The sequence below is a fragment of the Coptis chinensis genome, chromosome 4, assembly GCF_015680905.1.
Source record: "Coptis chinensis isolate HL-2020 chromosome 4, ASM1568090v1, whole genome shotgun sequence".
Taxonomy (NCBI): domain Eukaryota; kingdom Viridiplantae; phylum Streptophyta; class Magnoliopsida; order Ranunculales; family Ranunculaceae; genus Coptis; species Coptis chinensis.
Genome location: NC_141459.1, coordinates 84525483 through 84597571, shown reverse-complemented (window position 1 = coordinate 84597571; position 72089 = coordinate 84525483). Strand labels below are relative to the sequence as shown.

The 72089-nt window shown below is 35.4% G+C and overlaps 2 protein-coding genes and 3 pseudogenes across 5 annotated transcripts; 4 read left to right on the top strand and 1 right to left on the bottom strand.

Moving 5' to 3' along the window:
- Positions 1 to 17134: 17134 nt before the first annotated feature.
- LOC147505254 (putative methylesterase 11, chloroplastic) lies at positions 17135 to 21980 on the bottom strand. The gene is made up of 4 exons (XM_086605501.1): positions 21939 to 21980; positions 17926 to 18069; positions 17258 to 17389; positions 17135 to 17158 (listed from the first exon to the last, which is right to left on the bottom strand). The coding sequence occupies exons 1-4, from the start codon at positions 21978 to 21980 to the stop codon at positions 17135 to 17137; spliced, it is 342 nt and encodes a 113-aa protein (XP_086461627.1).
- Positions 21981 to 33239: 11259 nt separating this feature from the next.
- Positions 33240 to 35846, top strand: LOC147505253 (putative pre-mRNA-splicing factor ATP-dependent RNA helicase DEAH5 pseudogene; annotated as a pseudogene). The gene has a single exon (XR_015193258.1). The product of XR_015193258.1 is annotated as a putative pre-mRNA-splicing factor ATP-dependent RNA helicase DEAH5 pseudogene (transcript).
- Positions 35847 to 35976: 130 nt separating this feature from the next.
- LOC147505252 (uncharacterized) lies at positions 35977 to 47218 on the top strand. The gene is made up of 6 exons (XM_086557845.1): positions 35977 to 36444; positions 36526 to 36720; positions 42117 to 42509; positions 44074 to 44345; positions 45135 to 45229; positions 47064 to 47218. The coding sequence occupies exons 2-5, from the start codon at positions 36660 to 36662 to the stop codon at positions 45150 to 45152; spliced, it is 744 nt and encodes a 247-aa protein (XP_086413971.1). The 5' UTR covers positions 35977 to 36444; positions 36526 to 36659; the 3' UTR covers positions 45153 to 45229; positions 47064 to 47218.
- Positions 47219 to 57915: 10697 nt separating this feature from the next.
- LOC147505251 (uncharacterized) lies at positions 57916 to 60372 on the top strand (annotated as a pseudogene). Its single transcript, XR_015221045.1, has 3 exons — positions 57916 to 58229; positions 59202 to 60020; positions 60250 to 60372. The product of XR_015221045.1 is annotated as an uncharacterized LOC147505251 (transcript).
- Positions 60373 to 64231: 3859 nt separating this feature from the next.
- LOC147505250 (ankyrin repeat domain-containing protein 2A-like) lies at positions 64232 to 65504 on the top strand (annotated as a pseudogene). The gene is made up of 3 exons (XR_015221044.1): positions 64232 to 64426; positions 64495 to 64643; positions 65285 to 65504. The product of XR_015221044.1 is annotated as an ankyrin repeat domain-containing protein 2A-like (transcript).
- Positions 65505 to 72089: the final 6585 nt, after the last annotated feature.

Sequence of the window (72089 nt, the reverse complement as noted above, 5' to 3'; positions counted from 1 at the left end):
TAACACTCCCAAAAATTTACTTTTTTGTAATGTCAAATGAACTTGACATTGCATCCAATAAGTGCAAGTTAATGACATGCGTGATTTTATGGTGGAGAATGGTATATGGGATGAGATATGGATGATGATGGATGATGGGTGTCGTTGGTCAAAACCACACAAGATTAGAACCTAATATCCCTCTAAAGTAAATGATGAGTAGGGTATCAATCCACGTCTGACTTGTATCACTTATGGAGGACGAGAGTAGAAAGGGGTGTCGAGGGATTAAAAACTATTTTATAGAGATTATGGATTATTAACTAACTAAACTAATACTAAAGCTAAGAATTGGAGTTAGGGAGAGAATATGAGAGAGAGATAGATTCAAGAGATTCAAATCCACTAATACTTTTGATTCAATGACCTTTTGGTTCATATTGTTCTCCAAGTATACTATAATCTGGCATGCAATCAAGCAAGTGTTGATGCCTTTTTGGGGAAACATTGTTAAAGAACTATTTCTACTTATATGTACGTTATTCCTATGTATGTGTTATTAATATCTTCTTCTTTTTATGTGAGCTTGGGTAGCTATTCAATGGATCACCATCTAAGGCAAACACAAGGAATACTTTCTTTATTCTAGAACACTACACAACTAGAAGAAAAGTAGAGAATAGTAGTATAATATATATTCAATTACAATATATAAGACCTTATTCTAGCATTATATTTAATTGTAATAAATAAAATCATGTCACTAGCAAATATTCAATTGCAATAAATAAAACCCTAAACTAGCATGATATTTAATAAAAAATACTCCTTGATATGCTGGAAAGATTGCTGGTGAAGTTGCTTCTCTACCTTGAACTATTTCAGGTATGATGATTGTGTGATAGGCCTTGTAGTTCCTCTGGGTAGAAGATTGACGAAAATCTTTCTTTCTAATAGGATAATAGTATCTGATGTGCCCTTTACCACCACAGTAATGATAATAGATGTCTAGCTGACTGCGCTCAAGTTGGGTGATAGACTGGTTCACATACTTCTCTTGTTCAGACAATGATGGTGTAAAAGAAGCTTCAACAGTGCAATGCTTCTTATCAATATGGTCCACTTTATGCTTCAGAAGACTCATTTCAGTTTCTAGATTATGTTGTTTTTCCAAAACTTCTTTAAGCTGATTCTCTGGCAACTGATTTTTCTGGGCAGAAGTCTGTTGTTCATCCTGAAATGTAGAGTTTATCTTCTCAAGACATGATACTTTCTCTGTCAATTTTCCATTCTACTCACTTAAATCCTGAATTTTATGTAGAGATTCCAAGAACATGGCTAACAACGCCTCTGTGGTGGGGTTCTCAGGTTCCACAGTTTTCTGTAGATTGAGCACTCTCAATTGTATCTTCGAATGGGAAGAATTCTTATATCATGCTATCAAGGAAGTACACCTCTTCACCTTCGGCGTCATGACAATCCTTATGCAACAGGTGAAAGATATTTATGTCCATGAACATTTTACCAAAGTTGATATTCATTTCACCATTGTGACAATTTATCAAACCTTTTGTGGTAGCGAGAAAAGGTCGACCTAGAATAATTGGAATTTTATCAAAGGCCTCCTGGGTAGTGTCTATCACAATGAAATCCATTAGATAGTAGAAATCGACTACTTGAACAAGAACATTCTTAACTATGCCTCTAAGAATCTTGGTAGAACGGTCAGCCAACTTCAATTTGACTTTTGTAGGCTTTAGGTTCTCCAGACCCAACGCTTGGTACACATGATATGGCAAGAGATTAACACTAACATCTAGGTCTAAAAGGGCATTACCTGTGAATTTTTCTTCTATCTTGCATGATATTGTAGGACTTCCTGGATCTTTGAGCTTAACTAGAGCTTGCTGATGGATAACAGATGTTGTTTAATTTGTCCAGCTAGAAATGCTCGCTTTGGAACATGAGTACTTTTCTTTATGTTGCATGTATCCTTCAAGAATTTGGCATATGATGACAACTGCTTGATGGCTGTGAGAAAAAGGATATTGATTTTATCTTTCTTAAATGCCTCCTTCATCTCTAAAAATTGCTTGTCTTTTTTGCTTTGAGCAAAAAACATAGGAAAATGTGCCTTTGGTACAAACACATCAGCATGTGTCTGATCTTCCTTCTCTTTGGCATTCTTGCATATCTTGTCTTGGTCATCTTAACAAATGGGAGTGGAAAGAATTTCTCCCACTTCCTTTCAAACTTCATTTGAAATCTTGACCGATTGCTCTGTAGCAATGTCATCATGAGAAGGTAAGTCAACCTTGTTGTCTATCTTCAATCCTGATCTGAGAGTAGTAACTGAGCTGACATGATCATGGAGTTGATTAGTACTAGAAGTTGTCCCAATGTGGCATACATCTTCACTCCTTAATATTGGTTCCAATAAGCTAGGTTGAGTGGCTTGTGTCTTTATAGACAAAGCACTAGTGAGTTGGTTGACCTTAGCCTCTAGGGATTCCATTCTAGAACATTGACTTGCCTGAGATTGCTGGAGATTGAGCTGAGACTGTGCAATAAGCTCTAGAACACTTTCAAACTTCTGATTATTCTGTGATAGCAAAGTAATAGCATTCTCCAGGTTGGTAGATGATAACTGATAAAATGAGATGGATAGTCTACCTACGAAATGAACGAATTCAATCCGTAAGTAAACTAAAACTGGACTTTTACGGTCTATTATCAAAGCTTCTACTCTCGATGCGAATTGCACTAAGTGGAGTAGGAAGTTCGTTCCACTCCTAGTTCCCTAGCATGGATTGTCTTCTAAGTCTAAGAAATCAGTCTTAAGTCAATGAGAGCTTTACGAAATGTTATGCTAACAAGACGCGTTAATTTAACTAACGAGATATAATTAATAAGTAACAAGATAAAATATAAACTAAAGTTAATCTACGAAGCTACGGAAATACGATTGTTTGAATCTAGATAAAGGATTAGAGGGGAATTGAATCCACCTCGAATCCAACTTAATAACCTAGTATAGATTGTCGTATCTCGATTCTTACGTTTTCACAGCAAGAATTTCGAGTCTAATCCCTAGTGTTCATGGCATTTCTACCGGATACTAACTAGCATGTGAGGTCGTCCACCCATTCTCATGGCGAAACACGACCTTCTAGAGTGGAATAGATTCTACAACCAATTCTATACTAAACAACTAAGTCTTCATCAAGGCTTCATCAACCCCTCTAATGGAGGTTTTAGCCTTGAATCATTCCGCAATCATTTCCATTTAAATTAAATCTAAACATAATATAAAGCATTGAAATTTACTTAATTAAACAATAATGAAATCTAAATTAATGACTAAAATGAAATAAGAACAAGAATTGAAATTAGATCTAGAAATGGAAATGACAAAAATCGAAATTGATAAAAAATACTACTTTATTGATCTAATCAAATGAAGAACAAGATTCAAAGGTTTAATCTAATACAATGAATTGAAACTAATTAAACTAAGTTCTAAAACTAATTAATGGAGGCTAACTAATCTAGGTCTAACTATCTACCTAACATAACTGCCATTAACAAAGAGCTAAGCTTTTGTTTTTATACATCCAGATCCAAAAATCGTGCATGGGCTTGGAGCCATGTTTTGGGCCAGAGAATCAGGCCCAAAACCCAATTCTTTCAGAGTCAAAAGGCCTCTTCAGCTGCAGTTGGCTTCCACAGACTTTTCGTCCACTTCTGCTCCTCTGATTGGGTCAAGGCTTGGACCATTGCAAAGCTCTTTCCGAGCCGGTCGTTTTGACATAAGGTAGGCCTCAATCCGAGGTCTGAGTCCAAAGATATGGCATTCGAAGTTTCACTGACTTTGCTCCTTTATCTCGCTAAAGTGGCACATTTCTCGCACATAATGGACTTTGAAGCCTGAAATGCATAAAAACACGTAATCAGTATTAACTCTTACTTATTATTCACATAATTGGTCTAACAGTATGATTATTAAGGGGTTAAAACTACAGTTTTGGGCTTTTATTAGTAGACGCTGCATAATTTCTCATAGGATTAGGCACTAACTCTCCACTTGTATTGGAATTCTGATGAGAGTATAATTGTTGTTGAGGAACCAACTGTGAAGTTTGACTTCTCTGTGGAATATAACTTTGATCTTGAGAACCTGGGGGTCCAGTGTTCTGTCTCCAATAATTGCCTTGAAAGTTATTACCATCTTGGTTGGGCCTCTGAAATGAGTTCATATTCTACTCTCCAACTGATGCATGTTGATAGTAACCGGGACATTCTAGAGTTGCATGAGAAGTGTCCGAACATACTTCGCAGTATCGGCTAGCTTGCATGATCGGGAGAGATTTAGCTTGAGACTTACTTGTTGATCTTGGAGGGATTCATGGAGAACTGGTTGAATTTCTTACTCAGAGTGTCAATGCTGGTGGCTAGACTTGCCAATGTAAGGACAAATAGCCCGGATTTGAAATACATATTTTTTGATTTTACCCATTCAGTCGTTTTGCTATTAACAATGAGTGTTCATACCTTATGTTGATGTATGAACATTGATTATTCATACCCACCTAAATAGGTTAATGTACCTCATACAATATGTTGAGGTATGAACAATGATTGTTCATAACTCATGTTGAGGTACAAACAATGATTGTTCATATATACTTCAATATGTGTTCTTACTGATCATACATTATGTTGAGGTATGAACATTGCATTGATTGTTCACACCCCAAATATGTATGAACAATCATTGTTCATAACTCATGTTAAAGTATGAATAGTGATTGTTTATACCTCAAATAAGTATGATAGTCCAATATGTGTTTTTACTGATCATATATTACGTTGAGGTGTGAACAGTGATTGTTCATACCCCAAATTTCATATGAATAATAATTGTTCATATGAATAATAAGTGCTCATAGCTCATGTTGAGGTATGAACAATGATTGTTCATACAGGGAGTGACTCTCAAGGACAAAACTACTGAAAACATAACTCTCAAGGACACCTTTTTTTTTGTAACTCACAAGGACCGGGTAGATGAAAGGTCAAGTATACCCTTGACGCGAAATAAAAAATGGATCGGGTAGATGAAATATCAAGTATACCCCTGATGCGAAATAGTTAACGGCCCGGCCCAGACAAAACGACCTGGTATATTTAGTATGAACAATCATTGTTCATACCTTTAAGCAGGTGTGAACACTCATTGTTCATACCCCCAATTACAAACATTAGCTATGAACAATGAGTGTTCATACCTATTCGGAGCTATGAATAATGATCCAATAGGTATGAACATTGATCCAGTTATGAACATGGATTGTTCATACCTATTTGGGAGTATGAAAAATCACTGTTCATACATCAAAAGTGTTCATATATCAAACATGAACAATCATTGTTCATGACTACTTTAAATTTTTTTTCAATTGGTAGGTACGAACATTGATTGTTCATAGTCCTTAGGTATGAACATTCAATGTTCATAGTCCTTGGGTATGAACATTGATTGGGTATGAACATTCAATGTTCATAGTGAACATTCAATGTTCATAGTCCTCTGGGTATGAACATTCGATGTTCATAGTCCTTGGATATGAACATTAATGTTCGATGTTCATAGTCCTTGGATATGAACATTAATGTTCATAGTGAACATTCAATGTTCATAGTCCTTGGGTATGAACATTTTTTTTTATTATCAGAAAGCAAGAGGTCCCTTACCCCTATATTATTAAAATGAAATCATAAGCTTAGTTTCCATTACATTCTCTCACATACTCTTTCCCTATAACATCTTCATATACTATCTTTTTACATCCTCCCAGAAAAGAACTAGGAATTAAAACAATATATCCGCCGGTGGGATATTAGCAGACTATTGCATCCGCTAGCCTATAACATTCCCTAAAAACATGTATAATAGCGAAATTGGTATGAACATTCAATGTTCATAGTCCTTGGTCCTTTGGGTATGAACATTCAATATTCATAGTCTTTGGGTATGAATATTGATTGGGTGTGAACATTGAATGTTCATAGTCCCTTTAGGTATGAACGTTCAATATTCATAGTCTTTGGGTATGAACATTGATTGGGTGTGAACATTGAATGTTCATAGTCCTTTTTGGGTATGAACATTCAATGTTCATACATCAATATATTGTATAAGGTACATTCACCTATTTGGATATGAACAATCATTGTTTATACACTGTACAGAAGGTATGAACACTCATTGTTCATAGTAAAATGACAAAAGGGTAAAATTGGAAAATATTTATTTTAAATCCGGGCCATTTGTCCTTGAGGGTTATTTTCACGGAAGGGTATAACTGGCATTTAAAAAAATGTAAAAAGGTGGGGCCAACTTATTTTGTCCTTGAGGGTTACTAATTTTGAAATAGTGGGTTTGTGAGTTACTTTTCCCCAAAATTTGTCCTTGTGAGTTACTCACAAAAAATCGTGTCCTCTAGACTTCATTTTCCCCAAAATCGGGCCTTGGGACCAATTTCTTGTTGTTTATAACCCAAATAGGTATGAACAATGATGGTTTATACTCCAATAAGTGTTTTTATTGATCGTACATTATGTTGATGTATGAACAGTATGAACAATGAGTGTTCATAGCTCATGGTTGAGGTATGAACAATCATACCCCAAATAGATATGAACAATGATTGTTCATACTCCAATAGATCGATGTTCTTACTGATCATACATTATATTAAGGTATGAACATTGATTGTTCATACCCCAAATAGGTATGAACAATGATTGTTCATATGAACAATGAGTGTTCATAGCTCATGTTGAGGTATGAACAGTGATTGTTCATACCCCAAATAGGTGTTCATACTGTTCATACATTACATAATGTATGATCAGTAAGGACAATGAGTGTTCATAACTCATGTTGAGATATGAACAATGATTATTCATACAATCATACCTCAAATAGATATGAACAATGATTGTTCATACTCCAATATGTGTTCTTACTGATCATACATTATATTGATGTATGAACATTGATTGTTCAGTATGAACATTGATTGTTCATACCCCAAATAGATATGAACAATAATTGTTCATATAAATAATGAGTGTTCATAGCTCATATTGGGGTATGAATGGTGATTGTTCATACCTATTTTTCATACTCTAATAAGTGTTCTTCCTGATCATACATTATGTTGATGTATGCACAAATATGGTTGTATTTAATACTGCCAGATATTTAACTGATCATACATTATGTTGATGTATGCACAAATATGGTTGTATTTAACACTGCTAGATATTTAAATTTTCAAATGTCAAATGAATTCCAAAGAGAAATTGATCAATGGGGGTTGAAATTGAAAACTAGGGGTTGAAAAAGCTAGAGTTTTTATCCCTATTATAGAAAGTATGCACAAAATTAGAGTCACACTTTGGTGTTGAAGACAAGGTACTAGCTGAATTTGTTATAGACGTGGGTTGAAATTCATACAATGTTAGTAATTTGAATTTACAATTAAAAGAAAATGGTGCTGAGTTTCCTGCTTATTTTGTTAGTTCATTATTAACTGTTATATTCATGTTATATTATCCCCCGAATAAGTCTAGTAGTGATTGTTCATAGTCCACTAGGTGTATGAACAATGAATGTTCATAGTCCAAAAAGAGTATGAACATTCATTGTTCATAGTCCACTAGGTGTATGAACAATGAATGTTCATAGTCCAACAAGAGTGAACATTCAGTGTTCATAGTCCACTAGATGTATGAACACTGAATGTTCATAGTCCAATATGTGTGGAACATTCATTGTTCATAGTCCACTCAGTGTATGAACACTGAATGTTCATAGTCCAACAAGAATGTGAACATTCAGTGTTCATAGTCCACTAGGTGTATGAACACTGAATATTCATAGTCCATCAATGTTCATACTCCTGTTGGATTATGAACACTAAATGTTCATACACCCATTGTAATATGAACAATGATTGTTCATACTCCTGTTGATTGTTCATAGTCTAATAAGAGTATGAACAATGAATGTTCATACATATAATTCCTAACATTCAAATCCTAACATGTAAACTGTGCAAGTTACCATGAAAATCCTAATAGTGATATGAACAAATAATGTTCATATCTTTTTCTAACAAAAAAAATTATGAATTTTGATAATTATAATATGAAAAATATAATTCAACATCATTTAAATGTACCTGTAATGGTAGTTCGTCTTCTTCCCCGTCATCAACTTGTTGTGAAAATAACACAAGTTGTTGGTTTACTTCATCCTCTTCATTCAAATCATCACTTTATGTTTTTCACTGCACCTTTGATTTTCTTATTCTATATCACCTTCTCTTATGTTTTCATTCACATTAACTTCTTCATTTCTATCCTCATCATAAAACTGAACAATGTTTTCTATGGTATTTGATAATTCTTCTTGGTGTTCTTCACAATAAATCTAATTTTCAAGTCTTAGATTTGTGCAATTTTCAGTGATGCATGTGTTCTCTTCAGTCTGCAACGGTGAATTTGACATTTTGTTTTGTTTTGATGGAAATTTGAGATTTGTGGGTTTTTTTTCAGGAGAGTTTTTTTTTTTTTTTTTTTTGCACTGTTATATGTGTTTTTGAAATTTTTGAAAAACGCACCATATTTGATGGTGGACACATATTCAAGGGCAAACTTGAACTTTCCCCATCCCTTTGAGCTATGAACAATGAGTGTTCATAGTCCATACTGTACTATGAACAATCAATGTTCATAGTCATGAGCTATGAATATTCTTTGTTCATACCACACAATTGGACTATGAACGTTGATTGTTCATAGTCATGAGCTACTTAACATTCCTTGTTCATATCACAATTGATCGCGGAACAGTGATTGTTCATAGTTCGGTAGCTATGAACACTCATTGTTCATAGCTATGAGCTATGAACAATGAGTGTTCATAGTACATACTGTACTATGAACAGTGATTGTTCATAGTCATGAAGTTATGAACATTCTTTGTTCATCAATTGGACTATGAACAGTGATTGTTCATTGTTCAGTAGCTATGAACACTCATTGTTCATAGCTATGAGCTATGAACAATAAGTGTTCATAGTCCATATTGTACTATGAACAATCAATGTTCATAGTCATGAACTATGATATACCCTGGGTTGTTTCGGTTGGGATGTTTATTTTTTTTCTTCAGGGGTATACTTGACCTTTCAACTACCCGAGCCGTTGTTATTTCGCGTCAAGGGTAAACTTGAACTTTCATCCACCCGGTCCTTATGAGTTATTAAAAAAAAACAGAGAGCGACTCTCAAGGACAAAATGAGTGAAATAATCACTCCCAAACCCAAGCCGTTTTCGTAATCACTCTCAAGGACAGGTATGGGGAAAGTTCAAGTTTGCCCTTGAATACGCGTACACCATCAAATATGGCTGTGTTTCGAAAATTTTAAAACACAAAACAGGCGCAGAAAAAAGAAACCCACAAAAAACTCTCCGCAAACCGAAACCCTAAAACTCAAATTTCCATCAAAACAAAACAAAATGTCAAATTCACCATTGCGGACACATGCAACACTGAAAATTGCACAAATCTAAGACTTGAAAATCAGATTTATTGTGAAGAACACCAAGAAGAATTATCAAATCATAGAAAACGTTGTTCAGTTTTATGATGAGGATAGAAATTTAGAAGTTAATGTGAATGAAAACAGAAGAGAAGGTGATATAGAAGAAGAAAATCAGGGTATGAGTGAGAAAACAGAAAGTGATGATTTGAATGAAGAGCATGAAGTAAATCAACAAATTGTGTTATTTCCACAACAAATTGAGGACGGGGAAGAAGACGAACTACCATTATAGGTACATTTAAATGATGTTGAATTATATTTTTCATGTTATAATTATCGAAATTCGTGATTTTTTTGCTAGAAAAAGATATGAACATTATTTGTTCATATCACTATTAGGATTTTCATGGTAACTTGCACAGTTTACATGTTAGGATTTGAATGTTAGGAAATATATGTATGAACATTCATTGTTCATACTCTTATTGGACTATGAACAATCAATGTTCATACTCCTATTGGACTATGGACACTGAATGTTCATACACCCATTGTAATATGAACAATGATTGTTCATACTCCTGTTGATTGTTCATACCTGTTAAACATGATGACTGAGAACACCCATTGTAATATGAGCAATTCTTTGCTCATACTCTTGTTGGACTATGGACAATCAGTGTTCATATACTATGAACAATGATTGTTCATACACCTAGTGGACTATAAATAATCAGTGTTCATACCCCCTTTGTAATATGAACAATCAGTGCTCATACCATGTGGTATGAACACTGATTGGACTATGAACATTCATTGTTCATACACCTAGTGGACTACAATGAATGTTCATAGTCTTGTTGGACTATGAACATTCAGTGTTCATACACCTAGTGGACTATGTACAATGAATGTTCATACTCTTGTTGGACTATGAACATTCAGTGTTCATACACCTAGTGGACTATGAACAATGAATGTTCATACTCTTGTTGGACTATAAACATTCAGTGTTCATATACCTAGTAGACTATGAATAATGAGTGTTCATACTCTTGTTGGACTATGAACATTCATTGTTCATACACTTAGTGTACTATGAACAATGAATGTTCATACTCTTGTTGGACTATGAACATTAAGTGTTCATACACCTAGTGGACTATGAACAATGAATGTTCATACTCTTGTTAGACTATGAATATTCAGTGTTCATACCATTGAACTATGAACAATGAATGTTCATACCTGACCTTACATCAACAGAATAATGTTTATACTTGCTATTTTTTAATTTCGATATCTGACCTTCATTTATTTGTAGAACTTACTCCAAGGGATGAAAAACAAATCAAAGAAGAAGAACAAATCAAAGAAGAATAAGTCCAGGGAATAGAACTTTGATTGTAAGATTTGACAAACCAAGCAAAATAGCATGTTTGAAATCTGCAACTAAGGGACAGAAGTCAGCTTCGAGTAGCACTCCTACCAAGAAAAGGAAGAAAGAGTCAAGCAGCAAAGTAGTTCCTAACAAAACGAAAACAATTTCTAAGAAGAAGGCAGAAGAGGAGAGTGAAGAGGAGAATGAAGAGGAGGAGAAGGAAGATCAGGGAAAGGAACTAGTATCGACCAAGGTACCGGCACCGGCACCAACACTTTTGTCAAACCACATGTCTTTGACAAAGCTATTCTAAGGTTGTTCTCCATGTGCCACAAGCAGAAATTGTGATATAAACCAGGAAATACAATAGGAATGTTCACAAGCAAACCATGATGTCTATCATTCAGAAAGATATATATACATCCTCTCATACCCAAAAGCCTTTTTAAATATATCAATAAACCAAAGCCAATTGGATTCATTTTCAATATCAACAACACCAACAACAAGAGGAAACAATCCTACAAAACAACAGAAAATAACAAAATATGAGATAACTGAAAAGGTATGAACACTAATTGTTCATAGCGGAAACATGTATGAACAATAGGTGTTCATACCTAAAACAGGTATGAACAATACATGTTGATACGTAAATTAGGTGATAACTGAAAAGGTATGAACACCTATTGTTCAAGGTATGAACAATAGGTGTTCATACCTAAAATAGGTATGAACAATACATGTTGATACTTAAATTAGGTGTAAAACATGCAAGTAAGATAAGGGAAACACCTTGATCGCCATTTTTGGCAGTAGCAGCCGACAAGCACCCTTTATACTCTGATCTCAAGAAGGCTTTATGACTATTTAGTACCACGTATTTTCATTTTTTTTTCCTAAATGGTACATGTACTTTTTTTTTCTCGCCTATTAGTACCATGAACTCTCAATTTGTTTCAATTTAGTACCTCAGTCTCTTTTCCGTCTCATTCCGTCCAATTTCACTAACGGCGAGCTAAAATGAATAGTGTGTGTGTTTTGTTTTTTTGTTTTTTTTGTAATAATCTTTAATCAATCTTAAAAATTTACGTGAATAGTGTGTTTTTTTGTTGTTGTTGTTGTTGTAATAATCTTGAATCAATCTTAAAAATTTATGTGAATAGTGTGTGTGTGTGTATGTACTATGTGTGTGTGTGTGTTTTTTTTAGGTAATAATCTTTAATCAATCTTAAAAATTTACATGAATAGTTTTTTTGTAATAATCTTTAATCAATCTTAAAAATTTACATGAATAGTTGTTGTTGTTGTTGTTGTTGTTGTTTTTTTTTTTTTTTTTTTTTTTTTTGTAATAATCTTTAATCAATCTTAAAAATTAATCATGATATATGATAAAAATTAAAGAATTTTTAAAATTATTACAAAAAAAAAAAAAACCTCGTAAATTTTTAAGATTGATTAAAGATTATTACAAAAAAAAAAACACTATTCATGTTAGCTCACCGTTAGTGAAATTAGACGGAAAAGAGACTGAGGTACTAAATTGAAACAAATTGAGAGTTCATGGTACTAATAGGCGAGAAAAAAAATACATGTACTATTTAGGAAAAAAAATAAAAAGTACGTGGTACTAAATAGTCATAAACTCATCTCAAGAATGTCCCATCTAAATATACCATTGAGCGACAATATTTAAAACTATGAATACTTGATTCAAAAGCAACAAATACCCTATCAAACTTCCCATTCTCATCATTCACTTGAAGATCAACACAATTACCAAGATCTCTTCGCTTCAACTCTTTTGTATACCACAAGAGTTCATTACTTTCTTGGAAAATAAATGAAATAGCTGAATTTCACCGTTTTGGTGGATGGTCGTAGTTTAACCCCCGCTGCATGAACTGGCAGATTCTACGCTTTGAGAAGTCGCGGGTATGTCGATTCCGTAGGTCTTGCCATTTTCAAGGTTAAATAACCCAACCTTTTTGTCCCAAACTGATATATCCTCGTTGCTCACGTAATCTTCAAGAGGAACAACAAACCACGGTAAAGTAGGATTTCTTGGTACGAGTCGCTTTGCAACAGTTTTCCATTCTGGACAAACTAGGCTGAAGCGAATCAAATCTTGAACGTCTAACCTTTTAGTTAATTCCTCAAGAACAGGGTGCAGAAGATCAGACCACACGTCCTCCATTAAAGATTTTATTGTTTTTGGAGCAAGAAAAGAGATCAACTGGGGGAAAACTAAGAAGAAGTACTTGGAAAGTGTGGATTTTAACAAGAACAAGAAAGAATGTGTGTTCTTTGCAACTAAAACATACAAGAAAGAATGAGCAGAAGTAAATGAACGTTCTCTAAAATAGAACAAGAAGCAGAACAAGTTGGTGTTCTCAAAGCGGGTTTCTATGAAACAAAGATGTGGGTAGCGTTCGATCTTTTGAAACAAAGCCCAGGAGAAAATAGGGTTTTTAAAGAATTAAGGATACTAGCAATGGGGTGCAAGTGTTCAACCTCAAATTGAATGGGCTATGTCCCGGTATTTCGGGTCTGATTAAAATCCTTGTGAGGAAATTGATTTGTGTAATAAGTAATAACGAACTGGGTAACTACTTAGTTGGCATACACTTTAGGTCCGCTTTAGCATAGTATTAGAATGTTGGCCGATGCACACTTAAAAGCCGTAACCATTTCAAATTGAAGAGTTACTAGTTTTTGGTGTTGATCGTTAGCATGGTCTTGTCGCAAATAGTAGTACCTGGTTTGAGCCTCAATAAGGAACAATTAGCCATGGAATATGATTATGGTTTGATGGAAGTAAAGATCGAAAAATTAGATCCCCAGTTTTTGGTGATTCATTCGAGAAGGTGGTCTTGGAAGTTCAGGACAAACGATTAGCCATTGTAGATTGAAACTATGAACAATGCCTTGTTCTAAAACCGAAGGAGAAGGGAGGTTAAATCCCAGAAGTTGCCAAGTTCATTGACGGATCAAGTTGTTAGGAATTTTCAGCAGTCAATCCTAACCGCTAGATTCTTAGGTCCTACTATCTTAGCATAACTTTTAACTAAATATCACAAAAAATAGTGACATACTTGAGGAAACTTATTCCAAAAAATATACTTATTGTTAAGTAAACAAGAAAATCAAATTGATATAACAAATATATCATGAACAGACCTTTAGTTCAACGAATGAACTTAATTTACCAAAGAAGGATCTATCTTAAGTTGTTAGGAATATACAACTTAAATGTACTTACTCTTTATCAATCACCAAACAGTACAATTTTTTTGTCTTGTAAGTGTCTTGTACTTTTTTGTTAAATCCGAGCCTAGTGTAGAACCATTATGTCCTTAAGACAAATTTTCCTCCTCATGGTGCTTGAAGGTTGATGGGAAACTGTCTCCTAAGATATAACGGAATTCCTTCTATAGAAAGCTAGCACTTCAATTCTATAGAATCAGCAAACACAACATAGTATTCAACTAAGAACAGAGGGAGAAGAGAAAGATCAGAACTTTGTGTGATCTGGTGTGTCTTTCTCTCCAAATTCATCCACTATTTATAGGTGAGAAGTGCCTTTTCGAAACAGCACAGTGACTCTTTAAAAAAGTTAGGCACCTCTTTGAAAAGTCACATGTTTCAAAATGACACACCATTTTGGCATAAAACACTGTTTCGAACCAGTGCACCCTTTCGAAAGGTCGCACCTTTTCGGCATAATGCACTGTTACGAACCAGTGCACCCTTTCGAAAAGGTTTTTCTCTCTTTACGTACTGTTTCAAGTGAAACTCATTTCATCTCAAATGGGGTAACTTGGGAGACCAATTACTCATTCATATTTTAATAGATTTGTGCAAATCCATTTTTCTAACAGTCCCCCACATAAATGAAGATTTGGCTTTTACACTTATAAACAATGGATTTCTGTTCTTTTACAAATGAAAAGATACCGCATCAGGTCAAGTAGCATGGGAGGCCTTGAACTTGTCTTAGTGAAAGACGATCGGATTTAATTGGACAATCAGTAGACTTCAATTAATGTCCTTGAACTGTCAGCCATTTGTATAAACCTAGACAATCATCTTCACGCAGTTCCTTCTCGAATACTGTTGGTTCTCACGCTTGTGTTCATTTTGGCCTTGAACACTTCTTGGTTTCAGAGAGTGCTTTTGAGACATTTGCTTTAATATTCTCATAGATCGAAGCGACCCCACTTCACACTCACATAGGTGATTTCTATAAAGAGTATCCTGCAATACTCCACTTGGATAACATAACTTTTCAAGATATAGTAAATCATTAAAAGCTTGACTTATCCTGGGTCTCGCGGCAGATATGCATTGTCTTATATAGGAATGGGTGATAAGCACCCAAAACTATAATATTAGACTCCATAGAGACATAGCAATTTAGTTAATTATGTGTTTAATAATTAGGAATTAATCGCATCTTCGTTCTTTTGCAGGTTGAACAACTAACGTAAAAATGATGATAAAGCCAACATTTAAACACGGAATAGGGAGTATACATAAACATTCCAATTAAGCCCATGTGAAGCCCAACAAATCCGGACTAAAGCTCAAAGACTCAAACATTACATAATCAAGTCAGAAACGGGATTACGTGCACATAAGCATCAAACTTCCGAAGCTCATATCTCTTGAACCAGGACTCCGAATGCGACAAGTGAGCTGCTCAGATGATTACTGTGACAAACTCTACGCAAAGGCGGGAAGTTGTAAAAATGTCAAAAGACCGGACCGCCACTGGACACAGCATGTGGACCCACTATGCGGGACCATAAGATTTGATGAGTCATCATGAAAGTCAAGACAAAGGTTCAAATAATTGGCACAAGGTTGACACCTTGTATGCAATTAATGAAGTTAGTTGGATTTAAGTGACAATTATGTAAAAATGCAAGGTGTCAAAAGGTGGTTTAGTTTTGGATAAGAAGAAAGTAAATGAGGGGGTGATTCACGTGGGAGAGGAGAGAAAACTTTCTTACAGTACACCATAACAGGCAATTTGCAACGGCAAAAAACCGTTGCTAATAATTTTCGCAACGCTTTTTAAGCGTTGCAAATATGGTGTGGGTAAAGTGTTGGAAATTTTTGCAACGATTAATAAGTGTTGTAAACAGAAATTTCCAACTCTTATTAATCGTTGCAATAGTGATTTGTAAAGCTTTTTATAACTATTTCGTACACAAATTTAAAACCTTTACAACGCTTTTTTTTATTTCACAAATGCTTTTTAAGCGTTAGTAATTTGTTAAAAATATTACCAATGGTTCTTAACCGTTGCAAAGTTGTTAGTTAATTTTTTAAAAAATAATTTAAAAGTTGTTTGTAACGGTTATAAACCGTTGCTGATGGGTTGCTGATAAAAAAAAAATAATTTCCCATATTTTGTAGTGAGACCAGCTAAACCTACAAAAAATGAATGGCATCCACAATTTTGTGTCACTGAATACCCATAAAAATGAAAAATTAAATAACCACATGTTAAGAATAGATATGCAAGAATGAGATAAATGTTAAGACGCCATATTTAGCAAATAATAAAACCTCTGAACCAATTATCAAACCCTCCAAAGGTTCTCCCATTTATTTCTTCAAAAAGAACTGACCATCAGTACAGAATACCTTTGAATCCCAGAATGGTACCCCACCCAATCAAGCACTTCCTATTCTCTAAGGATACCCCAAAAGAACTGAAATCCACTTATATTCCCATCCGATGTATGCATTTGTTTTGTTAACTGGAAAAAAAAATACCAAAAGGGAGAAAAAAAATTAATTGGAATCTGCTCATAATGTATTTCCATCCACACAAAGTGCTTATAAGAATAAAAGGTATGTTTTAGCCCCTAACCAAAGATTTGCATATTCTAGATTATCATATCTAAAATGATTCTTAACCTAGGAGCCCTACATGTACTATTACATGGCAAATAAAGAGTTCCAACCCATTCATATTCCAAAATTGATTCTTACATGACTGTTCACTGTTGTGTGTAAATTAGGAATAGGCTGCACCACCAAACAACTGTAGCACATACACACTATTTGGTCACAATGGAAAATGATTGGTATAATGACTATGGCTAAATATAGACAACAAAGAACATCCAAAAGAGCCCATTTAAAGTTTGTTAAGCATTAAGGCCTGAATTTTATATATTGAAAAGAAAATCTTATGAACATTTCAGGCTTTGAGCCACCACAAGTCCATCACTTTGTACAAGCAAACGAAAGAAAGGCATACCTTAGAAGAACTTTGATTAAATAGTAAGTCCTTCAATAATGACTTGTTGAGATCAATAGCAGTGGGAGGATGATCATTTCCATTTGCATAATTAAATATTTGAGCCTGTCTCATCAGATCATTTGAATCTGCCTATAAAACAAATAGAATACAAAAGTCACTGATAACAATGATATTGTGGTTCTACATCCATAAATACCTTAACATAAAACTATGTTCGACATATCATAGTAATTAAAAAACCTCAGAGTTATAAGACATTACCCTTGTAGTCCTGAAAAACATAACTAAATGAATGACCCAAAGACCAAAATTACCGATAACCTCGACATATTAGTATACTACTACAAGCAAATACAAAAAGTGAACAAACATTTAACTATAATCATCCCCTTGGACTTTTAAATAGGATATCAATGTTGTCAATGTGAGTTTTTTCCAAATGGGAACGTAACAAACCAGCATAAATTTAGTGATTAATAGATTCACAAGCATTAGTAAATAAAGCAATGTAACTAAATTTCCAATCCATGTGTTGTTGGGATAACACGTGAAATTTAGATTCAAGTATTCAACCCACAAACAGATACTTGAAATTTAGACATTTTCTTAACTTTCTAAAGCAACTTGAAACACCAGATAGCACATATCAATCAGTGAAGCCAAACCTGTCGGGAGAACATATCAAGAAGACTTTGTCCATTAAGTAACATTACTGCAGCAATAAAAACACCTTTTGCAACCTTGGATGGGAACAACTCCATGGCATATGATATACATGCACCACCAAAATCATGCCCCACCAAAATCACCTGCACCAACATTTATATATAGGTTTAAATGCGTAAATATACAACGTACTTAGGTCCTATTAATAATTATGCAAAGATTTCTTTATATATATATATATATATATATATATATATATATATATATATATTTTTTTTTTTTTTTTTTCCCTTTTTTTTTTTTCATATTACTTCTTTTATTTATTTATTATTTATTATTTTATATATTTATTTTCATATTATAATCTTTTATTTATTTATTTATAGTTGTTTAATTTAAAAATAAATTAATAAAAAGTTTTTGAATTAATAAATATATAAAAAAAGAATAAATTAATAATTATATAATAATAAAATAATTATATAAAAAATAAAGAAATATATAAATAATATATTTATTATATATATTTGAAAAATTAAAAAAAACTATAAATAAATAAATAAAAATGATTATAATATAACAATAAAGAAAGAAAAAAATAAAAAATAAAAAATAAATAAAAAAGTAATATGAATATATATATATATATATATATATATATATATATATATATATATATATATATATATATATATATATATATATATATATATATATTCTATGTTGATACAAGTGTTAATAGGACCTAAGTACTTTTGCATATTTCTGTATTTAAACCTTATATATATGATAAACCACAAATGTGAAACTTTGTAATGCTAAAAAAAAACAAAACTACACTACCAAATTATGAAGCTCCTCCACCCATCGTGGATAATGAACAAGTTCAATTTTGGAATTACCTAATATGTGTGTTCGAAAAGCTTTATGCACAAGCACATATATAAGACAAAATAATCAGTTCTTGGCCTCTTGTTGTTTTATTTGAATATGTATTTCCGAAGTGCTTTTATGAGATTGAAAATATTCAAAGAAAAAACACGATAGGAAAGCCATGTAGGCATGTGAAATTGAAACTAATTATGAGGAGTTGGTCTTTTCACGCTTTTACTCATAGTTGAATGGCAAATCTCTTGTAAAGGTAATAACTCCATAACGCTTTTTCCCCAATTGATAAACGGGTTCCATAGCCATGAAATATGTGTCGAGAGAAAACTGTTAAGTGTACACAGTTTTTGACGACCATTTATATCGATGATAATTTAAATATCAATACTTTCAAGACTCACTACACACTAGCATAAGGCATCACAAAAGATATTCAAGCAGAAACCTATACTTGGGGAATAAACTAATATTTTAATTGGTAAGTAGAGATTTCCATATTATCTGGATAATGAAATTTTATAAGTGTAATACTTTGTCGATAACATCATAAGTTTTCAATTTTCATAATAATGTGAAAGAGAGGATCTAAAATATTCGCTAATGAATTAAGACTAGACATACAAATTAAATAGCGAGTTTCTTGAAAGTATATACCAGTCACAAAGAAGTAAAAAAAACAATAATATTAATAATTTAAAGAATTGACATTTTCTCATGTACTAGTGGGATGTCAATGCCTACATCACTTCAATTATTTCTAACATTAGCAAATTTAAAAAATTGCTTTGCTCTTGCCATTCTTTATAGGGAATACGTTGGGGCGCCTTTGGCATGCTTTATGTTAACCATACAAAGTGAAAATGCAACTTTTGCCTCCCTTACTCCCTCACACATTCATTACTTCTCTCATCCAAATGTGCCCACAAAATTTGGAATCAGAAAACACTAAGCAGGACAATTTTTGTACACCACCTCTCTCCCCACACACAGGTTGGTTTCATCTTGATATGCTTCGCCAATGAATGGGACAACAAATCCTACCTCGAAAAAGATCACATCTATGATCCCCAACAGAATATTGTTTTATACCCTACCATGCAACCTCAGCACACCTATTTTTCAGCCAAAGTATTGGTTTTTGGTCCAAAACATACCTACTTAATATATAGCATACAATGGTATGTTTGTGTTTTTTGTTTACCTTTTCAAATAGGTGGCGCATACAGAGTGGAAAGGAACTATTGGCTACTTTATTAATGTCATGGCATTCTCATATATGGAACAACTATTTGCATCTGAAATGTGCTGATAGTATGATATTGCTTGGAAGCTTCTTAAGTTGCAAAAGAAGGTTCAAAAGAATAGAATTAAGTTGGCATCGAGGTGCACGTCATGTAGAGAGAATTGTGAAGATCTGCACCATTTGCTATGGGGATGCAACATGGCTGAAAATCTTTGGCAACGGCTAGCACACAAAATCAAAACAAGAATGGATTTTAGCAATTTCAAACAAGATATCTCAAAGATGAAGGGTAGAAGTCCAATGTTGAGACACATTTGGACAACAGCGCGGCTGTGGTGGGAGGCACATGGTGGCTCTATGGAGACATAGGAACCTTATGGGTTTTGAGGACAAATGATGCAATATAGGCGGATGCCTATGGTGTGTGGGCATTGGACAGGCGGTAGCCTATGGGTTAATTTAAATAGAGAGCGTTCAACTCTCTAATCAATATTTTTAATAACCAAAAACTAAACTTCTCTCATTATCTCTATGCCATAGGCTACAGTTTAACTACTAATAGAAGACTCAAACCCTAAGTCAAAATATCGAACTACCTATTACAAAAGACTGAAACTACCGAAAGGAAATAACATGTTTCGAAATTAACCCATAGGCGACCGACCGCTTATACAATGACCACAAACCATAGGCGTCCACCTATATTGCATCGACAAGCCAACCAACATTCAGTTCTGTAAGCACCAAGTGAGATCTCAGACAAATTACACTCTTCAATTGTCTAAATTCAAGTCTTACAATTGCACTGAAGACAATGACCTACTAGCCGAATGGAATGCTTCAGCAAGACTGTGTAGAGCACCTAGAACCACAATGTGTATATGGTTGCCCCCATCACTTGATCAAATCAAACTCAACATTGATGGGGCAGCGAGAGGTAATTCAGGACCTTCGGGTCACGCTATTATGGAGATCGAGATGGATTGAGATGTCTAATAGGAATTCTCCACATCTCTCAGAACTCCACTCAAAAGTTCCATCTCAACATTTAATTACTTGTTGAGGACCTTAGATGTCGGTTTTGTAAATGTCAAGTGAAGTGTTAGTCTTTCTGTTTGGAAAGAGGTGGTGGAGTATCGTGTCTTTCAATTACTATATTTGAAGAAATTATCAGAATTGCAATACCAACTCGGCTCACTGTTTCTATACATGCCGTCTTATGTGAAGTCTTTGACACGAAGATAAACTGCACAAGCTTATTCAAAAATAAACTCAAATCCGGTCACTACTGCCAAAATTTACTGGGAGAACAGCAACAGAAGACGTCTAAGAAGGGTCAAGAGATTTACTTTATTTTGCTGGATAAGAAAGAATTGTATTAATGAAACTAGAAAGTACAATTAGAAGGAGTTTGGGATGGTGTGTAGGACACCATCCTTAGATCATTCAAATCTATAATACTTCATTTCAGGAACCTCCCATTTATATAACCACGGGGGTCTCCCTTCATACACCATATAAAAATCATTGTCAAGACTCGCACCAAATTTTGCTGCCAAGTCATCCGCAAAATTCCCTTATCTCCAAGTGTGAGAGATCAAGCAATAATTCATTCTAGCTTTGCATTGTTGCCATCTAGCAATAAGGTTCCATGGAATGTTGCACGAGGCAAAGGTCTTTACTGCAGGCATTGAGTCCGATTCAATCCATAGAGAGAACTAATTCTGAGCAATAGCCACCTCCACTGATTCAACTATAGCATTGCATTCAGCTGTATAGTTTGTTACCACCCCTATGACCCTATTCCCTTAGCCAACACCATAAGAATTAAACAATTACTATTTTTGAAAACAGAACCTATGCCCATGTTGCCTGGATTACCTCGTGAGGCACTGTCAGAGTTAATCTTGATGATGTCGCCATGAGAAGCCAACCACTCACATTCTCTCATCTTTGGAGCTCTACCCAATTTGATCAGAACACCCCCAGTTCATTGCAACTTCTTTGTCATATCCATTACCCCACATGTGGCCTTTAGAAAACTGGCTTGCATAGCTCACTTGACTTGTAATGAACAATTGACATTTACTTAGAGATACCGTCTCCTCTTCGAAACAGACTTTGTTTCTATGCTTCCATAACGACACCATGTCAGATACCACACTTGTATTCCACAAGTCTTTTGTTAAACTACTCGTATTCCACAAGTCAAGAGATCTACAGGTCAGATGGTCCATTTTCTATCCGAAATTGATAATGAACTTGAGGCCATCCGAGAATTTGCCAATTCACAACAATATTGCAATACAATGTGAAGTAGAACAAATATGGTTTCTTGTTTGCCAATTCACAGAAGAATATTTATTAGTCTTTGTAGAGGATATTGTCAAAACAAATATGGTTGTATTTAACACTGCCAGATATTTATATTTTCAAATTAAATGACAAATGAATTACTTGACATTACGTCTAGTTAGTGCCACTTCAATATGCTTGCACACTTGTACTTAACACTTCCAGAAATTTATTTTTTTGCAATGTCAAATGAACTTGACATTGCATCCAATAAGTGCAAGTTAATATCCAATAACTTTTCACCAATGCCAAATGCACTTGACATTAGTTTTTGCAATGTCAAATGAACTTACATTACGTCCAATAAGTATGTCAAATAACTTTTCTCTCATGCCAAATTAACTTGACATTGTGTCCAACAAGTGCAAGTTAATAACGAGTAACTTTTCTCTAATGTCACATGCACTTGACCTTAGATTTTGCAATGTGACAGATGCACTTTTGCACGTTTTAAGAATTTATTCTTAATACACACTCGAGTACACTTGTTCAAAGACCTCACTCACGTGCACGTTGAAATATAATTGGAGTGAGGGTTTTCGTTCCAAACCAAAAGACTAGAACTCTAATTAACAGCCAAATGAAGATTTCTCTAAGAGGAGATTATGTGAGTATGATTTTACAAATATTTTAAAACTATTTTCCAAAGTGACTTAATTTGCAAGTTACTCAACTTTAATTAAACTAAAAATGAGAAACATAAGAAAAAAGAATTCTACTAGTTTACTTAATATTGCAATACTCAACTTAGAAATGACTTTAATTAATAACTTAGACTTGAAAACATATTATCAAATTAGCTTAACAAAACCAAATAAAAATACAAATGTGGAAACTTTCTACTCCATAACAAACTAAACTAAGGAGCAAAAGTTATGTCTTGCTACTGAAGACATCTTTTTATAGCCAATGGAAGTGTTTTTTTTCTTTGCATCAACGTAAATTCTCAACGCTCAACTGCATCATTTAATGGTCCATTTGATTTTCTTGATTAAGACCATTTCTTTGTGTGCCACCTAATCGAAGTGTTACGTAAAAACTTTGTTCCAATTAAGACTTGGTGCCAAAGTTTCCATTTCATTTGAATTTTTGTGCCATCATAATGGACTATGTTGCATCTCATTACTTTTGTTGCAAAAATGCATCAAAATTTTTGCAACCTGTGCTAACTAATTAAGATTTTTGTGCCTTTCATAACTTTTATTTGCCACCTAATGATTTGTGCCCACCAAATAAGACTTTGTGCCAAAGTTATGCACAAAAGTCTTTCAAGCAAATTGACATGTGCTGAAGCTTGACGTGTGAGCTTGGTCACTAATTTCTGTGGGTCCACATAGTGGGTCCCTTATGCTTCGACCAGTGGCGGGTCAAAAAAGTTGACTTTTTACAAAGCCCTGTCTATATGTAAAGCTTGTCGCACTGATCTTTCTGATGGTTCATTTTCTTCCATTGGGGTCCAGGTTCAGCAAATACGGGCTTCGGAAGTTTGATGCTTTTCCGGTGTTTTGATCTTGTTCTGACTTAGAACTATCCTGTTTGATTCCTTGGGCTTTAGTCGGGCTTCATTGAGCTTCACATAGGCTAAATCGAAATACTTCATGTAGACACGCTATTCCATACTTAAATATTGGCTTTTATCCTCATTTTCACGTTGATTGCTCAATCATATAAAAGCACGAAAATATCATTAATTTATTATTATTAAACACATAATTAACCAAAATGCTATGTCTCTACGGGGTTTTATATTACAGATTTTGGTGTTTATCACAATGTCAAATGAACTTGACATTGCGTCATCCAGTAACTTTTCTCCAATAAGTGCACTGCTCAACGTACTATTCTAAATTATGACGTCAAATATATAATTGCTAGAAACAGGTTAACTTACCCTGTCTAAATGTAATTCTCTTTGCAAACACAAAAGTTTATTTCACGACAATATAATCTAAATCCTGAAATGCTTAGCTTATTGATGTTTTGGTTCGGTGAAATGGATGCATGATTTATGTAAGAGTGCATCCCTCTAAAAAAAAAGTATTGATTGTAGGGAAGTCATTTACGAGTTCCCCTCTGAATTATAGTGAAGTCCACTCTTTTGGGATTGGATGTTCATTATCGCATGTAAATTGCACTATTGGTTTCTAATATTTGCCAAACTTTGTTAGGTGGGCTATTCGAAGTACAGACATGGGACCTTTGAACACCGTAATTGATCATTACCCAGAGTTCATGCTTGAACATTACAATAGCATACCTATTTTACAGTAATTTTAACAACTGCATATAGCAACCCCGTCCGTAGAAAATAATTAAACTAAGCACCTCTTGATTACTGGAACCCGGATTTTTTGACATGAAAAGGGATGAATGAAAATGGTTTATATAATTGGAACAATAGAGAACCTGCATTACTGAAAAACTTTAAAGTGAAATACTAAAATACAATTCTTTGTTCTTTTCACCAAATTTGATCGACACATACTAAACAATGTGAGCACTATCACTTTTAAGATGAATAACACTAGGAGATTTTTGTTGAACACTAAAACTTTAATCCCAATAAACAAACATACCCAAACACGTATTGTATTAGCTAATGTGGTATGTTCTAAGAATGGTTCTTATTTATAGTGACAATTATATGTCTCATGATCAAGGCTTTTGAGATTTTTCGCTTATATGAGTTTTTCTAATGTTTCCACGTTGGGATTAGTTTGAAAAATGATAATCACTTTAGTAGTAATCTCGGATTAGCTAGTTTAGAAAGTTTCGAAAAACAAAAACGAGTGAATGGAAACTAAAGGGTTTGTTCCTAAATTGTACAAGTATGCGAACAGTGAAAATCACATCGATTTTTTTCAACAAGAAATTGGTCCCAAGGGCCCATTTGTAAGTGAAAATCACTCACAGAACCAGTGTTTTTTTTAATCACTTTCAAGGACAATTTTCGTGTGTAAATAACCCAAAAAACCAATTTTCGAGTGGAAATAACTCGTAAGGACAAATAGCCCTGATTTGAAATAAATATTTTCCGATTTTACCCTTTTAGTCGTTTTGCTATGAATAATGAGTGTTCATACTTTATGTTGATATATTTTTCATACCCAAATAGCTTAATGTACCTCATACAATATGTTGAGGTACGAACAATGATTGTTCATAACTCATGTTGAGGTATAAACAATGATTGTTCATATATACTTCAATATGTGTTCTTACTGATCATACATTATGTTGAGGTATGAACATTGATTGTTCATACCTCAAATATGTATGAACAATGATTGTTCATAGCTCATGTTGAAGTATGAACAGTGATTGTTCATACCTCAAATAAGTATGATAGTCCAATAGGTGTTTTTACTGACCATACATTACGTTAAGGTGTGAATAGTGATTGTTCATACCCCAAATAAGTATGAACAATGATTGTTCGTATCAATAATAAGTGTTCATAGCTCATGTTGAGGTATGAACAGTGATTGGTCATAACCCAAATAGGTATGAACAAAGATTGTTCATACTCCAATAAGTGTTTTTATTGATCATACATTATGTTGATGTATGAACAGTATGAACAATGAGTGTTCATAGCTCATGTTGAGGTATGAACAATCATACCCCAAATAGGTATGATAGTTCATACTGATCATACATTATATTAAGGTATGAACATTGATTGTTCATACCCCCAAATAGGTATGAACAATGATTGTTCATATAAACAATTAGTGTTCATAGCTCATGTTGAGGTATGAACAGTGATTGTTCATACCCTAAATAGGTGTTCATATTCCAATAAGTGTTCATACTGTTCATACATCACATAATGTATGATCAATAAGAACAATGATTGTTCATATGAACAATGAGTGTTCACAGCTCATGTTGAGATATGAACAATGATTGTTCATATTCCAATAGGTGTTCTTACTGATCATACATTATATTGAGGTATGAATATTGATTGTTTAGTATGAATATTGATTGTTTATACCCCAAATAGATATGAACAATAATTGTTCTTATGAACAATGAGTGTTCATAGTTCATATTGGGGTATGAACGGTGATTGTTCATACCTAAAATAGGTATAGGTATGAACAATCACCGTTCATACTCCAATAAGTGTTCTTACTGATCATACATTATGTTGATGTATGAACAATATGAACAATGAGTGTTCATAGCTCATGTTGAGATATAATGTTCACACTTTTGAGGGTCTTAGATATTTGTATTCTCTACTCCATTCGGTGTAAACTCAATCTTTCCTTACTCACAAATCTTCGTTCGTTTAGTTCGAGTAGGGATTCGTTTCACCTAAAGTCTAGGACAACATACAACTTGATTATGATCTTTAGGGAAACTAGTGAGTAAGTTCTTATTTTATGATTAGTTATACTAAAACTACTTAGCTGTTTTTTGTTGTTTCTTAAAGTTACGAAAAGATGCACACTAAAACAAGGTAAAAATCGATATATAGAAAGTGTGGAGAGTTAATTCTTCTCATGTGAAGACACACCTCTATTGTTTGACTCTAGTTTATTACCTTTTAATCTTCCTAGAATTCATAGACAAATCCTAATAAAGATTATATTTTTGATCTCTAACAATATAATTCATCTCTGATATCATATTATTAGCATGAGGAACAAAACAATGACTTATCTCTAAGTCATTACCTTAATTCCTAACTAGACTCTACACCAACTACCATTTTGGGGTAGGATATAAAGTCTAGTTTATTTTCTTAAACAACTTAACTAGAAAATCAATTAACAAGGTGGTTCCTCACATGAGCATCCTTAACCCTCCACAAAGGAAGGGTCTAGCTCATGATCATGGGGTATGTATTATACTATTATGAAGGAGCAAGAAGAAGAATAAGAAAAGAACTAACTTACCTTAAGGAATTGAGATTTTATTTAGAAAAGCCAGAGTTTGCTACCATTAACACTATTACAAGCTTTTACATAAAACCAAAAAAACGAAAACTAAACTACAAGACAAGCATGAAAAAGGAGTCAAAAAGTGGAGTTAATGCTCCAAAATCAGCCCCCTTATACATAAGAGAGCTTTCTCCCTTCTCCCACGTGAAACACCCCCCTCATTCACTTTCTTCTTATCCAAAACTAAACCCCCCTTTTGACACCTTGCATTTTTTACATAATTATCACCTAAATCCAACTAACTTCATTAATTGCATGCAAGGTGTCAACTTTCTTCCAATTATTTGCTCCTTTTGTCTTGACTTGCATGATGACTTATCAAATTTTGTGGGCCCGCATAGTGGGTCCACGTGCTGTGTCCAGTGATGGTCCTGTCTTTTGGCATTTTTACAACTTTCCGTCTTTACGTAGAGTTCGTCGCACTGAGCGTCTGAGCAACTCACTTGTCGCATTCGGAGTACTGGTTCAAGAGATATGAGCTTCGGAACTTTGATGCTTCTGTGCACGTAATCCCATTTTTGACTTGATTATGTGTTGTTTGAGTCTTTGGGATTTAGTCCGGATGTGTTGGGCTTCACATGAGCTTAATCGGAAAACTTATGTATACTCCCCTATTCGAGGCTTAAATGTTGGCTTTATCATCATTTTTACGTTAGTTGCTTTACCCGCAAAATCACGAAAATGCAATTATTTCCTGATTATTAAACACATAGTTAACCAAATTGCTATGTCTCTATAGGGTCTAATATTACAGTTTTTGGTGCTTATCAAGATATGAACAGTGATTGTTCATACCCCAAATAGGTATGAACATTGATTGTTCATACTCTAATCAGTGTTTATACTATTCATACCACATAATGTGTCACACCCTGAATTTCGACAAAAAGGAAAAACAATATTTGTTCCCCGACTTTTCGATTTTCGAGGTGTGATGCACTCTCCACTTCCAAAAAACCTATCATATATTTAATTACGCGGATAATTAAAAACCAATAAAATTTTTAAAATAAACAAAAGTCCTCTTCATTACCAAAAACTCACAAATATGATTAAATTACAAATCTCATTTCAACCCTCTTTAATTATAATTACAATTGAAAATACAAAACAACATTTGTCTCAACTAAAATCTATTACACCTTAAGGGAAAACAAAACATATCCTAAATGTGACGCTAATGCAAACCACAAGCAGCAACAAACCTTCTTCAACATTAATCATGCCAAGACTTATTAACTATGTTCATTTAATGAACACACCCGATAAGCAAACATGCAAATCGTTTTAAATAATGCTGGTGTGAGTAGCCCTAAAATACAAATTATACTTATACATATATATACACAATCCATAAGGCATTTAGTTCCTCCACCGAGGCGCCTTAACTTCCAATGACTAATACAACATTTTTAATTACAAAAATTTAGGCAGGTAGTTCCTCCACTGAGGCGCCTTAACTTCTCACTAACCACACAACAAACCATACGCATAATAAATAAGGCATGTAGTTCCTCTATTGAGGCACCTTAACTTCCCAACCATAATACAAAGGCATTTAGTTCCTCCACCGAGGCGCCTTAGGTTCTAACTAAACTAAAAACCAGCCAAACATATTCTATACTTACCGCATTTCATGCTCAATTACAAAGTGGGTCGTCGTCAAGACAAGTAATTAGGTTGACCCACCCTTCGCAAAACCATATACAATCATATATTTAAAGATATATCATTAACCAACATATTACCATAATTATATTATTTAAGGCTTTCTTTGTGTGCCCCTAAAATCGCCGCAGATCTATGTCTTACCTAGTTTCGGCTACCACAATTGTTACCCAACGCCCGAACATGTACATCCACATGCCTCCCCTCACATAATGAACCACTCCTCCGTGTAGCTACCCTAAGTGGGATATCGCGATACCAGGTAACCCTCACACGAAAAGCCATTATGTGAGTATCGCCACTATTCAAAGATAAAAATATCGCTGGCGTCTCGTTCTAATTTTTATGAGCGGAATAATCAAGCCATTATTCGGCTTATTTCGTAAGTGGCTATTCAGATTCGAAACGCCCGGGGAAGGGCCAATCAAATTACTTACGCCAGAAGGGCCATTCAGATTCCCTGAAACGCCAGAAGGGCCAATCATATCACATACGCCCTTCACATGGGCCAATCACATGAGTTGTGGTAGCTAGGTTCCAGGATTTTCGTTACGTAATTTATTCAGGTGTCATACATATATATCTCATAACCATTTCACTATATCCCGTGCATGTCAAATACATTATTGCACTAAGCCAAATATATTTAAAATTATTTCAATACATCTCATAACAACTTTTATTCTTTCACGTGCCAATATATTATTGCACTAAGCCACAATCCCGTGGGAAAATATCCACACATACTATACTATCTCATAGTATAGCGTGGCATCTCACATATATAATAATGGAGCGTTTATATCCATTTCTCAAAGATATTGCATTTAATAGATATCCTAATATATGATATCATTTAACATAACAACAATTTCCACACACCACTTAATGTCACAATTTCTCCAAACGACCGCCTAACATTTTTATAGGGTTTTAGGAATATTATGTCTTCTAAGATTTCTATCTCGTCACGTGTTAAAATACACAACATCAACGTCAAATCTTTCTTAGATAATGACAAACCAATTTATACAGGCTTTCACAATATTCTATCATTGGATTAATTCATACAATTTACAATATAAAATGTAGCACAATTAAACAGTCAAAAGTCCACAATCCAAGCCCAAAACCAAAACCCAAAAGTCTAAACACTTAAAGTCTCACCTTGACCCATTCTAATTTATATGGACCGACCCAAAATAACAATAGAACTAGCCCAAACAACTAATGAAACTGGCCCAAAGAAACAAAACTTAGTTCTGGCCCACAGGTCCACAAAAATTACTTCAGCCCACAACAAAACTTAGAAACCGGCCCAAGAAAACTAATTAGTTTTTGGCCCAAACAAAACCAACCCACTTAGTTCCGACCCAAGCCTAACCAAGTCGTCTCCCTCAGCTGCTCCTTCCACCGCACCAGCTCGCGGGCACCGGCCACCACTCCTCACCTCCTCCTTCCAGCGGTTTTGCTCCTGAACAAAAACCCTATAGCTTTAATTAAAGCTCCAACTCGATTCCTCACCTCACATCCCCTCCTCCAAACTGGATCGTGCCTCCTTCAAACTGGATCGCGCCTCCTCCAAACTTCCACAGCCCCATTCATCAGTACTCACCCACACACTACAATCAACTATAAACCCATCGATTTTAGTTTAGATAAAAGCCCCACAACTCTAATTAAACCAAAAATTGCCCAACCGAGTTTTCCCAAAACTCTCCATCGGCGCCATTAACGCCTTCTTCCACCTGCAACAGCACACACCCAAACACCAATCCAACATACCCAACACTCAATCGACCAAACATCAACCCTATCACAGTTTAACAGTTCAAAAGCATATACCAACACAACAACATAACAATTCAGAATAAATATACATGACTGATTTCTAATAGGGCTGGCACCTCCATTAACGACTTCTTCGAGTCTCCAATAGTTAATTGCAGAGTTTCAATGATTAAGTAAATAACGATACTAACATCTAACCAGTCCAACAATTCCACAGGATGAGAAAAATAACGAAAGACAGAAAAACAGAAAGAGAACAAAAACTCTGACAGTAAAGCTTTTGTGAAATAGAGTAAAAATATAACTACTCACATTACGTAAAAACTCCACGAATCCCTCATAGTCCGAATCATTGCGCTCCCATTCTCTAGCAAGCGAGCCGCCTCAATTTTATTTTATTTTAATCCAAAAAACCCTATTATCTGGAAAAATATGAATATATATCTGGGTTTGAAACCTAAGCCCAACACAGACTCGGGCCCAAAAATCAGGCCCACATATCCCAAATATAATCCAATAAATTTTAAATAAAAATAAATAAATAAATAAATGCATATTACAAATATGGGCATTACATAATATATGATCAGTAAGAACAATGATTGTTCATATGATCAATGAGTGTTCATAGCTTATGTTGAGATATGAACAATGATTGTTCATACTTCAATAAGTGTTCTTCGCGATCATACATTATGTTGAGGTATGAACATTATGAACACTGATTGTTCATACTCCAATAGGTGTTCTTACTGATCATATATACATTATATTGATGTATGAACATTGATTGTTCATAATACCCCAAATAGGTATGAACAATGAGTGTTCATAGCTCATGTTGAGATATGAACAATGATTGTTCATATTTCAATAGGTGTTCTTACTAATAATACATTATATTGAGGTATGAACATCGATTGTTCATACTCCAATAAGTGTTCTTACTGATCGTACATTATGTTGAGGTTTATGAACATTGATTGTTCATACCCCCCCAAATAGGTACGAACAATGATTATTCATACGAACAATGATTGTTCATAGCTTATGAGTCATGATGAGGTATGAACAATCGGTATGAACAATGATTATTCATACTATATACACTGGGTTGTTTTGGTTGGCCGAAATTTTGCTTATTATTTTGCATTAGGGGTATACTTGACATTTCATTTATTCGAGCTGTTTTTAATTTTGCGTCAAGGGTATACTTGAACTTTCATCTACCCCGTCCTTGTGAGTGATTAAAAACAAAATGTGTCCTTACGAGTTACTTTCTCCCCGACCGTCATGGAGAGTTTCTCCCTTTTTTTTAAATCTTTAAACATGTCGCTCTAACATCTTTAAAAACAATATAAAACATTAGGAGAGGTTGATTATAATTCGATTGGCGTGAATGAGGTTTTCTAAATTATTTTAAAAATAATATGAAAGTTAATTCTAATTTCGATTGAGGTGAGGGAGTTTTTGTAAATCACTTAAAACAGAGGGAGCTGATTAGAATAATTGAGGGAGGTGTTTCTAAATTGTAAAACAAGAGAGATTAAAAATAGCCTATTCGGTTGAGAAGTGTGGTTCTTGATAACCCAAACGGTAAGAATTGAAGTTGGACTAATCATTGTCACCAAGTACGGTACGGATTTAAAATGGCGTACTTGAAAAAAAAACATAGTTTGTGTTTTAAACGGAACGTCTCGGAAAAAAAATGGAAAAAAAAAAAGCGTAAAAAAAGGTGGGACATAAAAAACGGGTTTAAAACGGTAAAACGGGTTTAAAAAGTATAATACGTAAAAGAAATAGTAAAAACCAATGAAAAAGAATACGATAGATAAGGAGTTTGATTTTTTATAAGAGTGGAAAAAAGAATAGACACAGAAAATAAAAATAATAATAATACAAATGAAAGAAAATTCAAATACATGGAAGTATCAAATTATCAATTACTCATCCAAATACTAGAAGTTTTAGATTTAGTACCAAAACACGACCCCTAAATAAGATACTACTAATTACCAACCATAATTGTATAATCAAGTACTACAAATAAGTGAATAACTTTAAAATTTCCAAGTATTAATAGTCCAAAACAAAATAAAATTGTCTCAATAAGTCAATCTAACGCCCACTCTTCAAAAAGGTAAACTCCAAAACCCATTTTTATTCTCATGTTTTCTTTTAGATAAATAAAAAATAAAAAATAAAAAAAGTTTTAATAAAATTTTAAATGGGTGAAAATCTCCCATTTTAAACGTTTTTTAAATTTAAAACGTGGTATTTTGAAAAATCCGGGTTTTAAACTGTAACAAGTCGCCTGTCAATTAAAGGGGTTTTAAACGCGTTTAGAAAAAAAAAAAAAAAAACACGCCGAATTTGGTGACAAATACCAAATTGAGACGCAAGCTAGGATTAGGATTGTTTCCAGAACGAGAAAAAAAAAGACCTCTATAAGTCTATATAGAGAGAGAGAGTTTTCGGAAGACTCAAACTTACAAAAACTAGTCACAAACTCCCATTGCTTCGTCTTTACAAGAATTCTTCAAAACCAAAGAGGATGACCTCCCCTGATAGATGGGAAGCAAAGCAGCTGATGGCTGCTGGGGTTCTGGAAAATGAGAATTCCGATGAGGAGTTTGAAATTGAGCTGAATGAAGAAGAACCGGCTTTCTTGCATGGGCAAACTCGGTATTCTCTCGATACGTCACCAGTTGAGATCTTTAGGAATCGTGCTCCAGCACTACAGTCTGCTCTGATAAAAGAGCGGAGAGAGGTGAGAGAGCAGCAACAGAGAACGATGCATCTTGCCCAGGCGCTGAGAGGTATTGGCTTATCTACCTATGACATGCCTGAATGGAAGAAGGATGCTTATGGGAAGACGCTGACTTTTGGGCAAAGATCAAAGCTCTCCATCGAGGAACAAAGGCAGAGTCTGCCCATTTATAGATTGAAGAAAGAGCTAGTTCAAGCCGTGCATGACAATCAGGTGCTTGTTGTCATTGGAGAGACAGGTTCAGGAAAAACTACACAGGTGACACAGTACTTGGCTGAAGCTGGTTACACAACTAAAGGTAAGATTGGATGTACTCAACCACGTAGGGTGGCTGCTATGTCTGTGGCAAAGAGAGTTGCAGAGGAGTTTGGTTGTCGTTTAGGGGAGGAAGTCGGATATGCAATTAGATTTGAGGATTGCAGTGGACAGGATACTGTAATCAAGTATATGACTGATGGCATGCTTCTTAGGGAAATTCTGATTGACGAAAGCCTTTCCCAGTACTCTGTTATCATGCTTGATGAAGCTCATGAGAGGACAGTCCACACGGATGTGCTTTTTGGCTTATTGAAGCAGCTTGTTAAAAGAAGGTCTGATCTTCGCTTGATTGTCACTTCTGCGACACTAGACGCAGAGAAGTTTTCTGGGTACTTTTCCGACTGTAATATCTTTACAATCCCTGGAAGAACATATCCGGTCGAAATCTTATATGCAAAACAGCCAGAAAGTGATTACTTGGATGCAGCATTAATGACAGTTCTACATATCCACTTGAAGAAACCAGAAGGTGACATTCTTCTTTTCCTAACTGGTCAGGAGGAAATTGATCACGCATGTAAGACTCTTTTTGAGAGAATGAACGGATTGGGGAATAATGTTCCAGAGCTTATCATCTTGCCAGTATATAGTGCTCTTCCTAGTGAAATGCAATCAAGGATTTTTGACCCCGCTCCTCCAGGGAAAAGGAAGGTGGTTGTGGCTACCAATATTGCTGAGGCTTCTTTGACTATTGATGGGATATTCTATGTCATTGACCCTGGATTTGCAAAGCAGAACGTGTACAACCCCAAACAAGGACTTGATTCCCTTGTCATCACTCCTATTTCACAAGCATCAGCCAAGCAACGAGCTGGGCATGCTGGTCGTACAGGACCTGGAAAGTGTTATCGATTATACACTGAAAGCGCTTACCATAATGAGATGTCACATACCAGTATTCCCGAAATACAAAGAATCAATCTTGGTTTCACAACGCTTACAATGAAAGCAATGGGAATTAATGATCTTTTGTCATTCGATTTTATGGATCCACCCTCACCTCAGGCCCTAATATCAGCCATGGAACAACTGTATAGCCTAGGAGCATTGAATGATGAAGGGGCTTTGACGAATTTGGGCAAGAAGATGGCAGACTTCCCTTTGGATCCCCCTCTATCTAAGATGCTTCTTGCCAGTGTAGATCTTCGGTGCAGTGACGAGATTTTAACTATCATTGCAATGATTCAAACTGGGAACATATTCTACAGGCCTCATGAAAAACAAGCGCAAGCAGATCAAAAGAGGGCCAAGTTTTTTCAAACCGAGGGGGATCATCTTACTTTACTTGCTGTTTATGAGGCTTGGAAGGCGAAGAATTTTTCTGGGCCTTGGTGCTTTGATAATTTTCTGCAGTCTCGATCTTTAAGGAGAGCGCAGGATGTAAGAAAACAACTTCTGACCATCATGGACAGATATGGATTGGATGTTGTGAGTGCCGGGAAGGAATTTTCAAAGATAAGGAAGGCGATTGTAGCAGGATTCTTTTTCCATGCAGCTAGAAAGGATCCGCAGGAGGGCTATAGAACCTTGGTAAAAAACCAGCCTGTGTATATTCATCCCAGTTGTTCACTTTTCCAGAGGCAGCCAGACTGGCTGATTTACGATGAGCTTGTACGGACCACAAAGGAGTACATGCGTGAGTGCACAGCTGTTGACCCAAAATGGCTAGTCGAGCTGGCTCCTAGGTTCTTTAAGGTTGCAGATAGCACGAAAATGAGCAAACGCAAACAGCAGGAATGAATTGAGCCATTGTATAATAGATTCGATGAACCAAACTCGTGGCGCTTGAGCAAATGCCGGGCGTGATTTTGTAAAGAATGGTTGTTCTAATCTGAAGATTGTATGATTTCTTTTGTAGATATATCTCACCTGTACATTTGCTGAATTTAAGTGTTAGTATTTTTAACCTGATTGTTGAACACTTTGTTTTCACTTCTAGCTGCTTTATTATTTTGATTGAATCCAATTTGTTGACTTGTTGTTTATGATAAAATTTTAAAGAATTATGTATGTTGTCTCAGGCACCAAACACAGGGTGTTAAAATCTAGGATACTCTTTTACACGAATACATTAGATTTTTTTTGCTTGTGTGAGTACAGTGGAACATTACAGAGAAATGTGTACAGAGGTTAAGAGTTTTGGCCTGATTAATTGTATGGACTGGTGAGTGTAGTTTGTCCCACATATACTCAGATATGATATTCTGATGATGGGATCAACCAAGTAAGTAGTTCAATTAACAAGTGCAGACAGTTTCAAACTCAGTTTGAAATGGTAAGTATTGTATATAATTGTATCCATTTTTTTGTGTGTATATAGCCAAACTGCACACTAATATGCTATTTCTTAGCGTTTGCACTTGATCAAGCTGGTAAATTGCGAGCTGAGTATGCCTATCTAACCATTGTGCCGAGCTCATTGATTGATTTGATAACTGTGTTTTCTTTTTTGCAGGCACTAGTAGCATTTGAACCAATTGAAAATCAAGAACAAGAACAAGGAGCTGGAGATTTTGTTGATTCTGACCAGGTAGTTAAAAGTAGAGTTTCGATTTCCCAATTTTGTGGTTTTTTGCATAAGTTGTTGACTGAGGTGAAAATTTTATTTCAGGCAAATAGTGGAAGTTCTGATTTTGTTGGTTCTGAAAAGCCGAAAGATGCTGCAAATGTTGTTGATCTTGATGATGAAAACTATAAACGACGACGTAAATTCACGAAGTTTTGAAACCTGCACAGTATGCAGAGATGTTATCTGACTCTAGTAATTCTGCACGTGTAGTTGAAGCTCTCCCGTTGAATCCTGCAGGTACACTTTTTGCAAAGATATTGTAGTTTAACTCTGACTCGCGAGTCAAACTGGTTCTCCATCTAGCTTGATCAACCAACTGAGGGTAGTTATACCTGACTCACCAACCCTTGTGGTGGACTTTTCATCGTACAATATGTCCCCACAAAGTAATGCTGTTGTAACGCCTACTCTACATGCGCTCACTGATGTGGTTACTGAAATGGTTTCAACCTTGGAAGCAGACAACATAGAAACTGTTATCTCTGGGAAGGAACAAGAGCATTATAGTTGTGAGAAGGAGGCTTTCACTGACATGAATGTGGTGAACAACCCTCTACTAATCAGTGGAGCACCAATTGCAACCGAAGTGACCGAAATTGAGATGTTTCTGACACTTGGTTACAGAGACGACCGTGGACCCTTCAGAGGCAACTCCATTTGCCAAGGCTAATGGTCAATCTCCATCTCGACAATCTCACCAGAAGAATAATTCTCAGCAGCAAAATTCTGGCAAGAAAAACACAGCAAGGAAGCGAGGTAGGCCCAAGGGGCAAGGAAAGAAGAAATAACCCCCCCGAACTTGGAATGTAAGAGGGATAAATGAGCAGTCAAAAGCAACTGAACTGAATAAGGTGAGACAAGAAAATAAGTTATGCATGTTTGGGCTTCTTGAAACCAAAGTTAGGAAAGATAAATATGACACCCGAAAGGAAACTCTGCTGCCCACCTTACTGGTCTCATTTGAATAATTATAATTCTGACCCTAGTGGTCGAATTTGGTTTTGTTGGGATAGTAATTATGTTTCTGTTAATCTCTTGAAGGAGACATCCCAAATGCTGCACTTTGAGGTAACTTTTCTACCCACTAATCAGTTTTTTCATTTAACTACTGTTTATGCAAGCAACTCTAAGATTAGTAGAAGATCTCTATGGCCTGAGTTAGTATCTATTTCTGCATCCATGACTAAGCCTTGGTGTGTCTGTGGTGACTTTAATAGTATCTTGTCCTCTGTGGAACGGTATGGATGTGCTCCTGTCCACCCCCGGGATATGGAGGATTTTATTGACTGCGTTAACTCAACTGGTCTGGTTGATTTACAGTTTACAGGCAGCTATTTCACTTGGACTAACAACTCTGAAGGTCCAAGTAGAAAAGGATAAAAAATAGACAGATGCTTGGTTAATCTACAATGTAGTATCTTTCCAGCCTCTGAAGCCTCCTTCTTGCTGCAAGGAGTTTCAGACCATACTCCTATAGTTCTATCATGGTTTGATATGCCGAAATCTTTGTATCCTTTTAGGTTTTGCAATGCCTGGGCTTTGCATAATTCTTTTCATGAAGTGGTTAACAATGCTTGGGAACAGACTATCGGTGGCAACCCTATACTTGTTCTTAATGTAAAACTGAAAAGATTAAAGGGAGTGCTTAAGGACTGGTTGAAGACTAATTTCTCAGACATTCATGCCAGAACTGAAGGTGCACGAGATATCCTCTTCTCTATTCAAACTGAACTACAGTCTTGACCTACTAACTCTAGATTAATCTCTGAAGAGCAAGTAGCCCGAAAGGCATATTGTGACCTGGTCAATATGAAATATGAGGAAATCAAACAGAGATCAGGTTGTACTTGGCTTATACTTGGAGATAGGAACAATGCTTATTTCCATGGAATGGTCAAAAAGAAAGGGAAAGAACAAAATCTGGTCACTTGAAGATTCAAATGGGCAGGTATGTACCAATCAAATTGAAGTTGTCTCTATGATTACCACTCACTATGAGGAATTATTGGGGGAACCTTCAAATTCCAACTTTGATGATGACTTCTTTGCCAATCTCAATGTTAGGGACACCTTACATGATGATGTTTTCTTGAGTTCTGATATCAATGAAAAGGAGATTGTGGAGGCCCTTTTTAGTATGGAGAACTATAAATCTCCAGGACCCGATGGTTATAATGCATACTTTTACAAGTCTTGTTGGTCCATAGTTGGTTATGACTTTGTTAAAGCTATTAAGTATGCTTTTGTAACCAATACAATGACTAGAGGTCTCAATTCTACTTCCATATCTTGGTCCCTAAAGTCCCGAACCCGTCAAGAGTTACAGACTACAGACCGATTGCCTGCTGCAACACTACCTATAAGTGTTTTGCCAAAGTTATCTCAAACAGACTAAAGCCTCTCTTATCCAATTTGATTGCTCCGAACCAATTGGCTTTTGTTTCAGGAAGAGATATTCATGACAACTTACTACTCACACGAGCTTTTGCGCAAGTATACAAGAAGGGGTGTGTCTCCTAGATGCACTTTGAAGGTAGACATAAGTAAGGCCTATGACACAGTCAGCTGGGAGGTGATAGAACTGTTGCTCATCAAATTTTATGTCCCTCCTCGTATGATTCGTTGGATAAAACTATGCTACTCCACCACCTTTTACTCAATTCTTGTAAATGGTTCACCTGTGAACTACTTTCAAGGTAAGCGAGGGCTCAGGCAAGGAGACCTTCTCTCACCGTATCTATTTGTGATGGTGATGGAGATTTTGAGCTCCCTTCTCATGAACTAGGTTACATGGACATGCCATATTTTGGAAAAAATCCGTGTCGGATACATATTGCATGTAATTTACCTCGAATTTTGATATTTTGCCGTGTCCGACAATTCATATCCGTGTCCGATACGGCGTGTCAATGTAACCTAGCTTATGAATGGTTTTAATGCGGGCCATATCAAAGCCCACCCGAAGTGCAAGAAATCAAAGATTGTGAATCTATGCTTTGCAGACGACCTTTTACTCTTCTTTAAAGGGGATCAAGGCTCTTTCCAAGCAGTAAAGAGTATTCTTGACATATTTACAAGTGTTTCAGGTCTGAAAATCAACAATCAAAAGACTACACTGCTCACAGGTGGCCTCACTATTGATGAAAGCCACGCCGCTTGGACTCAATGGATATCAAATTGGTTACTCCACCTGTTACTTATCTTGGCCTGCCATTAATCTTAGCTCGGCGCTAGGTATTAAAGAGTGCCAACCTTTAGTGGAGAAGGTAACTACTAAAATTTCAAATTGGAAATCTAAGTTACTATCACACGCAGGAAGACTTCAGCTCATTACATCAGTTCTATCTAGCTTCCATGTGTACTGGTCAAAGACATTCGTCTTACCCATAACTGTCTTAGAACAAGTTTCGAAGATATGTCATAGATTCTTGTGGAGTGGCCCAGAAATGGAAGTTAAAATGCATCATGCCAGCAAGGACATCACCACTCTCAGCAAGAGGGAAGGAGGCTTGGGTATCTTAGACTTGAAAACCTGGAACATGGCCTCATACTGTGGTCTTGTTTTTAAAGTTGCCTCTAAAGAACCGAGTATCTGGGTACAATGGGTTTGGAACCAGAACATTAAGAGCAAGAGTTTCTGGTCTATGCCTATACCAAAGGATTGTTCTTGGGTATGGCGGCATATTCTTGACACTAGAGCCGAAGCTAAAAGATTCATCAAATACAACATTGCTAATGGAGACACAACATCATTGTGGTATGATTTGTGGTGCACTACAACCCCTTTCTTTGACAATCTAATGGCTAGGAATCTTATACAAGCCCCACCTGACGCTAAGGTCAACTTCCTTATCACCAACGGAAACTGGAATGGCATTGTGCACTCTCTTCCAAACTCACAGCTCAAAGAGAGTATTCTCAAGACAGAAATTAACAACTTCATGTCTCATGACAAAGTCTACTGGACCACACGGAGAGTTCTCCTCCAAGTCAGCCTATAATGCTCTGCGATATCCAAGAGAAAATGTTAGATGGTTCAATCTAGTGTGGGGAAAGTTGGTCATCCCCAAGAATTCTTTTACATCATGGCAGCTATTCTTAGGTTCACTCCCTACCCAGGATAGACTGATCAAGAGAAAAGTGTTGCATGCCTCGAAATGTTGCTTCTGCAACAATGCCAGAGAGAACTCAAAGCACCTTTTCTTTGATTTCTCATATAGCAAATCAATTTGGAATAGTGTGAAAAGCAGCTTGGGTCTCAATTTCCAGCACTCAAACTCTAACAGAGAATGGATGCACCTACTAATGTTGACTTAGTAAGAACACTACTGTGTCAGAAATCCTTAAAGTCTACATATGTGTTGTTGTCTCTCATATATTTGGACTGAGGAATTGCATATGGACAAAACCGGATAATGATACAGTAAAGTTGAACAGTGATGGTTCTGTATCTGTTGATGGTTGCAGAATAGGTGGTCTTATAAGAAACCCACGAGGAGAGGTTCTACTTGCCTATACTGGTGTCGGTGGGACTAAATCAGTCCTATTTCAGGAGCTCAAGGCTATTTTGATTGGACTTGAAGGTTGTTACTTGTTTTTTTTTGAAAAAGTTATGGGGTTAAGGCAGACCCCCACTGGTTTATATTGCAAAAGGTTGTTACTTGTTACAGCAAAAGAAAGTACATGTTTCTTCTGATTCCAAGAAAGTACATGTTTCTTCTGATTCCCTGGGAGCTATCCAGATTCTAATGGAAAGAGAGAGTGCCATGGTACTGCCTTAACATCAAGGCAGCAATTAAGGACATAGCTAAAAGATTTCTCTCAGTAACGAATAGAGGGGCAGACTATTTGGCTAGTGTTGCAACTAGTCATGAATGTAACTATTTTGTACCATCTCTGTGTTCTACTCTTCAATCAATTGTTGAGGAGGACAGGAGTGAAATGATATATTTAAGAACTTAATGCAGGTTAGGGTGAGCCATAACCCTGAAACTTTTTCAAAAAAAAAAAAAAAAAAAAACTCTGACTATGTTCATCTTACATGAGGGCTTGGTGGTCCTTATAAGTATGCAAATTTAGCCAAATTAGGCGTGTAAGACGGGTTTAAGGGTAGACTAGCAAAGTCATTTAGTGTTGCCTTGTTACCAAGAGATAATTAGATGTAACATCTTTTTACTTTTAATTAGATGTACTGTATGCATTCATTAATTAAAAAAGGAAAAATATTACTATTATTTAGTTACACAAAATCTTGTGCTCAAGACCTTACCAAGCGGCTCCTTCCCAATAAATAAATTTGAAAGTGGCATATCATGGAATTGTAACTATGTCAATAGATTATCTTCTTAGTCTTTCGGGGCATAGAAGAAACCCTAGTTTGAAATGGTATGCACAACGTGTCCATGTGTCTGACATGAGGGTCCAAGTGTTTGTGCGTCCGACATGGATTGTTTTAAGCAATATGAAGTGTCCATGTTACTTAGTGATTTTTTTAATTTGTTTGGAGACAATTTGTTGTTTCTTTCTTATTCTAGTATTCCGACAATCAATGGGTATCTTATTTGTTTTGAAATCCTTATGTACATATGTATATTGAATTTTTGTTGTCAATTGTTTGTTTTAATGTGTTTTAGATGGATATTTGTTTTTCTTGGATCTTGATTCCAGTGAATCACTTCACGCACTTGACTGCAATGGTTTTCTTAACAAACTACTTTATGATGGTTATAATTATTCAAGACCGCGTCATGGTAGCAGTCTGGCAGGGATTGATCTCTTATATTATAGGAATGTAACCAATGGGATGAGTGCACCCCAGAGACGGGTGTGCACACTCAAAGATAACACCAAGCGCCGGTCATTATTAGTCCATTATGCTCGAAGGGCAACAACTACTACAATTACTACAAAAAGCAGCCGGAATTTTGAAGATAAACTTGAGGTCTTTAGGTTGGAAATCTGTGCAAGAATATCTAATCTCACTAGTTTAATTGGAGATATCAAGTCAAAACTGGACAATATTCAAGGTAAGATTGTTGTTGTTTTTTTCCCCCTAATAAGCATACCTTTCCATTACTTTAAAATCTGACTAGAATGACATTGTTTATTTTAGTAGGATTCAAGGTATTTGTCATGGTGTATTGGTGTTTAGGATATGGAGGTCAGTTTAGCAGGAAAATGGGACATAGGACTATAGGAGGTTAGGAGCTTACACACTGGCACAATGCATTAGAATTTAGAAGACATTACATTAGAAGCACGGTTGCTAATGCTCTAGCAAATATTAGCTAGTTTGATTCAAAATTTTGCATGTTTTGAAGTATTGGATTAAATGACACTCACCATTAGGTATGTATATACAATATTTGAACTCTTTCCTAAGTCCTAAGTTCCTAACCATCAGCTTCTATTGAATACACCAGGCATCAACCCAAAAGCCAATCCAAATCCACATCTGTTAACTGAAGCCTTTGTGCTAATTTCAAGGCCAGTTCAGCAACAATGAATTCTGTTGTTTCAATAGTTGTAACTTTGAATCTTGTATATGCAGCAAGTTGCAGAGTTCCATCTTGGTTCCTGCAACATTCCCCAGCTGCTCCTCTATTCTCAGACTTGAGAAAAGATGTGTCAAAAGTGATTTTAGGGTGTAAGTTGGTAGGTTCTGTACTGTTTACAGTTACCACTGCACTTTGATGATTGACTTCTAGTTCTGCATATGCTTTCAAGTTATTCAGCCATCCATTTCTAGCTTCACGACAAACTGCTTTCACTTCCTTATTTTGCATTCTAGCCTTGTTTCTGTGAGTCCACATGTCATGTAGTATATTATACAACAACAAATACTTTCTCTACTAGTTCAACATCATTACTGACATACCATTCCATGAACATATTAATAGCTTGTCTGCAGGAGTGAAAGTTCATCATATCCAATCTAAGAGCAACAGGAGAGGCAAACCACACTACTTTACCCCAAACACAATCAAGAAAAGATGAAAATCAGTCTCAATGCATTTTCCACACATACTACATGAGGCATCACCTTCGAGTTTCTTGTGAAGTAGGCATTCTCCAGTTGGCAGACCATTTATATAGAGTTTCCACAAGAACATCTGAACCTTGCTTCAATCTTAAGTTTCCAAATCCTCTCAAGAGTGATATGAAGAAAATTTGATCCATGGCCTATATTAGCTTCATTACACAGAGCAACATGAGCAGACTTAACAGAGAAAGATTTATTCTTGTTACCTAGCCAAATGAGTCTATCTATAGAGGCATTGGGTCTAATGGTGATGGATGTAATGAGATGGTTTAGTGGTTTAGGAAACAACTCTCCTACCCTAGTGAAATTTCAGGTACAAGTATCTGGGGTATGAGGTGGTTTACTTTGAGGTTTTGAAGGTTTGGTTCAGGGTTATGCAGGTCCTTGAGTAAAATAGGTTTGTTATTGAAGGTAAGCCATGGGTTAGAGTAAATTGAAATAGTGGAGCCATTCCCAACTGCCCAGACACTATTCTATAAGATTGTTGCATTTCGATAAAATATATTTTTTATTTATGATTAACAAAAGTTTTTGAATATTTGTTGCAGGACCTGAGACTGTTGCAGGTGCTTCCTACTTGAAGGATATTAGGATAAGAAGAATCGAAAAGTGTTATTGCCTGATATTCTTACCAGATATGGTAATGGCTGGGCAAATTGCTCCACTTAAAAGTTTCCATGGAAAGATCAATTCAATGGCGGAGGGATCCTTTGGAGGTCCTGGTCTTCAAAACAAAATGGTAGCAACACAAGGGTCAGTGAAAACACTTCATCTCCCATCTTCCAAGGAACTGCCGATAGATTTGTTCGAGGCTGCCAGGGTAAGTTACTTTTTTTGGTGATAAGTTAATAATTATATAAAAGTTAAATGGAAAAATTAGAATGCTGTAAGTGGGAAGTGGGAACCACTACTAGCATCAGTTCCTAGTGTTTGCATGTTACCAATGAAAGTTGCCTATATGGTGCAAGCTATCCCATGAAGCAAGCTTAAATGCTGCATACGTCGCAGCACATCCTTAGCATAACTTCCAAGGTACACCATGAAGCAAGCTTGACAAAGTAGTTGCGGCTTTAGGGTTACCCTGAGCTAACTTCGATAAAACCTTCATGATAAAGTTGTCCATGCAAATGGGCCTGCACTGAGCTAACTTCATGGAATTACTATCCTTATGAATGAGAGTCAGGAAGTTAGAGTGAATCCCCGAGGGATTCTAGGGCCAACGAATAAGTAGGAGAGTGGATTTTTTAAAATATGTTTCGAATTTGCATTGGGCAACAAAAGTGATACTTTCTCACCCATCACTAAGCACCCAATGTACCCTGTGCTAACTTGGATAGATAAGCCTTCATGTTAAAGTTGCCCATTACACTGAGCTAACTTCATGGCATTACTATCCTTTTGAATGAGAGTCAGGAAGTTAGAGTTGAAGCCCTGAAGGATTCTAGGGTCAACAAAAAAAAATTAGGAGAGTGAGGAATCAATGGTAGTTTGTTTCTTTCTAAATTGACTAATTAAGTAATTAGTATTATGTGTTTTGATCTGGTTGGTAGTTTGCATTGGTTATGTTGACTAATTAATATTATGTGTCTTGATTTGGTTGGTTTTTTAGCGCTATCACTCCATGTAATTTTCATAGCTGGAAAGGATTTTGGAAGTGGAAGCTCAAGTTTTCAGGATTGGGCAGTTAGAGGACAAAAACTATTGGTACGTTTCAGAAACTCTTTTTTTCTGTTGTATTGTTGAGTTCATTAAAAAGTATTCCCTATATATGCATGCTGTAACTTGTTCATGCCTGCATAGATCGAACTTTCAAGACTTTCTAAAAGTTTCAAAGAATTTTTTTTAATTTGTTTGCCCGTTGATGTTAGAACTTTTACTCTGCACCTTCCTATTGGTTCTAATAATGCATAATATCATAGTTTAGTGTGTTATTAGTAGCAATTGATCAATTGTTCATGATCACCAGTAGGTTGTTCTTGAAAGAGAATTTCAAGTTGCATCTAATAATGGTGTTTACCTTGTCTCTAGCCATTTAAGTGATGGGGTTTTTCCCGGCCCAAAGTACACTTGTCAATTGTCACTCAGTCTTACATGTTAATTAGTTTTTGATTTGAATGAAGGTAAAGTGATAGTTTCCAGTGGCATAACGACTACATGTATGCATTTTGTTACATCTCTCTCAAAATGATTAGTGTCAGTAATTATGAAGATGAATTCTGTTAGAAAATTATTGTAGCCTATGACATCCTTTGATCCTATACCAGTTAAGTACTTTCGTGTTCATTCTTTGAAACAAAAGTGACCAGACACAACAGCCGCTCTTGGACGGACTGTCTGTTCATGTACAGGAGGGAGAAAAACCTAACTCACCCAAAATTAGTTTCCATCTGTTGAAATTTACTGGGAATGATTTGTCTCCCCAAAATCCAAGTTTGTTTTTTTACCTCTTCTGCAACTACTTTGTAACTCCATGGATATGAGAACTGCACGATTTCTCCTCTCTTTTCATGCCAAAAACACTACCATTCAACGCAATTATGTTATAACCTTGATCTTTCCATTGTTAAAAGGAAAATTAGACAAAAACCACTGAATAGAAAATCGGTTTATTTCTATATCCACTCGCACCTACAAATTGAAAGAATGGGTCGTTAAGTTTTCACATCCATGCATACCAAAATTAAATGAAGCACATCTTTAAGAAAACCAAAATAGATTAATGATTATGCTCATAACAAAGAGATCCAATTGATTCAGCTGGGTCGGTGAATTTCTTTTTCACTGTCATGGCATGGTGGGCTGGTGAAAAGAACTAAAAAACTCTCATCCGCCCCTTCGTAGTCTATTTCTCTAATGTTTCTTTTTCTCCCTCTTCATAGTCTATTTTTCTCTTGTCCTTTTTGCTTTTTGTTGAAGGTAACTTCTCAATTTGTATCCCTTTTTTGTGTATTGTGTTCCTATTTGTTATTCAAGAAATGGGAGTCCCCTCAATCAAATCCGATTATATCTAAACTCTTCCATCACGAACGTACCCATATAACCTCCCTATTATTTACACATTGCCAATTAACATCCCTATTTTGCAGATTATGAGCAATTTGTGGTCTAATTTTTATCCCTCAAAATTTTATGTTTCTCATTCTATCATTTTCATTAAATCAAGCCCTTAAATCAACTGCACACTAAAGAAGAACTACCTTTTCCAATAAAGCAGATAAGTAGCGAAGATTCTTCATCCTTACACTAAAGAAGAACACCGATTTCATTGAGATAAAAAGTGGCTATATAGGTAACCATTTTATAGGTACAAAATTGAGTGGGGGAGAAGTTGAATCTGATTATTGCTTGTAGTGTATTTGTGGAAATGTCCATGAGGAATATAATTGCATGAACCATAATCATTTGTCTATACATTTCTCTATTCGTCGTTTCTTTGATATTACATGTGTATAACATTGTGATTTTTGGTTATATTGATGAAGGAATCATAAAGATGTACAAACTAGCTACTTATACTCTTCTCATTAATTTCTTTTAGAGAGAATGGCTGATGCCGAAGGACATCGTGATTGGAAGAGGCTATGAGCCTATTACTGCCATATTCAATTTGTTCATTGGTGGATACGAATGAACTAGCCATTAGCACCGTACCAACTTTAAAATCTAAACAAGTTCGACTTCTGATTTTCATGTTGAAATTTAAATTTGCATAGTGGTTTGACAAATTGAATATTTTGATATATGACATATGAAAATTTAATTTTACAGAATAGTTTGATATATGAAAATTTGAATTTACATAGTAGTTTGATATAAGAAAATTGAAATTTACATATGAAAATTTAAGTTTGCATAGTAGATTTGTGAACAAAACAAACCTGATGAAAAAAAGTATGGAAAAATAGTTTTACATATTAGTTTTTGAAACTAAACGTGTCGGTAAAAACTTAGATAACCTATGAAATTTTATATTTGCATAGTTGTTTAAGCTATGCAAATTTGTATTTATATATAAAAAAATTTAATTATACAGAAGATTAACTTATGAAAATTTTAATCCGCATAAGATGTAGGAGTTCTTTTTGTTCAAAATGGATAATGACTATTGAAAAAAATGAAAATACTTTCAATTCCAGGAATGAACTAGCCATTGGCACCGTACCAACTTTAAAATCTGAACAAGCTCGATTTCTAATTTTCCTATAGAAATTTAAATTTTACAGAGTATATTAAGATTTAAATAGGTTAAGGAGACTATGTAATTTTATATTGTCATATGTAAATATAAATTTACATAGGATGACATTAGCCCGGTTTGTCCTTAAGCCAAAATTATAAGTAAAGATTGATGACGTCAGCCTGGTTTTCTTTAATTTCTAAATAGAAATTTAGAGTTCACAGGGGTATTTTAGTCTGTTTTGGCTTTGATGTTATGTTTTAAAGAATAGGGAGGTTTTATGCATTTGGTCGCTTACGGGGTTTTTTATGCAACCATTTAAGTACCAGGGAGATTAAACCCGATTTGTTATTTCTCCTTTGGACACTATGGGGTCGTTAGTTTTTTTTAGCCTATTAATCTTGAATTGTGAATGCTGAATTGTGAAAACTTGTTTGTATTCTGTCCAAATGAACTCACTCTGAATGCTGATTTGCTGAATGCAAATGTTCTTGACGATGTTACCCATTACATTTTTTAAAAAGATTTTTTTAGGTTTATACTAGGCAATTAAAAAAAAATTATTTGATAAACAAATTTGCGCCAATTGGTTTCAAATTTATTTAATGTGAATTGTGCTTAGAAACTATTGTTTTAGTATTACCCAAAAGAAACATGAGATGGGCCTTGCTTTGTAACATACAAGACCATTGTATTGTATATCCACCGCCAAATCCACCGTTACTTGCCAATAATTTAGCAGTGTTCTAAAAAACGCTAGGCGGTAATCGGACGGTGGGAGAGCGCTTAGGCTTTCTAGGCAGCGCCTAGACGGGCTAGACGCTAGGTGGTTTTTTTTTTCTAAATATATCTTATAATATATATAGTAATCCACACCTATATTACAAGAAATGAAGAAAATCATTTACCATAACTCAAAAAATAAACACAAACAAAAATACTTATTACAAAAATGCGTAATAGTTTAAGAAAATCGACTTCATATAAAAACATATTCTTTCTTATAGTGACATATAATTTACATTGAACTTTAGTCTTTTAAACTCATTCAAATCTAAAGCCTATATGGGTCTTTAATTTTCAACATTTAATCAATTCAAAAAAAAAAACTTGACTGGCCCGCCTAGACCTGCCTAATCAGTCCACCGATTTTTTAAACGACTTGGGCCTAGGTGAGTTGGTTGGCACCACCTAGTGCGGTCACCTAGACCGATTTTTAGAACAGTCGAATTTAGAAACCAAAAACAAAGAAACCCAATCGTTTTGCCTGCTTTCTCTCCCTTAAGTATGAAGGGACGTTGGAACAAAGTCAAGCAAATGAGTTCAGCATTGTCGTGGAATGTTGAAGATCAAAATTGGCTCTGAATGCTGAAGTAAAAATAAAAACAAACTACTTTTCTTGTCGCTGAATACTGAAAACTTACAATTAATTCAGCATCGCTGAATGTTGAATAAAAAAAAAACAACCCCTATGTCAACTTATTTCACCGTGGGACACTATCAACTTATTATATGTAAATGGATAGCCCGTCTAAAAACGGGACTGCCGGACTGCCAGGCACAATACATGTCTGATCATTTTTGTTCTTGTAACATGCTTTGAAAACATATCATTTTTTTTCTTCAATATATGGATATGTTGAAGTTTTTTCTAATTTTCTTCATAGGTATGGAGAAAGTTGTGATATCTAACGTAGCCCTGTAATGAAATAAATGTGATTATGGTAGTTAAACTGGTTTTGTTTTTAGGTAGTTTTTATATTAACCGCTCAAAATAGTCTTATTACCAAATTTATGTTGGCTTTGTTAGGGAGTTAAAGTTGTGATTGAGTTAAAGTTGCGATTACAAAGAGCTTTGCTCAGTCTCATTGTAGAAGTTTAGTTGCATTGGGTATCTTCCCCTCGTGTTTTCAACTGACTGGGACGCAGATTCCCTAGGTCTAACGGGGCACGTACGAAAGATACACGGTTGACATTCCCATTTCTGCTGGGCCGCGAGAGGTCACCATGAGCACTGACAGTGGGAGGTTTTTCACCTACACAATTGGTTTCAAGGTAACATTAGCCACCCTATTTCCTTTCCTAGTTGGCTAGTTCTAGGAAAGAGTTCTATTAGAAAGGTGATAAGCTAGATTTTTTTCTTAAGAGCTATATTTGTTTTCCGGTTGTCATTCTTAATACTAAATTTTCCCGGTGACGATGTATATCTTCCATTACTAGATCTTACATCTACAGTTTGCTTTAGTGAGGGCATGTCCCTTTCAAAGTTCAAAAAGAACTTTTGAGTAAACTTTAATCTTCCTGTTGTTGTGCTTATCCTTTCAGTCACTAGTCTTTCAATGCATATAAAGGGTAGTGTAAATGTGAGTTGCAAGGGAATTATCTATGGTATTCATATTCTGTAACCTTTAAAGAGTTGGCTAGAAGAATATTTTCTCCCATGTTGTCTCACTCAGATAACAATACCACCAACATCAAGATTCTAGAAAACCTTGTCAGGGATGTTCAATTATTTTGGTTCTTTCGCTCCCATTTTTGGTACGCTAATTTGGATTGAAAAGTATCATTTAACAAAGCCTTGAGTTTTTCTTGGGGAAAAGGATGCATTTAGCACAATTTTTTTTTTTTTTTCTTTAGTAGATACATTGATGAAATATTTTTTCGAAAGTCGGTTGGTGAGGTTGGTTGTATGCGCTGTAACTGCTCTTTGTATAGTGACAATAGTATTCAGATATGAAGTTATTATTATTTTAAACAAGTTATTCACACTTATTCAGATTGATTTCAAACGAATTGGTTATCTTATGTTGATAATTATATTTGATCCACTGTCCTTGATTTAGCTATTTGTTTCATTTATTGCAAATATTAATCACCCTTTTCTCTTGGTTTGCAACTTAATTTTTCCGTGGTGCAGGACACAATAGATTGCATTATAAATCAGAGTTCGATGGTTATTGGGCATCAGAGTGCCTTTTCTTTTTCTCGAACCAATGAAGTGTTAGATGGATGTGGTAAAGTTTTTAGAAATGCTACCCTTGAGATGTTTGACATGGCAGGTGATGGGAATTGTGGCTATAGGGCTATTGCATTTGCTTTGGGAAGGAAGAAGAAAGCGGTTGGAAATAGGTTAGGCGTGATATGATTGAAGAACTTAAATATGATGATAGATGGAAGGCTATTTTCGGTGATAGATTGGAAAATAAAGTTAAGCAGCTCGACCATTATGAAGTGGGATGCGCACCAACTTATTATATTGACCTTCCTGATGATGGGACAATTGTTGCAAACATATACAATTGCCCATTTGTTGTGCTTTCTAGAAGACAATGTTGTATGTTTCTTCCTATCACCAAATCACCTCCTCCTGATCCTTCCTCAGTGCCAATTATAGCAATATTTCATAATTGGAATCACTTTTATGCCACTTTCCTAGTGCTCGGGTCTAATTTCTCTTCATTTATCCTTCTTGGAGACCTGAACCTAATTCGATTGCATGACAAGATGTACACAAACAAGGACGGAGGCAGGATTCTAAGCCAGGGGGTGCGAGATTATGTGCACACCCCACCTCACAAAAAAAAAAATATATATATGCATTTTTTTTTAATTTTTTTTTTGTCAGAAGGTCTAAACAATAAAGATCAACAAAATTATGCATTTATTTCAATTTACAAAACTAGAGTGTGTTGATTACTAAGAATTTAATATGGATTGATGAAGTTAACTACTTCAGCACTTAAGTCATTAATTGATACTACTATGTCTATATATATCTACATAATCTACTCCACAAGTCTACAACAATTCAACAAATTGTTAACTTCCTATAATGCTATGTATATATAACCCTACTATTATGTGGAGAAAACTATAATAGATTAACATTGAAAGTAAAAAATTACATTGTTTTGTTTTTTTTTGTTTTAAGTGAAAATTTTATTGATAATGATAACGAGTTTTACAAATAATTAGGATAAGCGTGCAATAAGCTGCGCCGCAAGTCATTTCTAAATTTGTTTTTTGTTTTTTGTTTTTGTATTTTTTTTGGTTGAGGTCTGACACTTGTCTAAGAATTGAGAGTGAATTAAAAGAGAGAGATGTTACGGGTTTTGTTATGGGTGATTAGAATTATACAAACTAACCGGTTGGGCTTTGGGCTTTGGGCCTTTGCATATTTGTTTTAGTCTCGTTAACCTATTAAACATTCAAAGACGCATTTGTCCATCTTTAATGGTTTTGGACTGAAAATAAATGATAAATGATAATTTTGTAAAGGCAACAAGAGAAGTAAAAAAAACGTTGGTTTATTGGAATGTTTTTTATTAGTTTTTTTTTCATACTATTTTTTTATTGATTATACTCTTACTATAGTTGTGAAAATTTTGGGGGTGCGGTAGTGGAAGTTTGCTATTTTTTTTTTGGGGGTGCGAGTCTTTATAGTTTGAAGATTTTTTTAGACAATTAGTTATGTGGTAATACGATTGGGAGCAATTACACGCATCCCTATATCCATCTATGTACACAAACATGTACAATTTTAAAGTTAAAGTTCCTTGATGTTTTCATGAGAACAAATAGTTCATATGAATGTAAGGAGTGTTTTCAGTTTAAACTTTAAAGTGCTGCTTTCTACCTCATCAGTGAAAATGAGTTTGAGGCCCAATGCTCCTCCTTGAATCACAGAGCAGGAAGCATATTTGGAAGCTCAATAAAGATGCAAGTGATGCAAGTCTACAACTATTCATTTGGAAGATTTATTTACAATATCTCCCCACTGGAGATAAGCTGCTTATTAGAAGATTTTCTGGTGATCTTTCTTGCTGCTTTTGCTTTAAACATTGATTGAAATGGCTGTTCAGGGAGAGCATGGTGGTTCTGCAAAGGTCATTTACTCTGGTGAACAGAAGATCAATATTACACATTTCTTATTTGCCTTGGTGACGATGATGAGCTAATTTTTTGTACATGCATGTACTGTATATATAGCTTGGTATTATAGAAACTTAACGTTTTGGGCACTTTCGATTATGTTCTAATCGTTTTGTCCAATTTTTGCAATACCTCAGCAGGATTTAAGAGTTGTCCTTTTGTTTTTCTCGAGGCTTTCATTTTCAATAAAATTGTTGAATGTTTTCAGCCATTTGCACTTTTGATCTTCGAAACAGTGGGTATCAAGTGTGAGCCTTGATTTAGTATTGCTAATATTTTGTGACAAGGCACTAGAGATGATCTTGATGGGGTGTCATAATGTAATCATGTAATGTTTCCTATACGATTACCCTTGCATAGTTGTATCTCTTTGTAAGGACACATGATTTTGGCCCAGATGTTGACAAGATTAGCACAAGTAAAAAGAAGCATCTAACTTATTTAAATAAAATGGGGGACTATATAGTAATTTCATCATGTCATTAATTTGGTTTTCCTATTTTGCCCCTGGCCAAACACCAATATTACAATTCATGTCATTCTTTGTTTTATTTTTTATTTTATTTTGTCTTTTGGGGTAAAATTGTAATTTCATAACTAAAGGAAAAAAAAATCGGTTGGGCCAATCATGTTGGGATTGATTACATGGCGGAGACACGTACAAAGAGGCTAGTCTGATATAATTGCTAAACGGAACCATGTAGAAAATGCCATGTAGAAACTCCCATTGTTTGCACAAGAGGTTGATAGTTTCTTTAAATTGACATGATGATAGTTTCTCCGGAAGTGTTTTTGAAAAAGCAAGACACCTAAAAAAAAGAACTCAATTCTACAATCCAAACACTACTGCCCCTTCAACGCTTTATGGAGGAAATGCTTGAATGAAGCTTGTGATTCACCTTTTGTTTCATGCTTTCAACAAAGTCTTTGGAGAAGATTTGACCGAAAAAGGTCCGGACTCCATGCCAAGTGTCTTTTATCTTTTGGAGAGCAGTGAATAACTAATAATTCAGGCTATCAAAGTTTGAATAGGATCCCATATTAACTCCAACAAAAAAAAAACAAGACGACTATCAACTGAGACTGCAATAGAGTCTACTAATAAAGCACAGAACACACTGTTGTGTTAATCTACAACTCAAAGACTTGGAAGACTTGGTCTTATACAAGTGTCAGTAGATCCCATTTCTTGTAACAACTTAAGAGATAACTTTTAGATATCCCCGGAGATTGCTTCAGATGGAGTCTATATAAGTCCAACACTTTCACTTAAAGAAATTAATAAAAACAACTTGCTACATCTTTCTTTATGGTATCAGAGCTTCTATAGTCTCCAATGAGTAAGTAAAATCCTATTTTTTATTCATTTAACAATTTCAGCCAATGGCCAACACATCAGTACCAAAGTATCCGTATCCAAGCAAATCTCAATGTAGCCAATTTCGTCTCTCTTAAACTCTCCTCTACAAACCATCTTCTGTGGGAAACACAAGTTTTGTCATTGATTGAAAGTCAAGACCTACTTAGTTTTGTTACAGATGATACAATTCCACCGTCTACTGAGATTACTGATGCTAACAACACCAATATAATACCGAATCCAGATCTGGCAGCATGGACCCGCACCAATCGATTGGTAAAAGCATGGATAATGGCAACCATATCTGAAGAAGCTCTGGGAGTTGTAGTTGGTTTGAAAAGATTACATGATGTATGGTCTGCATTACAAAATGCATTTTCTCAAGGTTCTCAAGCTAGGGAGTTCGAACTACTTCTCAAACTTCAGGAGAAGAAAAAGGATTCATCACCTTTATCTGACTATATCAAGGACTTCAAGGCTATATGTGATCAGTTAAATGCCATTGGAAAGCCACTCTCTAATGATAAAAAGGTATTTTGGCTTCTTAATACTCTTGGACCAAGGTATGAATCTTTTGCAACTGCTATGTTAAAACCTCCAGTTCCATCTTATGTTGATTTTATTCCACTTCTGTAAAGTCATGAACTCCGAAATAAGTCAATCTTTTTTGAAAATGTCAATCCTAATGTGGCATTTGTGGGGCAACATCGTAACATTTGACCTTAATGGGAGCATGGCTAGTCATCATTTAGCTCTAAAGGTCGTGGCTTTACACAGACTAGCAATAGGCCTAACTATAACAACAGGTCACAGCTTACAACACCAAAGAATCCTACTCCTACTCAGGCTCAACCTCATGCTGCTCAACCTATTATCGTATTCTGTCAAATCTATAACAAAAGAGGACACAATGCTCTCAAGTGTTGGCACCGATTCGATAACAGTTTTCAAGATGAGGACATTCCACAAGCCTTAGCTGCTCTCCATATGAATGACTCTAATGATGGCGAGTGGGTTCCAGATACTGGAGCTACATCACACATGACTGATAATCCAGGTACTCTTTACAATTTACAACCATATACTGGATTTGATTATGTTATGGTTGGTAATGGAGATCGCCTACCCATCACACATACTGGTGATGCCACTTATAACTCTTTACTACAAATTAAAAATGTTCTTGTGGTACCTGATATTAAGAAGAAATTGCTCTTTGTTTCTCAATTAACATCTGATTATCCGTGTTATTTTGAGTTTGACAAAAATGGTTTTCTGATTAAGGATCGAAAAGCAAACCAGGTGATGGCATCGGGGAGTGGACAAGCAGGACTATGTTTTAGCCAATGCCAAAGCTAAAGCTTTCTTCTCAAATAGATTTCGAGTTACAAATGAAAGTACTTGGCACAGTCATCTAGGCCACCCTAATTCCAGAATCATTGCTTTTCTTAAGAAGTATAACTCTATTTTAATTAATAAAAGTTCTTTTGGCTTATGTATGAGTTGTGAGATGAGTAAAAGCTCCAAACTCCAATTTTTTTCGTCAAGCAGTAGGTCTTCTGAACCACTCTTTAAAGTTTATTGTGACCTTTGGGGTCCTGCACCAGTTTTATCTAATCAAGGCTTTCGATATTATGTTGTCTTTGTTGATGATTTTTCGCGATATGCATGGCTTTATCCTATCAAGCAAAAGTCTGACTTTTACAGTGTATTTCTATTGTTCCAAATGATGGTGGAGAAACAATTTGAGAAGAAAATCAAGATTTTTCAGTCAAATAATGGGGGTGAATTCTTGAAACAAGAGTTCCTTGATCATCTAATTAGTGGTGAAGGCATAATTCATCAACTATCATGCCCAGGTACTCCTGAACAAAACAGCGTAACAGAGCGTAAACACCATCATGTTGTTGAACTTGGCTTAGCTATGATGTTTCATGCGTCAGTTCCTAAGAAATATTGGGTCGAGGCTTTTAACACGTCAACATTTCTAATAAACCGATTGCCTTCACCAACTCTTAACATGGCCACTCCATATAATCTACTACATAAAAAACCACCCACATATGATTTCCTTAGAACTTTTGGCACTCTATGCAATCCTTATCTATGAGGATATACAAAGGATAAACTAGAACCAAGATCTCTCCCTTGTGTATTTATGGGTTATAGTGTTAAACACAAAGGCTATCGATGCCTCAATCCTCAAAATGGGCGTGTTTATATCTCGCGTCATGTCGTCTTTGATGAGTGTCATTTTCCCTTTCACAGGCCCACACAATCCCAAGATACACTCGTTGACACAAGTCACAAAACTCATTTTCAGAATTGGTTGCATCCTATTGAAACTCATTCCAAAAATCATCCCACTTAACTTTGCTCACCTACTGGCCAAGAACTTGCTAGGCTATTTAATTCAGCTCTTATCAATCCATCACTACCCACTGAATAGTCGCCTATCATACCACATCAAAATGAACCACCTATTCCATCTCAAAATAATCCACCTCAAAATGAACCTAGCTAATACTACTCAAACAGCCCCAAGGCCAGTACACATATCTTCTTCCACCCTTCCTAGGCCTGCACAACCGCACTTAGTGATAACTTGTATGAAAGACGGCATTCGCCAGCCAAACCCGAAGTATGGATTACTTGCTACTACTCCTCCTCCTATCCCCACCACACCAAAATCCACAAAAAGTGCTCTTAGTCACCTAGGATGGAATTCTACTATGCTAGAAGAAATGAATGCTCTCTCACACAATGAGACATGGGTACTTGTTCCACGACAACTCTACATGAATGTCATTGATTGTCGGTGGGTGTTTAGAGCCAAACTCAAATTTGATGGTTCATTGGATCGGCTGAAAGCAAGACTTGTAGCGAAAGGCTATATCCAAAGGGAAGGAGTCGACTTTCTCGAAACATTCATTCTGGTAATAAAACCTGCTACTAGGGGCGCAAACGGATAGGTTCGGATGCGGATATGCTTGTATCTGAATCCGAATCCGATTTCGGATAATATCCGATCCGAAAATTAAAATTAATTAAAATTTTATTTGCTTTGAATAATTCATTTTACCATTGTAAAAACTAGTATAAATATATATATTTGTCATTTATTATTATTATTTTGTTATTATAGTTTTATATTATTAGTTTATGATTTTATATAATATTTTATACAATAAAAATTAATAAATTAATTATATATAATAACTATTAATTTTTTAAATCGGATCAGATATTATCGGATGCGGATATGGCAGTATCCGAATCCGTATCCGAAACCAGTTCGGACATAAAAAAAAATATTCGAATCCGAATCCGAAATTTTCGGATAATATCCGATTTTTCGAATACGAATTTGAATCGGATTCGAATATTTGGATATCCACTTGCACCCCTACCTACTATTATCAGGACTGTTCTTACCATTGCAACTGTTAAAGGCTGGAATTTCTGGCAACTTGATGTTAAGAATGCTTTTTTACATGGACATCTTCAAACCACAATTTTCATGGAGCAACCCCCCGACTTTGTAGATGAACTATTGCCAAATCATGTGTGTCAGCTCCAACGAATGTTGTATGGTTTAAAACAAGCTCCACGGGCTTGGTTTGACAGATTCAGTTCTTATCTCATTGAGTATGGTTTTAGATGCAGCCCAGCTGACTCATCATTATTCATTTTCAACAATGGTGTTAATATAATGGTTCTATTGGTATATGTTGATGATATAATACTCACTGGTGACAATAATATTTTATTAGATGAATTTGTTGTAGAACTCGGTGCTCAATTCTCCATAAAGGATCTTGGCCCTCTCGGTTACTTTCTCGAGTACAAGTGCATATTTCAAAGATGGACTCTTTCTATCTCAAACAAAATATATCTTTGGACTTGCTTCATAATACAAAGATGACTGACTGCAAACCGACATCTACTCCTATGGCTGCTAAACCTGCTCTCATTTCAAATGGTGAAGCTCTCTATCATGATGTTACCGAGTATCGAAAGATAGTCGGCACACTTCAGTATCTCACCTTGACACGACCTGATTTGAACTATGCTGTGAGCAATGTTTGTCAACATATGCATGCACCTACCAATGCACACTTCCAGATGGTTAAAAGAATACTCCTTTACATCAAAGGAACTATCTCTACTGGTTTGCGCATACTCAAGCACAGCAGTCTTGATCTCTATGCCTTTTTCAACGCCAACTGGGCTGGGTGCCCCCTTACTAGACGATCTACTACTAGTTTATGTACCTTTCTGGGGTCTAATTGTATCTCCTAGAGTGCTAAGAAGCAGCCTACCGTATCACATTCCAGAGAGGAAGCCTAATATCGAGCAATGGCATTTACAACTGCTGAACTCATATGGATTTCTTTCATCCTACGTGACCTTGGAATTTTCCAGTCAAAACCACAAGTTCGATTCTGTGATAATATCTCAGCATTTCACATGTCAATCAATCCAGTGTTCCATGCTCGAACCAAACACATAGTTATTGATTATCATTTCGTTCGTGAGAAAGTTGCTCTTGGCACACTCGTTACTAGATTTGTTCTTTCAACAAAACAACTTGCAGATATTTTCATGGAACCTCTGTCTTGAGCTGTCTTTGAAGGATTTAAAAGCAAACTTAGACTTAAGCTCCAACCCACGTCAAGTTTGAAGGGGAGTAATAGGGCACAGATGGAACACACTGTTGTATTAATCTACAGCTCAAAGACTTGGAAGACTTGGTCATATTCTGTAACAACTTAAGAGATAACTCTTAGATATTCTACAGAGATTGCTTATGTATGGAGTCTATATAAGTCCAACACTTTCACTTAAAGAAATCAAAGACTATGAATACTGAGTAGTTGAGAATGTTCCCAGTGACCACGTCAGTCCCTTTTTTTTTTGAGACTGACACATCAGATTTTACAATAATTCGGCATAAAAAAAGTAAATCCCCTTTTTTGCTGATTTCAATTTTTCATAACCCAAAATACATACAAAAACAAAACCCCTCTTTCCATACTCTCTTTTACAAAACACCCCCAACTCTGCAAAAAAAAAAAAAAAAAAAAAAAATCATCTCTTCAAACTCTCTTATTCTTCTTCCAAAATTAAACTAAGTTCATCCCTTCAAGCCCTCCATTCATCAAGTAAATCAAACTATTGCAATAACCTTACCAACATTATTGAAGGAAATATGGTGATGGTGGCGATGGGTGTGATTTGGGTCTTAAACGGCAACATATAATTGATCAGCCTCCATCCTTTTATGGGGCGCCACCCAGTTCAAGTTTCATGTGCAGTGCTTCTCCACCACCACCACCACCTCCTCATCCTCCTTCATATGCTTACAATGCTCAACCACCACCACCTTTTTCTGTTGTCCGATTGCGCAGGCTCCCCTTTGATTGTGCTGAACCAGGTATCGTTGAGTTCTTTAGTGGTCTTGACATAGTTGACATTCTGTTGGTCAACAAGGACAGGAGGTTCAGTGGCGAGGCGTTTTGTGTTCTGGGGTATCCTCTTCAGGTTGATTTTGCTCTTCAGAGAAACAAACAAAACATGGGTAGGCGATATATTGAGGTTTTTAGGACCAAAAGACAAGAATATTACAGGGCAATTGCAGATAGTTTCAGAAGGTCAACCTCATTCTCCCCCAGGCTGAAAGGCTCGGAGGGCAAAGTCATCTGATGACAATAAAGATTCAGCTGAGCATATAGGGATTTTTGTGACTGAGAGGTTTGCCATATTCAGCTGGGAAGGATGATTTGATAGATTTTTTTAAAGATTTTGAGCTTTTAGAAGATGGGTTCATATTTTAATGAACTCAGATGGGAGGCCATCTGGAGAGGCATATGTAGAGTTTGCCAATGCAGATGATTCAAAGGTCGCAATGGTAAAGGATAGGAAGACACTTGGGAGTTGTTATATAGAGTTGTTTCCTTCTAACCAAGAGGACTTGGATGAAGCAGTCAGGGGAAGATGAATGGTTCTATGGAGGTTATGCAAATGTATGATCTTTAACTATGTTGTAGTCTTCTCTGTTTGGGTTTTACATTGTTTTATTTAGTTTTAGAGTTTAGTTGGAAATTTTAGATGTTGCTTGAAACTACTTATGTGCTTATAAGCATGATTTTTGTTCTTCAACGAAACAACTTAAATGTGGTAACATATATGATGATCAGTAAATGGACTTTATTACTCATTAGTATTCTTAATGATTATTCCACTTCTTTATAGTTGATAACTGAGTTTGTAAAGAAAAAAGATATTCCAATTGGAGGAATCCAATCTGCGGAGATATATTTGGGAAGAGACACAAGGCCAAGTACGTGGAGAGGTTTTTCTTGAAGCTGCCAAACATGTATGCTAATGTAATCTCATATTTTCTTCAAAAAATCTATCATCTTATTGATTTGATTGTATGAAATTATTTTATCTTTGTATCCTGGGCTGGGAATTAGTTCTGTAGTCGATGCTGTTGTGATTGACATGGGAATCCTCACAACACCGCAACTACATTGGATGGTCTGTAGAAAGAATATGGGCATGAAGGTGTCTGAATCCAGTTACTTTGAGCAGTTGTGTCTACTTCTCAAACGTAAAAGGGGTGCATGACTATATAATTTATTTGGAACCACTAGGTTCCTTTTAAAAGTAGAATGTGATATAATGAACTCATTAAAACCTTCATGAAGATTAATCATCTTCTCTCAAGTATGTTCTCTATCGTTAGTTTGTTTGTGTATTTGGTACCTGTTTCCCACGAATATCAACAATCAATCGCACAAATATTTAGAATTTTTGGTTTTTTGCAAGTTCCCAATTGAAAAACGAGGGGTTTAAGAAGTTGGGGTCCTAGTTCAAGCGAGGGTGTATTCCAATAGCTTTTCTTGAAGAATGCAGTGATCCTTGGGTAATTAATAATTGATATATCTATTGGACCTTTTGAATTAAGATATGTTTTTATGTCATTCTCATGTTTTCACTTGCTACGATGCCACAGTTGAATTGGTTGGGATAACTGAAACTGGCTACACTACTGATGAGGTATATATATGCTGATGGGACTCATTCAACACTTTTCAACTTAAATTTACCTTGAGTGTTTTTTTTTTTCAAGAATGAGTTGATTTATTTTGAAATATATGATTTTAGACACCAATGATCAGCTATGTAAATGTCCATGCTGTTCTGGAGGGAAGAAGGAATCGTGCCAAAGCATCCCCAATTCGTGATTCTAATGCTTCTCAGGTAATAATTACCTATTAAATTGATAGTTGACTATGGTTTATTTCACACTTCTGTTGTATCTTCAGCTGGGGATGTATGGTCATGGAGTATGGAAAAAGGTCTTGGTCTATTATATTTCTTTTAACAGTACAATTACAGTTGTTAATTGTCTGTAGTTGGTTTCCATTTATTTCAGGTATGTATAATCTTCCATCTGAATTGCGTTGCCAGCAATATCGATCTGTACCCTTCAGGTATGCTACTTCCAAGCTTGTGGCATGGTGGTTTTAATCACCAATTTTGTAACATGCCACTACCAAACTTATTTGCTCTAAAAATATTAATTCATTATGCATGACTGATTCGATTGCTTAGGTGGAAGATACATCGAGGTTTTGATAATTCATTTATAACCTATGTGGATTCATTTATCTTCATTAGTTTACGTCCCCTAATGTCATAATTTTTTAACGATACTACTAATCATTACATTAAAATGATTATAGGCATTTGTTTAACTAACAAGTCAATGTTGTTAAATGATTTTCTGGGAGCTTTACGTGTTGTGTTATTCTAGCAATTAAAAGATTAGGCCATATTTCTCATGAGTAGCTTGGTAGACGTACCGCATAGATAAACCTATATACTGTCTCATAGGATTGGAGATTGCATATATACTTAAGTATTGAGATTGTTGTTGTGGCTACTGCGGCCTTTGTTAGGTCACACCATTCTCAAGTGGTTGGGATATGCACTTTGTGCATTCCACGGGTTGTGTTTGGAGTGTAAGTTCTCAACCACTAAGTGACTAGACCGCTCATTATTTTAAGTAGGTGAGAAGAGTTCATAATGTAACTAACTTTACGCAGATTGCTTTGAATTTTACACATGGTGAGAAGAGTTTGTAATGTTACCAGAATATGTCTGATATTTTGTTACCATCATAATACAATAAGACCAGCCTGACAAGGAGTAATTTATTTGTTGTGGTTTGCAACCCCAATCGTCCTTATTAATCTGCCTCATAGGTGTTTGACTAAATGCTAAGGAAGAAAATAGTAATGAGTTTGAGACCCAAGTCTATGCTAATATGGCAACAGAGGAATTATTACATTATTTCTTACCCTTCTCTAGCTAATTTATTAGACCCTTGGTTTCTTTTTACTAGGAATTGGTTCCCCAAAAATTTTGGTTTCTTTCAATAAGGAGGAGTTTGATTTTTTTTTTCCTATGTAGTGATTTAAAGGGTAGAGTTTAAATTCATGATTAGGTATGAAATTTTTTCATATGATGCATGTATTCAGCTTTAAATTCATGTTATAGTTATTCGTGCAAGCATTTTAGATGTCATACTAATCAATCTCATGTTAATGCTTTGTATTTGGCTTTCTTTAACTTTTTGCAAATTAATCTTTTGTTGAAATGGAAGTCCAAATACATTAGGTTTCAGTAGTGGTGCCTCAAAGGCGATTGATAAAGCATATGGATACTGTCATACTGATCAAGGAAAAAAACAAAATGGATCATTGTTATCATTTTTTTCATTGTGTTGTGTTTGTGTGTTATTGCTACTTGGTGGGATTGAGAATCTATTGTAGGTGAAGGTTTAAATTGCACAATGTTATACTCTCACGTGTTGAACATGACTATGTGAAAAAGCTACCTGTTGCATTGTTCTAAAGCTATAATTAGTTATTTTGGTGATGCACATACTAGATTTATTTTTTATAGTTTTTATTCACTTATTTTATTCCAAGATCTTGATCGAGAGCACGGATTATGAGAACCATATGCTCCTACATCTGAATTCCAGGTAGCCACAACTAATAATTGATTGATTTTGTTCTCCTAAAAGAAAGACCAAATGCTAAAACTAAATTTCAGGTGTAAATTAGGAATGTAAAATTATCACCAGCAGTTGGCTTTAATTGAACTTTTGTGAGAAATAGATATCAATATAATTAGTTTTCATTAACTAAATTTTTAATGTTTCAGTGGCTTGATCGCGATCTCAGATGATCTAACGGTTGATATTTGACGGTTTAGCAATGATCTCAAGTGAGAAGTCAAACTTAAAAGTTATTCGTAAGCATTATTTATTCAAATTTGCAATTCTATTAATTTTGTCGAAATTTATTTGTAAAACCCTTTTTAGCATAAGAGAAGTTGGGTAGAATTCTTTAATATTTGTAAAACTTTTTTAGCGTAACCAACTTGTTGTTGTAAAGACTGAGGAGGTTGGAGAAATAGCTAAATCAACTGATACGGAGTAGTTGAGGCATCAGACAATATTGTGTTGCAAAAGCTTTTGGTGAGTTGAATTATATTGATAATGGTTTTTAAAATCGAATGAAATAAGAAACGTGTTTATTATACGTCTTACTACTTTGTTTTATTTGATAATGGGAGCCGACATACTTTGACCCACTATATAGAAGCTCGGCAGTGTGTTATATCTAACTTCCGCTTAATTTAGTTTATAATAATAGTTATAGTGGATAATGTGCTATATTTGATTTCCCAGAATTTAATTCTTAATGCTTATGGACATTATGGACAGGTAAAAAGGTCAATGAACGTAAGCATAGTTCAGAGTTGATATGCACTGAATGGAAGCACTTGGAGCTTCTAGACACTGCCAGTTCTATAGCTAGGGGCAAACGTGACACTGCTTCTATTGGTCTTAGCTTTGCAAGTAGAGCATTAGATGTTGAAAATGGATGAGTTAGAAATGTATAACTATGGGAATCAATTAGTTAGAATGTGGTTGGATGTTTCGGAACATATGCACCACATTTGGTGGAGATGGTAGTTTTATAAGAGGTTTGGAACGTAAGGTGGCTTCACCCATGGAGGTGGCTTTGACACCACAATTGGCGGAGGCGGCTTGACGAGAAGAGGTTTTGGCACGTATGGTCACTATTTATATGAGGTGTCTTAACTGGAGGTGGTGGACATGAGTCTTTAGATCATTTCTGGAGGATTAGGTATGTTACGCGGCTTGACGAGGTTTGGCTTTGGGACATATGATGACTTTAATACGGAAAGGCTAACTATTGGGGGTGCAGGTGATGATGCTTTCCCCCAGTTCGATCCACAAGAGTATTACTCTACCATGCAGCAGGTTATGCAAAATCCTAAATTCATGAGTATGGTTGAGCGCCTTGGTTCTGCTTTAATATGAGTTGGCTCTCGCATAGTTTGTTATGATAATGGTGTCTTAGAGTGGATTTTGTCCACATGGTTTTAGAGGATCCAACTACATCCTCCATACTGGAGAGTTTAGCCAATCCTGCACGTAAAGAGGACCTTAAGGAGAGAATGGCGCGCATAAAAGATGATCCTTCTTTGAAGACTATCCTGGATGATATAGAGAGCGGTGGTCCAGCTGCAATGATGAGGTTATGAAATCTAGAATATCATTATTTTTCAGAGGAAGCATTAGTGAGGACAACCTTGATACGTGTCCTGATCTTGGTGTGGACAATATGCTTTTGAGCCATTGCCAAAAGTATAGTGTGCATATCTCTGAGGCTCTAATATTTAGGCAGATGGGAAGCATATAATACCTCACTCATCTGGATAGGCCATTAACACACTCACACACACCAAATGCATGTCTATGTTTCTAAGTTCTGACATATTATCAAATCTTTAATAACGTTGTAATCGGTAAAGTTTGTAGGCTCCAACATACTTTAGTTGGTATAGTTTTGTGGGAGTTGATATTGACCTGGGTTCAAAATCTCCCAGCACAGTAGTTCCATTACAGAAAAAACAATTAAATTTCTGCATTATGGGAAAACATATATATTTCCATATTTGTATTGTCAAGCAGCCATTATATAATACTCTAATGTGTTTGAGAATACATTAAGTTTGTGGCATTACCATTTTTGTACATTGAAGTCTTTGTTGATGTAGGTATGAGGTTTATGCTTCATGCTTCCCGATTCTTCAAGCTTTAAATGGTTGTTTCTTTTTGAATTTAATTTTCTTCTATTTATTTCTTTGATGATTAAATCCTTCGTTGTTGGTGTAGGTATTGGAATGACCCCGAGGTTTTACAAAAGCTAGGGCAGGCGATGGGCCTTTGGGCGGCTGGAGATGTTGTCGATGGAAGTGATTTGTCTATACCAGATGAAGCAGAAGATTTAACTGGGGACGACGAGGAGTTATCTTTTTTGGACCTTTAAAGCTGATGGATCATTTGCAATCTCTGAGGATTCATGGAATGAACCACTAGGACATGGAACTGAGATCAGGTTACGAAGCTGAGGAATACGTGGAGGAGGATAAATTGAAAGTGAGTCGTAGCTGACACATTTATTGTCTTGATTTATTTATATTTATGTTTTTTTATTATTTTTTTTTTCATGTTATGATTGTCTTTGGGTTTCTTCCATACAATGTTTACTGAAACTTTTGTGTTTCATTTTTTTCCCCCTGTTTGGCTATGGGTTATGGTTTCTCTAATGATATTTTCATGTTAAAATAGACTTCAATCCCATATGTTGTGCTGCATCCATACATCATGGCAATGGTCATATGCGTTTTGAAATTTTGGTAACCTTATATGGTTTTTGCACTAATAATTTCGTGCTAATTGATTTTCTCTCAACAACCATATGCAATGCATACACCTGGTGATACTAAGAAGGTGAAAGACATAAAAAGCCCAGTTTTCTCTTTTTCAATTCGAAGCGAAACGATTTTAATTAGCAATAACAAAAATGAGAAGTCTAATAAACAAACTAAGGTTCGAAAACACTATCCGTTACTAGAAAACGGCAACAACAACAACTCCGTCAGTCCGTCGTCTCAATATTCATGAATATCAGGTTCCATTATCTAGATCTTAATCTTTATTTTTGTGTTTTATTTATTTGTTAAAATTTTATTTAGTTGATGATGAATATGAAATAGGGAGCTAAGTTGATGTCAAAATACGGAATCAATGTTCCAAAATGAACTGTTGTTTCATCTATTGATCAAGTTAAAGATATTATTAAAACTTTCTTCCCCAATGAAAATGAAGTACTTTTTTTTACTGCATTATAATTTTAAAAAATATATTTGTTTATTTATTTGGGATATTATGATTTGGTAGTTGATTGTGAAAAGTAAATACCTTAGCAATTAAATGATCGATTATCAGGATTGACTGATTATGATTTTAGTTTATGATCCATGGCTTGGAATATATCAATTAAATATCTATTAATTGCTTCTAGGGGTGACGAAATTTGCAAGAAAAAAATTAGATTGGTTTTTAACACTAGATCCATGAGAAGGCGGAGCTATATAGCAGCTAGAGCTGTTATATCAATTTTAAGTACATTTTAAGCTTTTAAGTCCATTTAGCATTTGTGTTTATGATATAGTACTTTATTTTGCTGCTTTCTTTGAAGATTGTGAACTGTTGTTGATTGGTTTAGGAGTTCTGCTAGGTAGAAACGGCAAGGAGTGATCTTGACTGACTGCCTCTTTGTTGAGCTCTTTGATTTTTCTGATTCTAACTTGGTCATGGTTATAAATAACCGATTTTGTCGCCTTTCTGACAGAGCTCAACTCTTTGAATGTAGTTTTGCTCATAGCGATTGAGAACTATATATATAGCTTCGTCCTTTTTCAATCTTAAACTTTCTTTGCCATTGGACTTACTTCAAGGTGCATAATTTGCAGCCTCACAAATCTAAAGAGTCCTTGATTGAGAGACCTCTATTCAAGAAAAAGATTAACCTTATAAGGTTTTAAGGAGATATGTTGAATTGATTAAATGAGCATGATTTTATGGGTTTACAGTTCTACGAGTTAGTTCTACTCGCTTGAATCATCAAAACTTTGTTCAATAAGTAGAAGAAATGTATTATTTTCTTACTTGGATGTTAAATGTTAATCATTCATGGGTCATGGGTTGATTGTGATTCTAAGATTTATTTAGCAAGTTTCCTTCAGTACCATCTTCGACCAGCCGTATGACATATGATTGTTTATTCAAGTAGAGCTTATCCACGTATAAGGTATGGTTGTTCAAGGATCTTGGCTTCTATTGGTCGTATCAGAAGGTAGACAGACAGCAACAACAACAACAACAACAACATGAGTCAGATCTAATCATGCCAAATTGTGTTTGGGATTTTTTTGTTTTCATATGTAGTTTGTGAGAATCCCCATCTTTGATGTTGTTATATATATGATTTAGTAATTTATATGATATTAATGGATGAATCTGTAAATTTGGTGAATTTGGTGGATGAGGTATTAGTGTATTGTCCCTTTTTATTTATCTGGGAATAAATTTTTGGTGTAAAGAGATTTAAAGTTTTTAGCTCTAATTAAATGAGAATACCTTACTATAATATCAACAAGTTACCTTTGATGTTGTTTTATTTTTATTGATTGAATGTAGTTGTTAACTTTTTTTAATTATTAGGGTTTGATGAAAAAAAATGGAAAAAGAAGATTTCCTTTTATGCTTAGTTGGAAAATTTTGCCCTAATATGATGATGTTGGTGTTGTTTGGCCCTAATTATATGATTTTTGTGAGTGGTTCATCACATCATCACTTGGAACTTCCCCCAAGTGATTATGTTTTAAGATTAGAAGACTGACATTATACTGGTTGGTTGTTGGAATGTTGGTAATTTTGATGAGCAATTGAAATGTGTCCGACAACGGATTACACCTGGAGAAACAACTTTAGCTGTTATTTCTAAATTTCTACCTTGCCCAAGCCGCTGAAGATATGTGTATGATTGACTACTGAAATATTTTAGTAGTTAATAAAAGTTGCAAAGGTACCGCCACTTTCCATCCGACACGAGGAATAGAGGGGGGTGTCGTTCCCTCTTTTTCACTTCCATGAACTTAGGGCAATAAATTTGCATGAACTCTTCTTCTTCACTTGGGGCAATAAGAATGTTCTGACATTCTTACATATCACCAGGATTTAACATGTAATTTTTATGTAATTGTAAGCACAAGTCATAGTACAGTTGAAGTGTCTCTTCAAATCATTTATACTATTCCACAAAAGTCACTGCAAAAAGATTTCTAACTTTGAAAGATCATGTAAAAATTATGTACTTGACAGAATATGCTCCCTATCTCTCAACCATTAGCTTCAGTTCACCAGTTGGTAATTCTGGACTCTAGACAATGATAAAACATTAAATCCACGTCATTTGGTTTTAGTTACTTAAGTCCAAATTCCACAGTCCGAAGTCCGAAGACCAAAGTCCAAAGTCTGTATAGTCGTCCGTTTAGTCAAGTTACCTTACTCACGTGGGTTTGGTAGGATAGGTCGAGTAAGGGATCGTCCAAACCTTAGGGCTCGGCAAAATTCACAACTGGAATTACAACTTTTAGTGAGTAGGATTTTAGGTTTTTTTAGTTGGTTTAATTAATTTAACAGAAATGTAAATAATGTAAATTACTAACGGTGATTTCGATGTAAATAACAAAGATAGAGAAACAGGGAGAGGGTTAATCATACTCATGCAAGAATCATTTTTTAACAGTTTATATTACCACATCACTACAGTTCTACTTCGTCTCGACTTCATAGACAAACCCGAGACGACGTTGAGTATTGATCCCTAGTGAAACGTGCACATCTCTAAGTCGCATCGCACTAGCATAAGAAGTTGAACTAATATTTCATCTCTGGAATATCATTTCAGCTCCTGGCTCGATTCTACATCAGCTGGACAAATTGGAGAGCTGTTGGACATAAAAGAGTCGCGCCCGAGACATTTTGGGTCTCTCGCGAGACTGTTTTGGGGCATCAGCACTCCAAATTTGTACAGTCTCAGTCATTTTGGGACCGGATGTCTAATCTACACCTAATTCTTAAGTAGTGATTCTAGAATATTAAAGAGTCAATTCGGATTTTCACATGAAGATAAAGATAACCCCACGCGGGGGGAATTAGCTCATGGTCATTGAAGGAATAATTAAACTTGCTGTATACATTAAATAAATAAATGCAGGACAGAAATTAAACTTGAAAAGAAATGACCTTCATTAAGAAGAAAATGACTTACAGTATTTAAGCTGCTGAAATAAAAAGGAAGGAATGTAAGTGCTGGAATGAAAAACTAACTAATGCATAATTGTTGAAGGAGAATATCGAAGACCCCCTCATATATATATAGCCGGAGGTTTCGAGAAGGATTAATTGTGTTTTGTTCGTTTCTCAAATTGAGACGTTCAAAACTTTGATATTCAAAGTTTTGTTTTTACTTTGTTTAATTTGGTTTGTCTTTTACTTATTTAAGGTTTTGTCTTTTTATGTTTTGGTTTTGTCTTTTAGCCCAATTCAATTCAAACATTGAATTGGTACGTGTCCTTCCCATTGCGAGGTGGCACAAATTTGTGACCATCACTTGCCACCTGCCTATGCTGACTCTTCATGCCTTTTGGGCTCGTCGAGTGGGTCCACTTAGTGTGTCCAGTGGTGGCGCTGATATTGGCGTTTTTACAACTTTATGTCTTTGCGTAGAGTTGGTCGCCCTGGTCGCTCTGGCAGTTCACTAGCCAACGTCGACATCTAGATTTATCAGATGTGAGCTTTGGAAGTTTGCTGCTTCTTTATATGTAGACCCGTTCTGCACTGGTTTTGTTATTTTGGAAACTTCGGCTCTAGTCAGGCTTTGTTGGGCTTCACTAGGGTTGAGTGGGGAACTTCAAATATTCCTGTATTCCCGTACTTCGATGCATGTTTTATCATTATATTCATGTTAACTGCGGAAACCTGCAAAAGTACGAAAATATAATTATTACATGATTATTAAACACATAATTGACCAAATTGCTATGTCTCTCGGGGTTTAATATTACAGTTTTGGGTGCTTATCACACCACCCCCAAACAGCACTTTGTTTGTCTTCAAGCAAAGAAGAGACATTAAAATGATAAGTGGTCAAAAATGTGTTGTCCTAAGCTAAATCTCTTTTCGCAGAGTGCGGTTGCATTGACCGTATGCAACAAGGTCTTGAACCACTAGGAATTCCCTAGTGGACGAGTTATAGCCTCGTGAGAGTTTTCCAGAGAAGATACTCACAAACTTCGTTTATACTACAACGACTCAGTAACAAAGGCTTGTTTCCTGAAATAATCTCAGGTATCTAGACATCTCACTAGCGGGGGAAACAAGGATTTAGTTCTTTCGAAATTCAAGTTAATATATATACAATAATCAAAACATCTACGTATGAACATGCATGCAGTGATCTTATAATGAAATGTACGAGCAGGGCCGTTTCTGGATCCTTTGGATAGCGTCCTTAAGTAGGTTCTCACAGGTATGTGTTGGAACACAATTTCTCTCTTATTTTTTCACTCAAGTTTGCTATCTCCATTGTGCAGTGGGCACACGTTTCCTCACATACTCAATGACAATCAGAGGAGCCGAGGTCGAGAAGTCACAACTACTACTTATTATCACACTATCCTACTCCTAATTGAGCTAGATGTCTTTATTAGGTGTTATGGGGCTTAAGAGGTAGTGTAGAAGAAAATGGAATAGAAAATTCAAAAAATGATAAGTTTGAGATAATAAGGTCTTTGAGATATTTATACTAGAGAAATCCTTATTTTATTTCCTGCTTCTAACATGGGTTTCCATACTTGGATTTTTCAAGCTTTTGTATTCCCTTTTGATTTGATTTTTGGGGGGAATTCTAACTTTGATATTTCTTTTGATTTTTGGAAACATATTTCTATTTTTTTTTTCTTTTCTTCTGAAACAGGTAACTGAATTTGATTTGTGACAAGGTTTTTCTCTTCCTTTTTCTACACTTCATCCTATTTTTCATACTCATCATCTAGGCAGGCTTATTTATTTGTGGTTAATAGATGGGTAATGAATTTTTGGTGAAATAGAAAGGGTTAATGAAAGGTTCAGTGGGGTGACTAGCGGTAAAATTTTTTACAGGTGTAAATTTTTGGCTATATCGATCCAAAGAGGCCTAAATTCTCGCCTAGGATTTGGATAGTGATCAAGTAAGTAGACATGTGAACTTCTCTATTCGGAAAAACTACTCCCTCGTGTCATTACTCACATATCACACATTTTGAGGCTTTTTGGTTAGATTCTTACTGGATATGGAAACTAAGTTGTCTAACCGTGAGTCCTAGAAACTTACTGCTGTGTACATTTAATGATAGTCAATGCATGAATGCTCATGAAAAGATGTAAAAACTATTGCATACGTAGTAAATTAAGTTTCTAAGAACAAGTCCTAATTCTAATGCTAGGGTGAGATTTCTAAATATTTTTCATCACAGTAAAGGAAATGAGAATTTGTCACTAAATACGTTTATTTAGACATAAGGTAAACTATATACAACTATGTATGCTTAATTTTTGCGAAAGGTTCTCACCACCCCCAAACAGTCGGACGCTGTGTCCTCAAAGTGTTAGGAGGAAGAAAGAGTATACCTGAGAGGCTTTGAGCAAAAATATAGCTGACATCTTCCACATAAATTTATTGTAACATACTATATATTATACATCATAAAAGTGAAAGCACACTGTTAGATTGGCACACTGTTAGGTTATTTATTTATCTCACATCAAAACATAAAAACAAATATATACATGCATCAACTCACATTGCCCCAACCTTGAACTGGGGGATAGTCCATCCTTGCCTCGTCCCTGTAGAAATGTCATTCCTTTGCATCACGCCAATCTATCATAGCTCTCCAGACTTCGCTCAACTTCCTCTTCTTTGCAGTGTCCAGATAAGCTATCATTTTATTATCATTAGGGAAGGAACGCACTTTCTTTAGATACCTTGCAGGGCGTCGCCATGTCCGAAATCGCAAGGAATGAATGA

Bases quoted from the DNA above. Each gene is read 5' to 3' on its own strand.
- LOC147505254 (XM_086605501.1), bottom strand. From the start codon at position 21,980: ATGGCGACATCATCAAGATTAACTCTGACAGTGCCTCACGAG. The intron at 18,070-21,938 runs GTAATCCAGGCA...ATGTTGGTGCAG, and splicing joins CTCTGACAGTGCCTCACGAG to GTGATTTTGGTGGGGCATGA. The intron at 17,159-17,257 runs GTATGCCTTTCT...TATAAAATTCAG, and splicing joins TTAATCAAAGTTCTTCTAAG to GCCTTAATGCTTAACAAACT.
- LOC147505252 (XM_086557845.1), top strand. From the start codon at position 36,660: ATGTTATCTGACTCTAGTAATTCTGCACGTGTAGTTGAAGCTCTCCCG. The intron at 36,721-42,116 runs GTACACTTTTTG...AATGTGTTTTAG, and splicing joins TCTCCCGTTGAATCCTGCAG to ATGGATATTTGTTTTTCTTG. The intron at 42,510-44,073 runs GTAAGATTGTTG...TATTTGTTGCAG, and splicing joins AAAACTGGACAATATTCAAG to GACCTGAGACTGTTGCAGGT.